This window comes from Haemaphysalis longicornis, unplaced genomic scaffold (genome assembly GCF_048455015.1).
Source record: "Haemaphysalis longicornis isolate Haplotype H1 unplaced genomic scaffold, Haemaphysalis longicornis Haplotype H1 scaffold_6, whole genome shotgun sequence".
NCBI lineage: Eukaryota > Metazoa > Arthropoda > Arachnida > Ixodida > Ixodidae > Haemaphysalis > Haemaphysalis longicornis.
The window spans coordinates 6,737,313-6,809,401 of record NW_027526407.1 but is presented as its reverse complement, the minus strand read 5'-3'; the positions used below and the strand labels follow the sequence as shown (position 1 = coordinate 6,809,401).

The window sequence follows — 72,089 nt, the reverse complement described above, 5'->3', positions numbered from 1 at the left end:
TGCAGGCAATGCCAATGAAACCTGTCACCTTCCTTGATTGATGGCACAGTGAAGTTGTGAAATTGATGAGAGCTCAACGTGATTAGCTATGATCGTAGCGCCACCTATTGGTGTACTTCGGTATCATACTTTATATTTTCGTGCACCAGGAGACATTTTATTACGGAGTTTCTCCGGATGCTATGCTCTATTTGCCCTTAGGCCCATAATTCATTTTTTTTTCTACGGGAATGTATTGCATTAAGCCGTTTTCCCGCAATAAAAATTCTTTAGTGATTTTCTCTCGAAAAACGTTTTATAGCTTCATAACATAAACTAGGCAGGTATTTGCTGCTAGAAACCTACAATATTATCGCCGCGCGTCCCAAGATTTAACTCTGATAGAGACATTCTTAGACAAAGGCTGTCTTATACCTTGGACGAAAAAGACCGCTGTCTTTTTATTCAATGCCACCTATACGTTGCCCAGTTGCCACTATAGAGAATTGAGACAGGAATCGCAAATTGTTGTGGCTGTTGACAACTTAGACCGCGTAAGATGGGCAACTTTTGAATTTGTGCTGGAAAGAAGTAAATTCGGGAGAAATGTTTCAAAAGTTTTGATAAAACTATTCATGAATAAAGTTTAAAATTGCCCACGACCTTAACAATACGAATTAATCGTTATATTTGTTGCGGCGACCTACAACTAAACAATTAATTTCTCTTAGCAAAATCATACGTTTACGTCAACTGAAAACAAAACGCCTTCACTTCTGACACTCCAACATTGTTTTGACACAACTACGCATTTCCGGTTTTCGCCATGGAGAATACATACGTCAGTAAGGGTACATAGAAAGAAAAATGCCTACACAATCTTTTAAGTGTTGCTTTGTGCGCGCTCCTGAAGTACTGCACCGGAAACATTGAAAACAGAAAGCATACACTATTCATACGTTTTTGAAAATCCTTCAATTGGCTCCCGGTATTCACTTCGTGCTAAACACTCGCAGGGCACCTAAGCACTTTTTTTGCGAAAACAAAACCCATAATAAATAGTAAAAAAGCAGGCATGTCATTAGTGTCTCACCCGCCTATTGATTTGCGGAGCAAATGGTGATTTATGATGGCTGATGCACTCAGTGCATCAGCCATCTAAAAAAACATTTATCATATAAACCGTCTGACAAGTGCTACTGTTACATATTGTGCTGATTACCTTGGAATAATCTTGTGAAGACATATTGGAATGATTGTTCTCTGAACGAGAGAAAGTGTCGACCTGGTGATGCCAGTCGGGATGAGGCAATTGTAGTAACCAACCTGTGCATAAATACCCAAATGAACATAAACAGGGAGTATGGCTCTTTGTGCAAACATGACTCGAACGTCACCATTTACCGTCTTCTGAAGAATTGAGTCAAGCATGAAAACTAGGTTTTAGAGCAAGCAAATGTGGTGAGAATTTTATGCAGTAGGTCAGAAAAGCAGGTTCAAAGGAAGGAAGCACTCAGGTGGAAATGAAGCAGAGAAGGAAACAAGAACTGACCGCCATACTCCAAAGAGTTATGTTTAAATAAGGCACGCGCCGCAATGAAAATTAAGGAGGCAGGCAATCAAATCTGAATTCACCCACGTGCTCCAAAGTGCGTTGTTTTAAAGTAGCAGGCGCAGCTGGAAATGAAGCAGGCAAGCAATCTAACTTGAATTCACCCACATGCTCCAAGGAGCGTTTTTTCAACGTAGCAGGCGCACAGCTCGAAATGAAGCAGGCAAGAAATCAAACCTGAATTCACCCACGTGCTCCAAAGAGCGTTGTTTCAAAGTAGCAGGCGCACAGGTGGAAATGAAGCAGGCAAGCGAAAAAGAATTAACTCGCATACTCCAAGGGGTGTTGTTTCAACGTAGCAAGCCCACAAATGTAAATGAAGAAGCCATGCTGGCAAGTAAACACTAATGCAACGGCATAATCCAGAAATGTTTTTGAAATAAGCAAGTAAAAAAGTGGCAATAATGCAGGCAAGATAAAAAGATTTCACCCGTATACGCCAAACAATGTTGCTTTAAAGAGGTAAGCGGCCAAGTAAAGAGGGAGAAGGCGAGCGTACAAAAGTTCACCAGCTTACTCCAAGGAATGGAGTAATAGGGATGGACGGCAAAATCGACTTAAACTTGAATTTCTTTATTGTAGTGCCAAGATATTTTATTATTCTTCAGAAATGTCTCCATAAAGTGGGATCCTGGGTAGCACACTAAAAGACATTTAAAAATAGCGCGAAATGCGCTGTTGTGTAGCCCCACCAATACACCAAGTTTTGTGTGACACACTGGAATTTATGCTATTTTTTCTCTAAGGGCGGCCATAACATTTTCTTTCATCATCATCATCATCAGTTTCACCAGCCTACTCAGGTCTACTGCAGGACGAAGGCCTCTCCCATTGACCTTAAAAGCTCCGGTCTTATGCTGCTTTGGTCCAGAGTTTACCCCCGAATTTCTCTATTTTATCCCTTCATCGCGTTAATGGCCTTCCTCTTCTTCTAGTCCGATGTTTAGGTATATACTCTGTGGCCCTAATTGTGCACCGGTTGTCGGTTCGTCTCACCACATGGTCAGTCCAAGTCCTTGTTACTTAAAATTTCAGGGCTTACTTCGTTCAATTTTTCCGCAGTTCAGTATATGCCATAATTACACTTCATTATTTGAAACAAGATTGCGCATTCATTGCGAAACGTTTCTTTACAACTGGTCGGGCATCTATAGCTGTGTTGGCGCGCACGTAATTGGTTTGTTGTTTGATATTTTAGAGCTACCATTCACGCCTGCAGTGCACTAGGCTAGAAGGAATGCCTCGGTATTCTCATACTGTTTGCAAGAAGCGGCCATTTCAAAAAAATGAAACGAAAAATTAGGCGGGAGATTTCCCAAACGGCATTTTCGTCAGAAAAGGAACATTATCTCTTGATTTATTTGACGCTCCGAAACTAGTCCTTTTCTGTTTTGCTCATCATTGTTATCTACACATGCTCAACATAAATCAATACGTTGGCGCCGCGATTGGATTTGTATTCACACTTTTTTCTTTTGAAGAAGAGCAAATGTTGTGTTTGTACTATGCAGTTTTTAAAATCAACGGTTATTGTCATTCTCATAACTCTGGTTCCAAAGTTAGACTGAGGATTTTAAAAAAGAGAACATTTCAGCTCTGTCCCTGTAAAAACTTTTATGGAAATGTTCCTTAGGTTAAGAAAAAAAAACGCTAACAATTATAGAATGTTATTCTAGAACAAACACATTTATCATGTATTTTGAACACAATTAGTATGTATCTGTTATACGCACCCACTATAATCTCAAGTTCACTGCTCAGGTGCGGAGAAGTTAGACGCAGGAATAGTTGGACATACAAGTAAGCAAGCGAACAACTGGAACTGAAGCAGGCTGGCAAGCGAGCAAGAATTCCGCCACATACCCCAAGAAATGTTGTCTAAAGGAGCAAGCGCAGGATGAAATGAAACAACGCAAGTAAACAAGAATTTACCCGCAAACTCCAGGGTACGTTGTGTAAAGTAACCAAGCACACAAGTTTATTTTTTTTATTTGGGTACCCTAAGGGCGCAAGTGCGCATTACATTAGGGAGGAATGAGTTGAAAGCTGACCCAACGCACAACATTGTAAAAATAAGATAATCAACACAACAAAAGTTACATTAGAATATCATCGAGGTACAAAAAATATACAATTGCAAAATACAGCGTGAAATATTATATCCAAAAAAACAAAAAGTCTAAAAGTAACAGAAAATCTGGCATTTGAAAAGCAGGATTGCACATTTTTAGCCTAGAAAAGATGAGATGATGAAGACAAGTTACAGGGTATTTTGAATGGCTAAAAAAGCCAGGAGTGCGGTTTGAAAAGAAGAGGCGTCTGTTTGGTCCACTGAGCTACTAATTAAGGAATTCCATTTATTGACTGCCAGTACAAGGGGTGAGTTCTGATATTTGTTTTCTCGAGCCAAAATAGGGCTGACGTTGTTAGCGTAGTCGGTGCTTGCGGACGTATAGGGTGCCGGGAGAATAAATTTGTGAGCTTATGGTGTTGGATGATGGAAATCAAGGAGGCAGGCAAGCAAGCAAGAATTCAGCACATACTCCAAGGAATGTTTTTAAGGGAAGCAAAAGCACAAAAGAAAATGCAGAAGGCAACCAAACAATATTTTGCCAGCATATTTAAAAAATGTCGCTTCGAGGAAGCAAGTGCACAAATGGGAGTGAATTAGGCAGGCATTCAAACAAGAATTCAAACGCATACACTAAGGAATGTTTTTAAAGTAATCAAGTACACAAGTGGAAGTGGACTGTTTAGGCAAAGAAACAAGAATTAAACCCGCATACCCCAAGCAACATTGTTTTAAGGACGCAAACGCACAAGTGAAAATAATTCAGACCAGTGTATACAGCCATTTAACCGCATACTCCAGCCCTTCAATCCGAAGGCAACCACGGGCATTTGAGCAATCGCAGAACTGTTTTATGTTGTCCGTCGGCCATATTGTGTAACTTGCACTGCCAAATCGCAGTTTTACACTGTGGTAGCACCTACGTTATGTGTGCTAAAGTGAGCATGTTTGCTGGCCAGATGTTTTATCTTTGATTGTGAACAACGCAAGTACTGTTCTGATCTTCATGGATTCTATGTCGCTTCACATTTGTTTTTCACTGAGATAATTAGGTATTTATTTGTACATCTGAGTAATCATCAAAGAACGTTGTCTTTGGCGCTCTCTGCCCTTGTTGGCCTTGCGCCATTAAATCCAACCCATCATCCTCATCATGCCCTGTTCGTTCGGTGATTCATCTAGTAGTTTCCGCAGCCGGTAATGCTATTAGTTTGTTATAAAATTACCTTTTTACGTAGTTTTTGCTACATCAAGCTACCCCATATTTTGTGGTGTGCGCGCTGAATTTACAGTCAACAAAGCGAAATAGTGCTGTGGCTCTAGAAACGTCCTGTCTCATTATAAACTTAGAAAAAAACGCACCAAGACCCCGGAATAAAAGCAACGTCTTTTTGGTGTCATTACAGAATTAAACGATTTCGCTTTCACCCAATCGGTGCTTAACGTGGACCCTTTTTTTGTTTACGCAGAGGTCTGTTGAATCGCGAGAGTTCAAGCTACATATGCGGTAACATTACGTAAGCCTCCATCCCACGGTGTTCTCACTACGCAGTAGAAACTCACCTACGACAGGGAGTGCTTATCCGTCTGGATGCGGAATTAAGAACGCGTTATCGTAGCCGAGCACGCAAAGTCAAATATCAGTATAACGTGAAGAAAAGGGCCGTTCCTTGCTCACGTTTTTTGTTAAAACGGCACATAACCAGGCCACAATAACTATCATGACTTGCGGTGTGTACATTTTAATTTGGTAATGTTTTTACTGCCTCTTTAAAACTCAGTTGTGACCTTTAGGCAGAAAAATGATAGCTTCCGTGATATAGAAACCAACAAATATACAGAGGTCAAACTATGCGTCACAATATCTCCTCCAACAGTATGCGAGCTCATATTATTAATGATTTCAATTTGAAGGAAAGAACATTTAGAGTACACCAGGAAACGCTGTTGGAAAATGACCCTTCAACATGCTGATCGCGTGCTCGCAAGATAATGAATAATATTATCACGTAATATGACCCGCCTCTTAGTGTCCCAAAGTATATCCCAACGAGTCGTCAGAGAATGCAGATGTTTGGGCTACTTGGCGATAACAGATCTCCAGCCTGATAAAAAGAACGAAAGAGCGCAGACACGGAAAACCGAGGCATCGACAGGACTTCTTTTTTCACGTTAATAACGTGACAGTGCCATGACTCGCCACACGGTGCCGCCACAAGCAGAACAGTTAACAATATGTCTATACTAAGTCATCCTTATGGTGAAGATGACGGTCATGGTATAATAAAAAGCTGAAAAAAGCGCCGGCATGAGGGAGAGAAACCGACAGGACGTTCACTCTACAGGATGGGACAACCCGCCATGTCGTTCCGCGTCTCGCGTTACTCACGAGACAAACAAAACCGCTACCCCTAAGCTTTACCAAAACTACACCTTAACGAATGAGTGGGAAGGCCAGTTAAACGACACACCAACGGAAAACGGCATAGCACGTTGCTCCTTCAGGAGCGGGATCTGTATTGATATCGCATTGACCCGTCGTTGCGTGTAATGAAAACAACTTTTATTACAGTGCATGCAGCCACAACAACCTTCAATGGAGTAATTACCAGAAAAAATGTTCGAGCACGAGAATAAGGCTTAACATAAAATACCAGAATCTGCTGTAGATACAGATCTTGCCGAGAACAACAAAAAAATAGGTGTGCGGGTATTTGCATGCTGCGACTGGTGGACGTCTATCAATTTCGGCGACTCGCAGGATATTCAGGCTTGTATAAAGCTGTTTATATACATGTCACCACTTTACTGAACAAATGCGCTTAACTCTTAATTCAATATAATATTCAAAATCTAAGTTCAGAAGCAGTAAGATGTCACTTAATAGATAATGTCAGAGCAACATGTGAGGTGGCGCACATTCCTCTGTCATTTTGTCACAAAGCCTTTGTCTATCAAAACTAAGGATAAGTAGTGGAAGGTAGAATGAACACGTAAAATACACAAAATGAAGCTCGGCCTTCGACTCCGGCACGCGAAAACGCAGCTCTCTGTGTTCTGATCTTCTGAAATGCTCCGCTCTATATGTTGTCCTTGCAAAGTGTTGCTGTATTTTACAGAAATGTAATTTACTGCTTTTTTGAAAGAGGGCACCACAAAATTATCCAAAATATTTTATGAAATCCACAAAAGAACACGAAACTTGGACGAGCCTTCCACTGAAACATTGTCGCAAGTTGACTTGAAATTAGGTACTGCTTATCTTTTTGCTCGTTTTACACATGCGTCAAAAAACAGGAATTCTTATTTCCGGAATCCTACATAGAAGTGCCTAAAGTATTACACATTTTTATGTTGTTTTTTTGTGTTGGTATGTTGTTATACGCAATCCAGACGTTCGTTTAATGTTTTTATTGACTGCTTACGCACAACCTTACGGGCTCAGAAATCTGCGTACACGAGTGTCGCCCAGAAATTTCGTTGTATAGAACTTCCCAATGAACGTCATTCTGATGAGGACCTGCTCAATCAGGCTGGTGGAAAGGTTTATAGGTGTCATAAAAGATCTTCACTGATATTTGTTTTCCTGAACTAAGTGAGTTCTTTTACTGCCTGAAGAGCTGCAGTTGCTACGAGGAAAGCGCGAGCGGTCTACACGTACTGCTAGAGCTAAAAAATGTTGTATGCATTTTTCATAATTGTTTTAACTCCTCTTCGATTATATATAAAATTTCTGCAACAAAAAGAACTACTGAGCGCTCAGTTGGAAATCCTGACCTAATTCAAAATTGTTTGCACCAAACTGTCGACAAAAAGCTGAGTTTTCTAGCCATCACGGCGGTTGGAAGAGGCCCCACGAGCGGTATTTTGTAGAGCAATAAGTTACAGTGCGAGTTTATCAATCAATCAATCTACAGTGCGAGTTTATCAATCAATCAATCAATCAATCAATCAATCAATCAATCAATCAATCAATCAATCAATCAATCAATCAATCAATCAATCAATCAATCAATCAATCAATCAATCAATCAATCAGTCAGTCAGTCAATCAATCAATCAACCAAGCAACCAACCAACCAATCAATCAATCAATCAATAATTCAATTATTCAATTTCTTCCTGTGATATTACACTTATTTTGAGTGGTGGCCTATTTGGGTTAACCCCTAAGCAAATAAAAACATCGGCAAATAAAAATGTTTAAATTAACAATTTAACTCAAAACAAGAACAGGCACAACGTCTTGTGTCAGAAAAATGCCCAGACATTACCTTACGCTATATAGGTGCAGTGTAGTTGCTGTAGGTGGCTATTCATGTGGCTCAAAAGACATAGTAAATAGGCAACGAGCCCAACGTTGCCAAACCAAGTGGAGCCACTGCAGCAGCATTGTCGCATATAAGCCGAGTTCCACCGCGTTTAGAGACAGGGCGAAACATGGCAGTCTTCCCCTGCCAGGCGTAGTTCTTCTTACGTTAATATGTCTAAGAAACGGGCAGTCCCAAAAATGCAAGTGATCGTGACACGCATGTAAAACTGATGAGCCACGCTAGAGCTGGGGACTGGTCCCGACAGCAGGCGCTGCACAACCGAAAACACAGCCAATAGATTGCACCTGCGCTTTCGTGGTCCGTAAAGTTATTCTCATCGCTCTACGTCTTTAAATGCAGGCATGCATGCATGCAATATGCATGCAGACATGCTCATTTGCATGAATGACTGCATGCAAACAAACATTTGCACACTCATTGTCAAATATAATGCGAACACGAAAATATGACCCAAAACACAGAAAAACAAAAAAATACTATTTGTGGCAGCACAATAATGGCGCGCTAGTGGTACACTTGGAGAGCCAGATTTTTCAAATTTGTTGCTGTAAACAAGGCATGCGTCATTTTGACTGCCATGGAAAAAAAATCGCGTTATTTGTGCCTTCTGGTTAACATTTTCGTCATCAATTTTCATTTTCATAACTGTGCATTCATGCATAGGTACATACATACATACATACATACATACATACATACATACATACATACATACATACATACATACATACATACAAACGAGTACTTGCATACATAAATCAACACACCCATTACTTTCATGCGTGCATATATACTTACATGCTTATGTATGCACACATACACATACATTCGTACATATTCACATACATATGTACTTACAAACATAGATACTAGGGTTTTTTTGGGAATGAGCCAAATAAACCCGAACAGTTTTTGAGAAAACTCGGAAACTTTGTAAGTGGATTTAAATGCAACCCCGTTCATGCTATTATGTGATATGTTTTACATGTCACATAGGAGACGTTTGCGGCCACAAGAAAAAAGAATGGGGGTAATTATTTACTTATTTTTTTGTAATAAATACTTAGTAATATCTTAATTTACCCCATCTGAGAGAACAACCTCCCATACGGGAACTCACGATGAGGGTTCTATGCTGGTTACATGATGTGAAAGCAGAAGCACACTCTTACCGGCAACATGGATGTGGCCTATTTTGATCTGTGGCGCAACAGGGTCTGGATAATCTTCGATACGAAATACTACCTGCGTACTCGCTCGCCAGGCGTTATCTGAACAATTATATAGCAATCTGTATTCTTTGGGAAAGTTGCCATGTGCTTCCTTTACAACAGTTTTATCTGATTTAGTTGCCGATTTCAAATTTTGCGTCTTTCGAAAAAAAGCTTTTTGTATACTCAAACAAAGAAGACTTCAAGAAAGTGCCCAAAACGCACGCATATATGAGCAAATGGGTGTACAGAAGACATTGATAAAACGGGCATGCTGTCGTTAACGTATTAGAAAACGAATGCGGAGGATAACAACCCTCTTCGTCTTTCCCAAGACAAAATGTGTTTTCAAAAGCAGGTTTTGCTGCATCACTGAATAAAAATGTTTCCTTTCTCCAGAATGCAGCCGGGATCTTTCACAGTAGAGCTAAGAGATAGAGACAATATAGATCCTTGAAGAAAAAAAAGCTATAAAGCGGCAGACAAGATGGCATGGCACGTCTGCTGGCGCAGGATGCATTAGAAAAATGAAAGGGTTTCTTTTCCTTTGTAGATGCGGGTCGTCGAACGCAGCTATAAAACCTGTATCAGTGCACATTTCCCCAGCGAAGACTATTGGCAGCCGTTGAAACCAACTTTCGATTTTAGCAATGTACCGCGGAATACACGCAGGCAAGCAGGCAGTCGTAGGCTGAGGGGGCCGAAGGCGAAGTTTGAATATCCTCCGGAGCGTGCACCAACTTTTATTCGTCGTAGGCATTCGTAGACCTGTTTCGAGAGAGGAGAATGAGGACCGAGGGAAGCCATTTTTTTATGCAGAGATAGGGCAGAATAGGAAATGCATAGCGTGCATGTGGGTGTGCTAAGAGTGCCTTTATCGCAGTTCTAAAAACTCCTAGCACGCTATGCTCGTGTGCTTTGCTATTCACATACATCGGAATGACGAAGTGAACCTCAACACACAATTGGGCAAGTGATATTTATTTGTCCTCAACTCATGTATGAGAGGGGCAGACGCCTAACCCCTTGTTCGTGAAATGGATTGTTAAGTTTTTCATTCCACTGACGCTGTCAATAGCGATGCCGACTTTGGGGTCAGCTTTAATTGTATACAAGACACAATTCCCGCCATCATGCCTGTAGCTGCTGTGTTCACAAACTTGTTTTAAGCCATCGCTTGGCTGGTTTGTCTGTAATACAAATAATTAGCCGAGAGGCTGGAGAACTGTTACGTAAATGAACGATAATAATATGTTTACTCACTCATTAATTATTTATTACACTCCATTGCCTTCAGCAGAAGTTTTGAAAGACAAAAACACCAATTTCACAATGGAGACCGCCAGAACTAGGCTAAAGCTAAAAATAAATCAATATTGCATATACGACAGCTTCCCTTGCCTTCAAATGATACGTTTTAAAGAAGCTACTCCGTCTTTCTATTTATAAAAATAATGCATCAAACGCTCTTGCTCGATGATGACATTGCCTTGATATTACATTAGGTCAGAATCTTCATTGACTCTTACCCACGGAGCCCAGCGCAAGTTAAATAACATGCACGTGAACATTTTGTTTCCAGTATCACGTCGCGAACCACTGGGAATGGAAGCTGGCCAGAAATGTATTTCCGATGCCAAAGACGAACGTGCATAGAAAGGGTCCTGTGATTTTGGATAATTCACCACATCATTGCGGGCCTCTAATATTAATAACAAACCTCCGCCTACGCCCACCAACCTAAGAAAAGCACGGTCCTCCGCTGCGTTCAAGAAAAAATGTAATTTTTTGGCAGGCTCAGCGAAACAAAATAAGAATTGCGATACCGGAATAAAGAGAAGGAGTAAACAGTGATAGATATAGAAAGGCTCATGGTGTGGTAAAGAAACGGTGGTAGAACCGGAAATTTCTCGATGCAGAGTTGTAGATGTGCAAATCGTAATTCAGAGAGGTCGCGAGGTGACGTTGGGGCAGCATAGATAAATATTGTGAAGAAGGAGCAAGAAACGCATTATTGCTGATAAAGATGACGTGCTCACTTAGTCTGGACGAAAATAGTTACTAGGGCAGGAAGCCATAGGGATCAATGACAAAAATGACGCTATAGCCTCCAGCACAGGTCACCGCCGTGCCAAATAAACAAAACGGCAACCGAAGAAAAAGGCAGCCGTGAGTGTTGGCCTATCGTTGGCAGGATGCTTCTGGAGGGGAAGAAACTGAGCACACCCGATTCAGCTTCCGCCAGATCAGCCGTATTCTCTTCCTGTGTGCCACATTCGTAGTTTCTTCGGTGTTCTTTTTCCTCTTATTCAGCGCACGTCAATAGACTGGCTATGAACGGCGCCGAGGTTAGGTTGTTTTTTATTTCCTTCTATTTTGTATCATATACCCCTAAATCGTACTTTCTTTTTCGTAGACACCTCAAACCAGAGGCGTGGACCACTCTACGGGTTTTTCTCATTGCACACCGAAAAATGTCACGAATGACCGTGAACCTCCCTCATGCCTAATACAAAAAAAGTCAGTGCCACTGAATCGTCCCCACCCTTTTAACGCTCGAGCCTGCAATTTTAGGTTCCGCCACAATGCAAAATTTCTAAGCGGAATTATTTCAGTATTTTAAACACTTTTCCAAAATTACCATAAGAAGGTGCTAGCGCCAACGTAAAAGAAGCCCCTCGGGCAGATGAATTTCCACCAGAATGCTGCATTTTTTGAAACTACACACTGCAATCATACATGATGATAGTTGCTGCTGTAGCCCCACAACGCATTACGCGCAACACCCCCACACTACTGCTAGGAGGTTCCCCCTTTTCTGCATTTGGGCTGTAGGCAAGCGTTCTCCTGAAGGTCATTGCATGCAGCCCCTCCAGACAACACCACAAATAAAGCCTGGAAACCGGCGCATCTAAAAAAACGCCAGGTTAATTTCCGTTTCACGGCCCATTTGCGCCAAATCACCGCCGCCTCACCTCTCCCAGAGCCAAACCAGAAACCCACTCTTACATAACAGCACAGTGCTGCACAGTCCGCGGTCATGCGCGGCTAAACACCTCTTCCCTTTCGCCCTATGGGGTCTTCAGCAGCACACTACAAGAAAGCCGTGCGTGTTTGCTTTATCTTGCCAAGGCCGGCTTCCAGGTGTGAGCGGAGAAATTTGAAAATTCCCTTTCCTGCGTGGCTGAAGTACTGTAGGCCAAAATCGCTTCTTCAGGAAAGGGAAGAGCACTTCGCTAAGCGTGGTCTTTCCGGTTTTATAAAGACAGAGGAGTGTCCAAAATTCTGTCCCCTGAAGCAGGTGAAGCTTCTTTAACACTTAGCGCCACATCGCTAGAAGAGTACCAGACCCCACCCAAAAGACGTAATTGCAAATGTGACCACAAATTTAGGTGCACGACGGGATGATTCGGCTGATATAACCATTAATGGCGCTGCTTCCAAAAAAGTGGTGGTACGAGCGTCCCCTATACTTCTTGTTTCGCACAAACTACCAACAGATTGTAGCAAAGCGCCCTCACCAAGCGATCCAACCTCTGTGTTCCCCGAGAGGCCTCCTTTCTCCCTCAAATAGATATATTCGCAGGGTATCCCCAGCGTGGGTTAAGCAGAAATGCGAAATAAAAGTTCCTCGCAATCCCCGCTTAATTCACCTAAGTGCCCTTTCGACATCCTACAATTGTCGTTGCGTCAAAGAAGAATATGAATACACACAGCGTTGACGCCCCGTTAGGCAGTACACGAGGGGACACCATTTCTTAAGCACATCTTCTTGTTTTGCCACTCACATTACAGATGCAACTATAGCAGGCCACCCGCGACTACGGTTCAACCCTAAACACCCACCCGGCGATTTTGTACTGCTCTATCTCAATGTAAAATGAACCCAGCCACTGTACTCCTAAGGCACCTTTAGGTCCCCCATATACACTAGCGAGGAGCCAGAAAAAACGGAAAGCACTGTTAATTTCATTTCCTAACAGCAGCTTGGGCAACCCTCCTTTTTTGCACACAACGCTAAGCTAACGAGATTGTGTTATGCAGTGGGTATTGCCAGTCACATTAAATGACGCCCACAATATTCTCTGTTACTAGCCGCTGAAGACAACGAACCACCTGGCAGTCAGGCCCACAAAGCACTTAACGCACTTACAGTTGCACCTGCAGCAACAGTGGGATCGTTGCCACTAACTCAATCATGACGCAGTCGAAATTTCTGGCTAGTAAGGGGAATAACACCTGCCGCAGAAACAGGAATCCCGTGATGCGATTCAAAGGGGACAAATGCCCTACACGAAAGCTAACCGGCTTACAAAACTAGCTTAGGACACGTCTTCATAAAAGAGCCGGTGGAAATATAGGAGCAAGAGCGTATGGAGCGGCGCCACGTGAGTTGGAAACCTGGGTGAGAACCTTCTGACAAGCAAGTGAGAGTATTTTATGTACACGTATATATTGAAGTTATTCTGCAAGTTAGAGCAACCGAACGACGCGCACAATCAGTTACTACGAGACCAGAATCGACCTACAATGGGAGCTTTTCAGTTACGAGGTTGTTTTCTGTTCATTTTTTCTCCTTTTTGGTTGCTGCAGTGGAACCTCGCTGACACGTTCCTCGAACGTACGATGGCCCGCTTCTTACGACGGATCACCGCAGTCTCGGCAAACTCCGCATAGAAACAATGCATTCAAACCCCCGATGATATGACGCTCGGGCGCACGTGGTCCTCTTCATACGACAGACCCTGGCGCGTATATACCGTCGTCTGTCCAATACTTTACACCGATTCACCGCCTCGTCCCCACCTTATTTATTCTTAGTCCCCGTTTCACACTGAGGATGTGCAAAGGTCCGCAGGTGGCCGAGACCACTTGCAGAGGAGATGAAAGCAAGCAGGTGGGTACTGGCGATCCTCGTGGGCTTTCTTGTTTGGTTCCAAAATAATAGGGCACTTTCGGGAAGTGATCTCGGGGTCATTTGATTTGCACAGGTCGTATTGAAAAGTCTGCGACGCCCTGGCTTCCATAGCGTTGTCCTTTAGAGGATAAGGGAATGAGGATTTCATGTGGCCCTGCCAGACTACAACAGTTGCCTTGGGTGGCCGAGGGAGCAATATGCAGCCATACTACACTGTACGATCCGGGGGAGATGGTCCTCCCTCCCCCCACAGGGTGGCAAGGCAAGTTCGGCTCGTTCCCGGCAACTAGTTCGTGAGCGGAGCGGGAGAGCATCCCGACGAAGCTGCTCAGGGGTCTGACCGGAGTATACGCCTGAGATCGCATAGCGCTTCAAGTCAGTTCCAGCGGTCAAGTAGGCTTGGACCTGTGTACTGTCGGTGCGGCAGACCTGTATGGTGTTCAAGATCCGAAGCTTGGTGGCGAAATTCACCAGGGAGGGCACCCGTACGAGAAATCGTATTCGTCCATGGGCAACCCACGGGAGCCTGGGGCGAAGAAAGTGGCCACTGCCGCTTGAATAAGCCGACTGGGCCATGTAGACCGGTCCAAGTCAACTCGGGGCTTGATGACAACCTTATACGGTTACGACTGAGGGGTCATATCGCAGCTTTTCTTCACATGACCGACGGGCGGCATCATTTTTACTCCGTCTGCGTGGTATTTTTTGTTGCGCCTTCAGCCTCAGGTGGCCTTTTAGCTGGGCCTGACGGCAATTATTCGACGCATCGATGGAGCTGCCTTGACAGCTCCACTAGCCCCACGTGCGGTGCAGCTGCGCAGCGGTGCCGGGCTGCCGGCCGCCGCCGTTCTTGCCGGCATGCTAGACCGACCTGCTTGTCTAAAGGCAAGCGGCCATTATTCAAATCATTATCTCGGTTTCCTCAAACCGCGCTTGATACAGCAGCATTTACCCAACTGGGATACATTTAGGTAAACACGCAGTCAACGAGACCCTCCGGACATAAACGCGAATACACATCAGAACTGGGTGGACCAATTATATCGGATAAATATAAGCACCACCAATCACTAGAACCCAAGACAGCCACAGAAATAGCAGACCCCGGCCTGCACCGCGTGTGGGCTGTATACAAGAGTATACTGTGCAGATGAAAAGGCAAAAAACATAACCGTCGCCTCCGACGAAATCTAAAGCGAAACTTGAGCAAGCAAACGAAAAACCCGTCGCAGGGCTTCCTTAAGCCCAGTGAGGACTACTCTGTGACCAAATCAAAAGGAATCTGTGTATGCGCATTCAAAACAGTGCAAAAAAATTGCCCATATACAAACCATTCAGAGCTACCCGGGAGCGAACCAACAGTTATTGCAGCGAACCGAAACGCTTTACATAGCGAATGGCGCCTGCTCCACTCTAGCTCATTAATAATGCAAAAAAAAACACAGACTTAGACAAAGATATAACGCCAGCAGAGGTCCGAGTTGCCCTTCTGCACATCCGCCTAGGGTCGGCACACGGCATGGAAGGCATAACCAACGAAATGCTTCGCAATCAAGAGGACCTATCTATTTACATTCACAATCAGTATTTCAACTACTATTGAACCAATGGTGCCTTACCTCCATCGTTGAAGTACACGGAAATTTCTAGTATTTCAGAGCCAATTTTCCCCACCTCCGTCCAATTTCCCCTACCTCGTGTGTGGGCAAAGTGTTAAAGCATGTCATCGATGCACGATGGGTCAGGTACCTGGCTCAGACGGGCGCCCTCCCCCCTACCATGATAGGCGCCCGGGCGGCATTGTCTACTCAAAATGTGCACCTGCTGTTATTTCACGCTATTACGCCACCCTCAAGTCTGACGCGGCAGCCATTCTCACACTAGACCTTACCAAGGCATTTGATAGAGTTGCCATACGGCCTTAATAAATGGCTTGGAATCCATAGTTACCAGCCAACGTACATATAACTACGTTAGAAGTTTCCTAGCGTACGGTACGGCCATACTTCAAATAGGTGACATCACGTCGGAGGTCATTGAACCAACCTAAAGAGGAGGAGGCTCCTATTCATTATCTGAGAATGTCTGCCGTATGCACCCCACCCCATTCTTATCCTTCTAATTATCTCTGCCTTATGGTTTGGATCCAGGGTCAACACTTGGCCTAAGTAGACATATTCGTTTACCACTTACACTGCCTTGCCCCCCCATATCCCAAACTGCTGTGCTGTCCCGAGGCTATTTATCATTTCTTTGGTTTTCTGCATATTATTTTCAAGCCCACGTTTCTACTCTGTTCGTCCAGTGCAGAAAGCATGCTTTGAAATTCGTCCCCCGAGTTACATAGCAAGGCAACGTCATCAGCAAATCTGAGGTTACTGAGGTATTCTCTATTAACCCTTACTCTCACTGATTCCCAATCCAACGTTCTGAATACTTCTTGTAAACCTGCTGTGAATAACATTGGAGATATTGTGTCGCCTTGTCTGACGCCCTTCCTTATATGTATTTTACTGCTCTCCGTATGGAGGATGATGGTAGCTATGGACCTATTGTAGATATCCTCTAGTATTTTTACATAATGCTCATCTAGCCCCTGGTTCCGTAATGCCTGAATGAGTGCTAGGGTTTCGACCGAGTCAACTGCTTTCTTATAATCTATGACGGCTATATATAGGGGTTCAGTATACTCAGCGCACTTCTCCATTACCTGATTGATCGTGTGAATATGGTCTATTGTTGAATACCCTTTAAAGAACGCTGCTTGTTCTTTAGGTTGACTGATATCTAAGGGTTCAGAAATTCTGTTAGGGATAACCTTGGTAAGTACCTTGTAGGCGACTGACAGTAAGCAGATCGGCCTGTACGTGAGTTAGGTCTTGGAACTTCTGGGTGGTTACGTTGATGTAGAAGTTAAATGAGAGTTGGTGAAGTAGCCTTGAGCTCCATATGTGATTGTTCATCGACATCGGCAACTCTTTTTCGGTGGTATCAGAGAACTATGGGTGGGCAAACTGACATTGCAACCAAAGGGGAATTGGAGAAGCGGCCCCTTTCTCCTGACAAAAACAGTAATTGTCTTTGGTTTCAAGTGTTTAAGGAGACATAATTGTCATAAGTGTTTAACGAGACATCAAGTGAAATGTTGAGCAGTAGGTTTATTGGCCTCATGACACAAATTCTTTTGTACACTTAATTGAATCTTCAAGGTTCTCTTGTTCAGGCACCTGAAATAAAAAATACATTGTTTTTTATTCAAAATTGCATTCTCACCTATTGCAGCTTATGCTAACAAGCAGCTTAAGAACAGTCTTCACTCAAGTTTTGCTCAGCAACTCCTAAAATTATCTAGCTTTGCTGTCAGGATGGAGCATTTAAAGTCACCAAAGGAAACTCAGCTTCCAGCTGGTTTGACATGGCTAAAATAAAATGCAAAAATGTCTGATTCCTTGGCCGGCTCAACGGCGAAATAATGGACGCCCGGAAAAATGGCGATTTTCGTATCTCACCAAAAATCCGCCTTTTTTTGTAGCAAGCCTAAAGAGATGTGAGAGGCTGCGGGCAGCTTGCTTATTGCGGTGACCTCTATTGCCCCGTGGCCATCATGTATAACCTGTTAGATTAAAGAGTGCGCTTACTGAACTACCATTTTTTCAAGAAACCTTTTTCCGCAAGAACACTCTTTTCAACATTCCGTACATTGCTCATGCTGAAATGCTAGAATACTTAAAATATTTATTTCCTCGCTTTTGCAGCGAACGTTGCGCTAGAGTCTAGTATAGCATGCTTTATGGCTACTGTCCTTGTTGCTCAGCAAAGTTCTATGGCAAAAGATACGGGAACAGTGACCAATAATGCGGACAGGATAGCTCCTCCGTCGTCCGCATTCTTCGTCGGTGTTCTTGTCTATTTAGCGCTAAGTACACATAAGGTACCCCTTTAACCGCCTAATCGCCAAACTGCATGCGATTTATACGGCGTGTTGAAGTTTATCACTCTACCCTCCGAGGTGGCTCAGTGGCTAAGGCCTTCTACAGCTGACCCAAGAACGCGGGCTCAATCCTGGCTGCAATGGCCGCTTTTCTGAATGAGGCGAAAAGAGAAAACGCCCGTTTTTTGAGAGTTGGGCCCACTTTAAGGATTCCCAGGTTGTGGAATCAGTCCGGTGCCCTACCCTACGGAGTGCCTCGTACTCCAGATGTAGCTTCGGCACGTTAAACCCAATTATTCAAAATTATTGCTGTTTTTTTTCGCAATGCCAAACATATATGCTTGCAATAAATCGCGACGGAACGCGGCTCCCTTATTTCGAATTCCTGACGGGCGACACTCTCGCGGCACTCAGTGCAGGCTGCACACATCGCCAGAAGAGTACCCCAACGGTTGCCACGTACACAGGGCACCGCAAGGAAGAATGCAACGGTCCCCTGCGTTATCTAGAAAGTTTGAACAACCATCAGAGAGTGCTTTAGAGAGTGAGTAAGTGGGTGTGTGCCATAGTAAGTTACTCTGAGTGACCATTTGCTTAGGTAGACGCAGCCTTTCATTAAAGTACTGGAAATATTTCCACTGAAGCAATGTCAAGCTTGATTGGGGTAATTAGTTAAACTTGTCTGTTCATCTCCCTGCCCGTATCCTGAGCTTGCGGTATGGTTTACACTAATTACTCTCCGTGCCTTTCGTATTTCCCTGTTTTGTCTTTGTTTCTGCATACTGAGAAGTAGATATCACATTCGCGAACGGTTGTGCTTCTGCGTGCGGAAATCTGGTAAGTCTAAATAATGAAAAGTCTCCTAGGCTGCGCAGTCTTTCTTCTGTTGCTTATACGTTACACGGCGGTGCAGTACGATAATCGCACGGCGAGTGCCGGAAATGCATTGGCATTAATAATTGCGGTTACAACTTCGGCATTTCGGACATGGCTCCTTTCAAATGAAGTTTAACTCTCCCTTTTTACTAAGTATTTAAAAGTTAAGAATCACCGGACTTCGTAATCGTTTTGTAGCCAAAAAATACCATACTGCTATTGGGATAAAGCATCAGTCTACAACTGGAAGACCATACTGTGCAAACCCACGCCATGCGTGATCGGGGTACCTAATGGCTACCATATGACAACATCAGAAACGTAAAAGAAAACCGTAAATATGTATTGTCTTCTGGCCAAGAGGTGACTTCTGCTTTAAAAAATTGCGCTCTACCACTAAAAGATTTCCCCCTCTATCTGAGTGCTGCCTAGACTTTAAGTTGTCCTTTACGAGACCTACACAATTCCTTTTTGATTCTGTCGATGATTTTGTCCAGAGGCGTTGACGGTATACCACCAACGACGTCGCCAAGGTTCAAGACATCGCAGAGGACAGTAGTGACGGTCCCAGCGGGGGACGTGTTTACAGCATTGTTCACCAAGCACTGCAAGGAAAAGTTACCCATCAGACAAGGGCACTATATCATTGAGGGCCTTATGCATTGGAAGGAGTGTTTAGAAACTGTTTAGGAGAGTACACAGAACTGCTTTGAGAACCGGTAATTGGAACGCATACGCGTAATTTAATGGGCTGGTGGCCATAGCGAAACAATAACTTCTCTGCGCCACGGCCAGACATCGTCTCACATTCCGAGTGTCCGGCAACAAAAGTTAGTGCAACGCAATACGAACTGCGTGTCGTCCGTGTAGCGTCAGACACCGACGAAGAGGGTGCGCATCTTCTTGCGTTTTTGTTGCTGGTCGGAGAGAAAGAGGCCCTCATTCATTGCCAGGCCTGCCTCTGCAAAAATTCGGTATCGCTGACACAGAAAAGGACGAGTGAGTGAACACAGCAAGGACTCGGCGTTTGTGCGCCCACTCATATACTTGCTTGTATTAGCGCTATCAATAATCTGCCTTGTCCTTCCAACAGGCCCACACCAGCGCTCTGGTGAATTACTTGGGCAGCAAGATAGGAAAGCTGGTAGGCTGGCTGTAGCTCCTACTGGACAGTTTGGTTGGCTGAGCTATCGCCGTGCAGCACGTTAGACCTCATCTGCGCCGTCTGGACCTATCCAGGAATATGCAACACGTGGAAAAGCTACAGAGACCTCTGCGCTAATATTCTCATAGACACCAAAAAAAGCATGCTTGACGCCACTCTAACCGAAGCATTGCCTCGTCGGAATGGTAATCATGCCAGTATTAACGTTTATTTCAGTCAACCAAGTTTTACATTGACAAGAAAATAATGAAAATTCAGTGCAACTTCCACTCTGTGAAGAAGAATGACCAGCAGAGTTGGCGCATTCTAAGCTCAGCACGAGGTCGTGGGTTTCATTTCCGGCCACGGTGGCCGCTTTTCTGATGGAGGCAGAAAGCTAAAACGCCCTTGTGTACGAGACATCGGCGCACGCTAAAGATCCCCAGGTGGTCAAAATTAATCTGCAGCACTCCACTACGGCGCGCCTCACCGACTGCGTTGCGTCGGTGGGATAAACCCTACAATCAATCAATTAAATCAGTTAGAAATTTTGAAAAAGTACATGAAACGAAGCACGCTTGTTTGTCAGTTGAGATTGAGAATAATTGCTAACCGATTAGCTGAATGAAACTTTGAGGAACTTGAGCCATATTCAGGAGGACAGGCATGGGGTTGCCCGCTTCCCTCCCGCGTCTAAGGCACATTACTGTCTGTTTGACACCAACCGAAACCGCTATTCGAGGGAGCACAGCAGCCAGGCCGCATTGGGCTTTGAGACACGCGTGTGTAAATCTTGCACCACCTCAACGACCATGTCATCGGCGGGGACAGCCTTGCTGCGTGTGCACGTCCCCTAAGTCTTCCCCCATCCCTGCGGCACCTAATGCGGTAACAGGTGATGTGCGTGCACTCAGAATCGCCAAGGAGGGATTCTGAGCTACTGGACGGGTATTGGTACCTCAGGTGGCCACGGCGGTGACACTCCGTTATGCGGGAGCTTCTTGCTGTTGTTTTCCCGCCCATTCTTGCACGAGTACGCACGAATGCTCATTCATTTCTTGCCATTGATCCTCCGAGCAAACGACACGCACGCTGGCCAAAAGAGTTCAGAGTGTAGCTGCCCATGAAGGCGCCAGCACCTACGTCAGCAACGTTATGAGCCAATAGCGAAAATTATTGAAGAGTCGGTGCTGGAGAGAATATAAAATTGTTTTAGGTGCATCGGGGCGGGCGGAGGAGTAGCACAAAAACACTGCCTAGTCAAGCGGCTTCACAGGAACGAAAACTGGGGACAGGGGCGAAGTGGAAGGTCGTTGGCCGCATTGAGATCCGCTGTAAAAGTGGCCACTTGCCAGGTACAACCTCACTCTCGGATTGAGACGGCACCAGCTTAATATGCGTGATTTGCTGATGCCCCAAAATCAGCGGACAACTGACGTAGTTTTGCGCCGTGCCGCCGAAACTCATAGCAGTTCAAGTAAAAGGTTATGTCGCGGTGATAGCAAGCGGGCCCACCAACAATGGCTTCCGGCCTCTCGTATGCCCTTCGATCCGGGTAAATGTTGCTGGATATAGCCATTTCACATGGAGCTTCCGATCTTACATGGTGGACCCGATATAGATCATCGCGGGCGGTGAAGAAAATGGGCCAATGAAAGCAGGCAAAGTGGTGCTGACAGAGACAATAGGCTGTCCTTTCCTTTTAACCAAGAAGGAAATCACGTTGCAACTTATGCGGACTGAGTCAGCACGGTTACGACCGTCGAACAACGCAGAACGATTCATCAACAGTGGCATGCCCTGAACCAGTGTTGGAGGTAGCGCGATTGCTTAGGGGCGCTACGTTTTGCAAAACCTAGAATACGCGAGCAATGCCGAATCCTGGAGCACAATTAAAAGCCTGCTCCTTCCCTTCTTCTTTGCGCTGACAGGAGCACGGCATCAAGTGAGTACCGCACGACATGAACGTACTACCGTTCGTCGCAAAAAAATACCGAGATATTGTATAGGCTTTTCCCATTCACAGAATGACGGACGCGTTGAGTTATCAAGCTGTCTCTCGCCCTGAGACAAGCAGAAAGTCGCTTCATGGAGAGGCCACTACGGCGATAAGTGACGTTGCCCGTTAGTTCATGCCTTTCATCTGAGACCATTTTCTCTCCTTTTCTTTCTTGTTTGATTGTAATTTTTGTTATGTGTTTGTTGCTTCGCACATGCGCGGAGTGATGATAGCTTTTTGTATAAATTGAATTATTCATAAATAAAATGAAGGAAGTTCACACTAACGCGTAAGACTTGAAGGGTAGCAAACCTGTACACAACCTTCACTACCATCACGAAGGTTTTTTTTCGCGATTGCCGCCGATTTGCTTCCTTTTTGCTGCGACAGTGACCTATACTCCGCCATAAGTGTGAGCTTCTTTCATTTATTTGGAAGTTATATTCGTTCCACATCACGTTGGAGGGGCCTACGATATGACGTGTCTTTCTCCTTGCGAGCAAGTGTTGCCGAGATTGCGGAAAACGCTGTTTTTTTTTGGGGGGGGGGGGCAGAGACAGCCTTGGCCAGTCTCCCTTGGTCGGTATGCGTGGCTTGAGAAACGTGCAGCGGGGACGCTGGGACGCTGAATGGCCGTCGCGAGGCACACACATCCACGAGCGATAGGTGTTCTTCTTTGTTTTGTTTACCGCCGGGTGGTCACCGCGGCGCCCGCGCTCGCATGCCTGCCCTCGGCAATATCGTGGTAATTTTAACAGCGCACACCAAAAAGGGCGATTTTCAAACAGCTTCGCTAATAAAAAAATTCAGTTGAGTGTAGCGCTCGTCTGGTGTCATTTTCTTTTGTATCTTGTCTTTCGCGCTGTGCTACACAATGAAGCCTAAGACACCACTCAAAAGTCCTAGCAAGGCAACTCATTTGCATTTTTTCACAGACAACAAAGTTGCAGTCTGCTTCGAGTCAGTGGAGAGCTTTGCTGAGCGGTACCGGGGTCTGAATAATTTGCTCAGGCAGATTGCTGTCGGTAGTCTGTGAGCGGGTAGGGTAGGTGTCGGCACGCATCACTCCTGCTGAAGGATAGAAAGAGTCGTTCTTTAGGGGGGAAACTGTGAATGGCTAAGCATCCAAATCGCTGCCTCGAGGGCGCAAATCGAGGGGCGGAAATGTGGATGTCGGAAGAAAATCAGAATGCTGATCTCATATGATGGCGTATTTTGCTACTCGTAGTGAAAACACGACAATAATAATAAAAACAAACGGACCGTAACCGTATCGGTTCTTCCCGCATAAAACTTACCAGCAGTCCTGAGACCAAACCAGGGGTTAGGTTGCTCTATGGGACAAAAAGAAAACGGTGAGGTATCAAAATTAAACTAAAAACACCGTCAATAAGTAAAAGCGATTTACGAGCTGTGTATATGCGTGAAACAATTTGTTCAGTGTCAGCGAAAAATGGTCATGTTAGAAATTGTAGGCACATTTTTTTTCAACAGAAATAGTTCTCTAGGTAATTTTATATTGTTCTTCACCGCTCTAGGCTTCCCCAAGCCCAAGAACTGGCCTAGTAATTTAAATGCCTTGCCACAATTGACATCAAAACAAATTCGTTAAATCAAATGTTGACTTTTCATTTCCCAGGGTACCAGATAATTTAAAATGAGTTTGTTCCTCCAGTATACGCCACCCAACAGAACTGCAACGCCAGCATTCACACTCGGCATGGTGACGGGCGCTAAATTGCCGACGCTTTTTGCCCCTCTACTGCGTTTTCCAGCGGCCCAGGTGATGAACCACTTGCGGCCCACCCGCAGGCAACCGTTCGTCAAAAATTAGTAAAGAATGACCTGTCACTAGCGGGTAACCCAACTGTGAGTCATCATGTGGCGCCACCAGTGGGGCGCTGGTTGGTCGCTATAATTTATTGGTTACGGATCACTGGTGGGCGCGGTGGGTCAATGGGAATTTGTGGGTCACTGTTAAATGGCGGGTCGTGACTTATGGGTCACCCTTCGGGGGGAGGAATATATAATCAGTCGGGCCCTATCGGTGATGGCACGCGGAGGGATCACTATTTGGTTGCCGACAAGTGGGACGTCAACAATAAACGTTAATCAGCGAGCTGCAAGAGAGAGAGAGAGAGAGAGAGAGAGAGAGAGAGAGAGAGAGAGAGAGAGAGAGAGAGAGAGAGAGAGAGAGAGAGAGAGAGAGAGAGAGAGAGAGAGAGAGAGAGAGTTTTTTATAAAGAGGAAAACGCAGAGAGGTCCGCCGTTATGAGTTCGCCGACGAACTACTTTGCAGGGAAGGCGGAGAGAGAAAAACGTATTAGGTGTAGATAGAAAGAGTACCAGAATGAAAAAAATACAGTCCTCCTTCTGTGCAGCATTGAGGTCAATGTTTCTTGAAATGACGTGAAGACTACTACGTCGTAGACACTCCAATGTTTTGGAGAAAGTCGAATAGGGCAAACAGTACCTTGCGTTGATCAGAGCGAGAGGGCCAAGGTCCAAGTAATAGTCTCAGTGTCATTGGTCCAGGGTGCCGACCATCAATTCAATTCGGCAAACGGCACCGTGTCTGGACATAACCAGCGCGCTCCAGTAAAATATGTTCGGCTGTTTCAGTTGAGTCCCAATTATCGAAGTACGGGCTTGAGGTCTGGCAGTTACGATTTAGGCAGGAGTTGGTTAATAATGCGTTGAGACAGAACCTGTAGAGTAACGTCTCCAGTCGGCGGGGTAGATGTTCTGGAACCCTCGTTTTTATTTATGGACCTATCTCATGTAAAAAAACGAGGTGGATTTCCAGCAGGCACCATAATCGGTTCCTGTCCGTCAAAGCTAGTGTCTTTGTAATTGTTGAGGCATCAAGACTCGGGAGGATCTTCTTTCTGTTCCTCTTTTGTGGGCTCCTGCAGAAATCCTCATCCGCTTTCTTATTTCCCATCATGCCACTGTGCGCTGAAATCCACTGCATGGTTACCTGGTGCCAGCGACGTATGTGAGCTGAGGTAAACACTTCACATCGCACTTTGCATGTTCTTCAAAGGTGAAACAGCTAGCACGTTGCTGGCTTTGAAGAGATGCCCTTGAATCGCAGAAGGCGGTCCAGTATGTCGGCAGCCAGCGTAGAATGTATCGAAGGGCTTCTCCAATCGCGTACACTCTGCCTGCGCGGGTGAAGTCGGTCGCTCAAGCCGATACAACAATACCTTGTCAGCTCATTGAATAAAAATTCCAGAGGAACTATACTGAGGCGTTGCCGAACTATCTGTATAAACGTGATTCGTTCTCGAATAAAGCCTGTTCATGGGGGTAAGCGTCATCTTGATTAGGCCAGTTTAAGCATATGCATTCTCGAATCAGTTCCAGGTATGAACGATTTTTTGAGCAGGGGCGTCAGAGTCCAGGTCGCGAAGTTCCATGGCATGGCTTGTGGGGCTTGAGTTGGAAGGGAGACATAAAGTATTTTGATGGTTTCCCCATAGCTAGAATTGTTGTTTTCAAGAGAAAAATGGTACAAGAAATGGGTGTTTCCATGTAGCTTGTGCCTCGAGTGAACGCGGAGGGTTTCTTGAGGGACAGAAAGTCCTCTGCACCTTGGAGACAGTTATTCCACGCCGCCTCCAGCTGTCATTTATTTGTAGGTGGTAGCTGTTGCAGGACTCCATCAGCATACGCCGTGGACAGCAAAACCATAGCGTGACTATCGCTTCCCCAGTGGCTGTCCGCAAGATACACAAGAATGTGCGAGGCTGTTAAGATTTGCGTCCACCGCCTCTTCACTTCAAGGGCCCACGCGAAGTCCCCGCCTAAGAAGATACCGAGATGTTTTTGGGTCCGTACATAGTGCAGAGGCCGGCCACCGAGAAAAAAAGGGTACCTCTCCATAGATTTGCGGGTGAACGCAATGGCGGCGCTTTTTTCTGAAGGAAGATCGAGTCCCTTTGGCACTAGGTATGCAGTTATTTTCGCGAGAGCCTTCTGAAGCTTGTTTTGCGTTACCCTCTGTGATTTTGATGCACTCCAAATGCAGATGTCCACGCACAGAGTGATCTTGACGTTACGGTGGAGTACGCCCTTCAGGTTTATGAGCGTGAGATTAAACAGTAAGGAGCTAAATAAAACTCCTTGAGGCACTCCTCTTTTTATTTCATAAAATGATGTTGGGGCTTCTGCCATGAACATGAGGAGTTTTCGCGCCTCAATATAGTTTGAGATCCATGAGTACCACCATCCGCCGAGTCCATAAGGGATGCTAGGATTGCATCGTAATAAACTCTAATGCTGATTTTACGTTAGAAACACTGCAATTTGTACATGGCCGGATTGTAGTTCTTCTACAGACAATACCAGAGCAATGATGTCAATACCCGATCTGTTTTGTCAAAATCTATTCATTTGAGTTGGAGAGAGTTTTTTGGTTTCCATGTAGCAAGGGACACTTTTTAAAAATGACCTGTTTCACTAATGTTCTAACGCAATTAAGCAGGGATTTTGAACAAAAGGAGTCGTAACGTGTCGGTGGCTTTCCAGGTTTTACGACACAGGTAATGTTTCTGAGTTTCCAATTAGGTTGACGATACCATGTAGCCGCGCTGTATTATAATATTCCAGAAGACCTAGACGGGAGTGCTGAGATAAATGTGAAATAACCTCGAAAGTTAATTGGCCATAGCCAGGAGAGGAACGTTTTTCGACGTCGGAAATCGCGGCGTTCAATTCCTGTATTGAGAATTAGAGGTCCAAGGCGGGTGCAGCAGATGGCAGTGGAACGATGTTGTTGGAGTTAAGAGCATCTGCGTAGACGAGATGGCAGATAGGAGCTTGCAGTACTGTTCAGCTGCTTTCAGCTGAGAAATGTCTTCTTGCAGCGATAGCGCACTGAATGGGCTTAGCTGCGAGATATTGATGCCCATGCCCTTGACAACGCTCCAAATGTGCGTCGACGGTTTGTGGACATCTAAATTTGCGCAGAAGTCTTGCCATCGCTGCCTGTGCAACTTTTGCAAATGTCATCTCACATGTTTCTGTGCCTTGGGAGCTTCTTGAAGGTCTTCTAAAGCTCTGGTGCGTCGCGCCTTCCGCTCTGCGCGCCTGCGGGTTGCTCGTAATCCCTCGTATTACTGATCCATTTTGATGCTTAAACGCATTCTCATCACACACGATGATTCCTTGAGGCTGCGCGCTAAGCTTGGAATAAGGTAATCATCTTCAGCTGCAGCAGTAATCATCTCATCTACAAAATATTTATAGGTGTCCCAGTCAGCGCACTTGTGGAGCGATTGTGCGGAACGACCTGGACTTGGAGCATAATAGAGTGTGCAAACTAACAAACTAAAGAAAGACACATTGTCCCATTCACAAACGTTTTGTGGCTTAGTTTCAACAGAGCGAACGAATTCCAATGACCCATCCGCAGCCGGCTCGCTCAGTGCTGGGCCGACGGAATCTGCCGGAAGGTTGGCGAGCCGTGCTGTGGTGTAGTCAAGCAAAGTCATTTTTTTTCTGACGTTACCCGAAAACGCCACAGAAAATGGTCAAGGAAGCAGAGAGAAGGGCAGCATTTCCGATTTCTTTTTCCTACTATATAAATTCGCGTAATTGCACCCAGAGTGGTCGAAACATGGCCTAGGGAGACAGGACTGGAATCTTAGCTAATAATCCCGCAAAGTTTCAAAATCACTTTAGTGTCCCTTTTTTGTTACATAATCATAAGTGGTCAAACGAAATTTTGAGCAACTAAAAATTCAACAAAAAGAAAAGCTAAAGAAATGACGAAAGTTAGCTACGAAATCAGAAATGCGGATTTTATGCATTCCTCTAAAAAAAAAGACGAAAAAATTAAACCGCGGGGAGCAACGACGGAAACTGGAATAAAAAATCTATTGAAAACGCACCAATTATGTAACATCCTGCATTTGAACAGGAATGCCTAACCGTCGGAGGTTAGGAAGGTAATTGCTGTAATAGTGTAAATGTGCTTCAATGGTGAAAAGAGGCAGGAAAAGTATCAAAAATGAATGAAGCAAACGTATTTGGGAACTCGTAGCTCAAAGTGGCTATAACATTTCACAATGATAAACGGCAGCGTGAGAATTCTCTGCATTGGTTGACAATTTAATGTCTTTCTTCAAATTTCTTTCGAACAACTTACCGCTGAAGTTTGGCAAAGGTTTCCCAGGTTAGTAGCGCACTGCATGGACAAGAAAGTTTTGCAAGCGACACACAGAATTAAAGCTGCGAAACAAGCACGACATACGGTAGCACTTCCAGGGTCAAGGCGGTAAGATTACAGAGCCCAGGATTATTTAACCGCCCACTAACACATACATACCCGCTCGTGAGTATTGAACTAAGCGTTATAAGAAATCCCTTCCCGCGTACTCTGAGTCCTGTGTGCATTTTCTGAAGCCTACCAGAGTGTAACTACCTACACGTCCTACATACGCACTCGGTAGCACGTACCGCTGTGAGGCATTGGACAATGCTTTGTAAGCGCGCAGATCTTGCACGATATTTGTGGCTCATGGCTCTGCAAGCTCACACTGGCTCACGTCTACCGAAAAGGAACTAGATTTTTCTAGTGGCATTGAATAGGTTGCAGGGTGGTTATGGCAACCCGTTGCGCCTTTTGGTAAGTTGGTACAGCCTTTGTTTTAAAAAACATTGTGAGCGTTAGGGGCTCGATTTAGGAATATTTATGTGTGGACCGAGTGTAATCACTAGCGTACTTATTGTCGGCACCTGAAGCCACGCCCCTAATCACTCACAAACGGCCGCTCATTGTCATCATCGCCGTAGGCTGTCGCGTCGTCGAAGACTGGCAGACAACGTTTTAATAAACGTGGTCTCCTGCACCTCGTCTCTCTCAAGAGGTGGACGTTGCCGTTGATCCCGCCGTCTACCTTTCACGGTCCCCCCCCCCCACCCCCCGCTGGAGTTTCGATCAGGGCGGCTTCGATAGCGCCCGCATGATTTATCAATTTTCAGGGAAAGCAAACTAAAGATTCAGTCCATACTTTTAGAAAGGATTAAAGACTTTCTTCTCAACCGTTCCCAGTCTGTTATTGCCAATGACCGCTCATCGTTTTTATCTCCAGTAGAATCAGTCATGTCACAGGGATCGCTACTAGCACCACTTCTATTCCTTGTTTATATGAATGACCTTCCGGACTGTGTTGTTGCTTATCAATTAAACTATTCGCGGAGCGGAGGAATATGTACCTCTCCACAAAACTGCTAACGCTGCTGATATTCTAACTTCGCGAAATGAGCTCAAAAGTGTAACAGACAGGTGTAAGAAATGGAATATGGAGCTTATGATTAAGTGAAAAAGTATGACGAAATAGTGGAAGCCCAATAAAAACTATATGCATACGTACTTGATTCACGATATTTATTTTGTACGTGTTTATCTTGTATGATATTCATCTTGTACGATATTCATCTTGTACATATTGTTATTTTATTCGGGCCTTGCCAGTGTCTCATCCATGAAAAATATGCGTAATCTGACCAGCCGTTCACACCGTCACCAACGCTCTCGTCTTTGTTTGTTACAAAAAATTTATCATCAAAACCCTCCTTAAAACTGTCCACTTATCACTCTCCTACGTTACGTGTTATCTCAAATTGACCATTTCAGCAAAGTTGGTGTGCCGTATTGTCATACTGATGTGTATAATGAATCGTTTATCCCAAAAACCAGCGTGGAATGGAACCACCTCCCTCCCACCATCGCTGATGCCACTCTTTAACGCAGCCATTCTTAAAGCTCTTTGTTGAATGGCGCTTTTGTAATTTGTTCTTCATTTTTGTTTGTATGCTGTTTTTGCCTTACAACTGCACTTTAGGTCGGTGTGTCACCACTCCTTTTTGTTATGCCCTATGGGCCCTGAATGTATTTTCAATAAATAAAAATAAATATATTGCCTCCAATGTACCTACCGTTTTCTCTGCGCTACGCAACGGGGAGATGTGTGACAAGCGCCAGCGGTTCATGAGTTTCGAACGAAAACAGTCTACCAAATTGCAGGCCAATTTGAATACTACGAGTTTTTTTAAATGGTCTAGAAAAAATACTGCATAACCGTATGTTCTCCGTTTTACACAGAAACAAACTAATTACAAGTTCTCAGTTTGGGTTTACAAAGGGCTCATCAACTGAATCCGCTCTCTTTGCACAGAAGGAAATTTTTCTAGATTCCTTTGAACAGCAGCGGTGAAACCTAGGCATATTTATAGATTACACGAAGGCCTTTGACCCAATTAACCACTCAACCCTTTTAAAAAATTTGCGCCACTAAGGCTTCTGAGGCCCTTTTTGAATTTACTTGAATCATATCTCCAGCACCGGAGGCAGTCAGTCCATATAAATTATTACAATTCAGATCTGATAGTAGTTAGTGTCGGTGTGCCTGGAGGAAGCATTCTTGGGGCTTTGCTTTTCTGCATTTACTTAAATGACGTAGTAAACATCGACATTACAACCAAATTTCCTATGTATGCTGATGGTACGACGATTCTTCTGAGCGGATCAAGTTCAAGTCGCTTATTTTCTCACGCAAATACCATCCTGAAGAGTCTGTCATCATGGAGTAGTGCTAATTCCCCTAAAATAAATGCAAATAAAACTAAAGTTGCCCTTTTTAGGGAAATAAATAAGAGAGTTGAATTACCCTTTGGTCTCAGGGTAGACAATAAAGATATTGAGCAAGCACCTGTTTTTAAATCCCTGGATTTATTTTTGAGGAACATATGTTATGAAATTTTCCGGTAGATTCCGTTATTACCGAGCTTTCTAGAGTCACGGGTGTTCTATCTAGACTCGGATTTTCTTTACCCAACTTATTATTTATAATTCGCCACTTTTATCGTACGTCAAGTATTTTCATCTGGTATGGCGCACAACTACGCAATCCAATATCACTAAACTTCATGTCTTGCAAATAAAAGGCAACCCGAATACTTGTAAACGCAGCATATAATAGCCACAGTTACCTTATTTTTAAATACCGTATTTATCCGATTCTAACGCGCCCCCGATTCTAACTCGCACCCGATTTTCCTGGCAAAAAACCGAAAAAACTTGCACCTCCGATTGTAACGCGCACGGGACTTTGTGACCCAGACAAACGAATGCGAATAAAATGGGCGATTTATTTCCCGAAGTAATCTCACTCATCTCACTCCTCGTCGCTCTCCGCTGACCGCAACTTCTCGGCCTGGGTGCCTTCAAGCGCGTTTTCGATGCCACACTTCTGAACAAACGTTCAACCATGGTCTATAGGATCGTGGCGCACGCCTCGCACGCCCATCCCGAGAGCTTCTCTAGAGGTGCACGCTTCAGCCGACCGCTCGTTTTGAACGCGTGGGAGCCGCTGCTGACATTGCTGTTATAAAGCGCGCAAGTGAAACAATTTGACGATTTGTGCGAACTCCGATAGAAAAGCTTAGGCGCCTAGGCTTGCTGCATCCGAAAAATCGTTGCTAAAACCTTTGGCGCCATCTTGAGATGGCGATGGCGATGGGTGGGACGAAATTTCCTCTGTTTCGGCAGTTTCGGTTTTGTATCCGATTCTAACGCGCATGCGAATTTTCGGACCATTTTTTCGGAAAAAAAGTGCGGGTTAGAATCGCGTAATAACGGTATATGAATTTATTTCCAATGCCTAAGTATTACAGTACCACACTGGTCAAACGATATCAAAGTGGACTAAGAAAAAGTAACAATTTTTGCCGCATATTTCAAAACTAACTGCGAAACAATACCAGCGTAACTTCCGTACTTTTGCACGATGGGAAATGCCGCGGGCCCGCACGAACTACGGCACACAAATGCTACGTGATGTTCTTCCGTCATGTCTGAAAGAGCTTTAACACTCTATAGTATTTGTTTAAAAAATTACCGACATTTTTTTTTACCATGCGGTTCAATTGAAACTCACCTCTTGATAGTGATTGTAAAACTAGATGCTTGGTGTAATTCTTTTTTTTTCTTTTATCTTAAGCAACTGGTGTTACGTTTTCCTTCGTCTCTAGTTTGAGTTGCTTTTATAGTTTGTTTCTATGCGTACGCATGTCTTCTTGCGATGAGATTTGTTTTTTAATATACATGTATTGTAACTTCGTATGTGTTCTAGTATGTACATGCTTATGTTCGCAGCAAGCCGCAGCTGCCGCTTGCCTTGTAAACAGGGCCGTGAACCTGTCAAGACCGTTTGGTGGCTTTTTGTTCCCGGTTCCCAAAGCAGATGTTGTTGAAATTAAAAGATTGATTGATTGGTGGATTTATTTATTTATTTATTTATTTATTTAGTTATTTATTTATTTATCTATTTATTTATTTATAAGAGTACATAAACCGCTTGGCTTTCGCAGCCTCAGTGGGGCGCCGTAATGAGAGCCGCTACGACGGGACGCCATGTCGCTCTACTTGGGTCCAGCAAGTGAGCTACGACGACAAGGCGAGCCCCTAAAGGGCTCTGCACTTAAAAGAACACAACTCCCGCTGGCGCAGTTTCAGGTAGGACGCACGCGAGTACTGCGAAGGCGGGAAATTAGAAATGCCTTGAACAAACCTCCGTTCAATTCATCAGGAGAGGAATGTGACAAGACAGCGAAGAGAGTGGAGAGTAGCAATAGTGAGCGTATAACGGCGCCATAGCCCATTAAGGCGAATCACTGCTCTGCACTACCGACAGATGTCACATTGATTGTAACGGCTTTAATTTTTTGTTGCATCTCGTGTTTTCGGCACATTTCAATTATTACTTATCGGGTAGACTGTTTTCATCATACGTGTGTTTAGCGCGTTTAAAACATGACCTGTTCGCGTAATAAAAATACATTTGTTAGACAGCGGTGGTCCTGAGTGTCTCAGCTTAGGTCCTTATTGCTGCGGCACATCATTGTTAAGATGGATTGCCAGCCCAATACTGCACTCTGCTCAGACCGTTAGTGCTACAGGACAGAGATACATATCTGAGCCGTGTGTTCAATAACCTGCACGTCATCCGCTTGAAAGTCTTCAACCGCCCCCAAATGTAAACACCTGAGTCCAGGTGCCCGCTTTAAGCCGAGGAGGAAGATGTGTGAGCATTAGGGATGTGCTTTCGGAATATGTATTTGTGAACATGGTATTCCACTAGCATAGTTATTGCGGGCAACGGTTGGCAAACTCCCCGATCACTCTTAAGCGACCGCCCATCGTCATCGTGGCTTCTCGAACTCGGAAAGTTCGGAGCGCACGCGTTAATAAATGTGATCTCCTGCAACCCGTCTCTCTCAGTAAAACTATTTGCGATGCACTTGGATTTAGTATTCTGCTGCTCTGCTTACTTGAACAGATTATGGACCATGCCTGAGCTAATGTTTCTTGTTTTGGCCTTATCTTTCAAGTGCCAAAACTTGTAATTTCTAGCCATATCCCAATTGGCGTAGTATTCCGTTTAATCATTGTATATCACACTTCTTGAATTGCGCTCAATGAGAGGTTGGTTTGAAGTTTCAAACTGTTCGCTTCCACTGAACCGTTTTGACTAGGCTCCGCCATACCAGCGACATAAAGAGCGCCTGGGGACTCATGTATTAATTTCCGTAGTGTTTGAACTGTTAAAATATCACTATGTTTAGTGACGTCGTCTTTATCAGAACCGTTGAATGGCGGTGCATTCTCGTAGATTAATAAAAAAAGGAGTAGTTGCGGCAAGTACCACCATCATCAGTGGTACGTTTACCGTATAGATTTGCTTTGAGATTTGTCCCATGCATCCTTACCTTGCCTACAAGGGTGTTTGGCAATGAAGCTATGATCGTTCCTTCGCAGCCAGTGAGGGTGACTGTGCCGGTGAGAATATTGATAGCCGCAGTAAACAATGACGCCACTGTCGCATCAAAAAGGGAGAAAAACAGGAAAACAAGAAACTGTAAAGCCACTTCGATCAAAGCAAAATTATTAAGCCTAACCCTCAGACATTGTTGCCCGTTGCCAAGTCGTGTTAGGGCGAGTTTCCTGCCGGCACATAGGTGTACTCAGTAAACCTTATTTTTACTCCAAAAAATTCAATGTTATGGGGTAGGTGCACCATGAACTGAAAACCTGGTCAAGTATTCATTTGTTTGTTTATTCATAAAATACTGAAGCCCAAGTAAATTGCCCATCCGGCAGTGGGAGCGTTAAAATCAAATAAGCATGACCAAATACGTAAAGTTACAGGCATAACGAAATAATTGGAATATATAAGATATGATAAAGCACATTATAAAAATCCCCATAACAAAATTTTCACTTGATTTCAGTTCGTTTTTAAACTTTAAAAATCTGGCGCGACAGTTTGTTTCAATCTGTTGTTCGAGGACGGAATATTGTTTATAATTGTTAGTACGGGCAAAGATGGGGGTGATGTGGCGTGCTTTATAACGTATTGTGGGACGCTAAGGTCGCAAAGAAATTGCGTCTCATAAGTCTGGTATGCTTTTTTGCAAGGTAGGTAGAAATAAAAGTTTACTTTAGCTATTTTTCTTTGAGATACTAAAGTTGGAATTCCGGTTTCATTTATTTGTGCAAACGGGTAGCGAGACTGATGCGAGTGATTCAAAACAAAACGAAAGGCTAATCGTTGGATCTTTCCGATGTTGTGAACATATTATTACTTTGCGGATCTGAAACCTCAGATGCGTATTCCATTCTTGACCGAAAAAGTTAAGTATACGCGACGGCTTTCGTTCTGGCTCAAGTATTTTTGGCCTTTTTTTTTTTTTTGCTTATACCTCCGGAGCGAAAGAGTGCGGAGACACCAAGAGGAGGGCGTATTTCTTTAAAGTTAGCGCCCGGGCACGCGCACACCGGTGCGCCTGCTGAGCTGAGGATTGGTGACCCACAATGGAAGAGGAGCGTGCGCCTTTGGCAAAAACGTTCCTGGGTCTGCGCTGCACCCCATCGTCGAGCTTTCTCTGCTCAGCAGCTGTGTATGTGCGTAGTGTTGCGGTTGAAACAGAGAAAAACTGCTTTCGTTTAAAATTGGCGAAATGCTTAGCCGCCTTGCGATCTGACTGCTCTTTTGTGTTGAAAGTGCATTTTGTGGTTTTTATTTGCTTCCGTTCTTGTATTTCGAATCGATCCTTTTTCATTGTAAATAGGCCGGAATCCGGTCCATGGTTAGAAACGTTTGTAGTGAAGCACTGTACAGTGATAATACTTACACTGCGAGTTCGCGGCTTCAAGAAGCACGGCGATGATATTGGCGAAGGATTTCAAAGCACTGATGAGGGATCCCTTCTGTCGCAGTATTTTGAACACGCACTGCAATGGGAATTTGGATTGGGGGGGGGAGGGGGGACACAGTTATAAAACGTTGTATTAGAGAAAGACTCTTGTTATAAGCACGACATCCTGCACCTGTCCAGCAATGGAAACGCGTATGACCGCGCATATCCTTCAGCATTGGTTAAAAACGCGAAGTAAGCATGCACATGGCCATGCACATGCCTCCGGTTGCGTCTGCCGAGGTTGTTTCGGCTTTTATAACGATGAAAAAAAATAACTCCCGCGACGCGGACGACTTACGTATAAGGTCGGTAAAACACGTCACGGATATTAGCGCGAAAGCGTTATTAGGCTCATTTTTTTATTCCCCCATGGCTCCCAGCCGCGGGATATCAGCCCTGGCCCTCAGGCATCCACGGAAGTACGTCTCCCCGGCGACCCACAAGCTACGACGGAGGCAGCAAGATTCGAGGGCTCCGTTGAATCGGCAATGTGGCGCCACGACACCAGAATTTTGCAAAGGAGGACAAGGATAAAACGTCACATACGAAAGAAAGGATACGCATTTTCACCAGGTGCAGCACCTGCGTGGTAAAGTTTGTTCTATGCCCAGTCGGTGGTGGCATGGCGGGCAGACACGGTGTCCAGCCATGCCCGCAACTTACGCCGGCACTCCAAAGCGTGTTTCAACCAGACGATCAAAAATATAAATTTCCGGTAATTCGTGCCCGAGGCTGCCCGTGGCATATAAGCCATGTCGTAGTCGAAGCCTTCGGAACAATTTTGACCACTTTAGGATCTTAAACGTGCAACGATATCTCGACACACTGGCGTTTTTTTGTTTTCTGCTTCCGTCAGCAAAAAGGCCGGCGCGGCCAGGAACTGAGCAAGAGTCTTTGCGCTCGGCACCGCAACAGCTTACCCACTGAGCTACTGCGCCGTGTTTTTCACCGCATGTTATGCCGGCACCAACTGTGGGTGACGGAACTAAAACAGGGGGCAAAGGATTAACACCGGTCTACCAGCAATCAAGAAAGGCGGAGATTATAGGCGGAAAATAGGTAAAATAAAGCCAACTATAAAGCGTAAAATTACTGAAGTTTTCAAAATACTTTTCCGTATTCCCACGGTTAGGTCACGGCTGCAAGCTCGGTTTGCTAAACAACGGATGATGCCATGCACTCAAGATAAAAACCACCCTGAAAAAAGGTATGAACATCGTCTCAGAGAATTGCCACGTAAAAATGCTCGGCGGGGTTCTAGACAAAAAGGTAGTTCCGCACTCACCATCGCCAAAAAAACAGAAAACCTTTAACCAATAATTGCCCACAATCGAAACGTCCAACCAAGAGAAGAGGAAGAAAAATAAAAAATAAATGATAATATATATGTGACCACTGATCATCACCAGAATATTGCAAAGCCTGTTGTACCACAAATTTACTCCCCCCCACGTCCCCCCCCAAAGAAAGTTGTGAAAACTACATCATTAGGACAGCATTAAATACAGTTCTCAACCTCGCAATTTTAACTGTGAGACGAACTAACAAAGAGAGGACCACCAGGGTAGCAGAATGAACCTGCGTAGGCGGGTCTAGAAGGGGACGGCCATGTACTCGATCGAGGGATGAAAAAACAATATTCGGATTAAATTACGGACTCGGGAATCAAAGAGAAAAACAGGTGAAGTTCAATCGGGCAGGCCTTCACGCTGCAGTCGTCCTAAGTAGGATGTTGATGATAATAACGATGAAAATGTCCTCAGCTTGTCTTCCTGACGCATCTCAAGAAATCGGGGAAACCACTCTCCACTCACCACTCACTTTCGCGGATGCAAAAACAAAATAACGAGGGGCCATCGTACCCCCTTTGGAAAGAAACATGCACATTCATACAGAAAAGAAAAAAAGGAAAAACAGCCACCTTCCCCCCTTTGAAAGGAAACGACTGCCCGCCATCATAGTCAAGGCACCGATTCAGTGACCCCGCATAAAATGTCTCCTCAACCAAAAATACGCCTAAATTCGTACACAAGACAAGACGGTATTGCTGGCTCGAGCTCATTCAGGAAAAGTTACAATAATTCCGCATACCTTGAATTGTGTTTGTTTATTTATGTATTGTGTTTGGTGCCCTGCCGCGCCTGGCTGTGGTATCTAGGTCACAAGCGAAGCGGGTGGTCCATTCTTTATTTTTATGCCGCACGAGTTATCTCATTCTGACAAGGAAAGTGTTTCGCACAAATGTCACTAGGCTGGAATAATCTTCTTTGAGCTGCAAACTTCTGGGTGTAAATCGACGGTTCAAGAAACAATCGTGCACAAAGATAGAAACCTGCAGAACAGACGCCGCGGTATTCGATTCGCCGACACCAGTCTGCGGACGTCACAATTTTGACTGCTTCTTCACCGCGTTTGTATTCTTTCAGTTGATAGGGGCGCACAAGCTCACTCCAATAAACTTGTTTTTCCTTCAAGACAGCTGCGTCGTCTTTGGCGACGTCACAATGTCATGAGACCACACGATACTCCAACTCTAGGATATACGAAAGCATTGTGCCCAAAATTGTCGTAGTTGACTACTCTGGCAATCTTTGTGACTGCATGACCCTCCAACGTACATGAATAAAGCATTGGAAGTTTTAGCCATTCTCTGGGCAATCCGACTAGCGGAAGTATCAAATAGAAGCGTAACATCATTACAGACTCGTAAAAGACATTAAACAACTTTCTGGAAGCAGAATACCAAGCCCTTCTGCAAGATATATCCACCCATAATGGACGAAGTTGACAACGTCACCTGGACAGCCGGATCTATTTGTCTGGAAGCTAACGACGCACTATGCAAGAGGCATACGAACTCCCCTATACCGTGCTCCTATGCCTAGAAACATAATCTTTCCCTTCGCTACAACGAGGCCTCAACGCCGAATATTCACAAACTCTGTGCACAAAAACCGAACACACTTATCTGAAAATCCATGTGCACTAAGGTGTTCAGTGGGAACATAAGACAGTAACTTGGAACTCCGCTAAAATAGAGGAAACATACACCCTCTTGTCTGCAACCGAGCCATGTGCAATGGTACGTACAGGTGCAACAACTCACACATAACATATTCCACTTCTTCGAGGCATAAGAGGCTGATTTGACCAGCTCGGTACCTCAAGGTCAGCGCGAGCTGATTGAGTTGGCAAGGGAAGGAGCTGCTGCACCTGGTGCTGTAGACCCAGGTTCCACTTTTGTACTTACCGCCATCTATTTTTTTACCCCATTTCCCTGAGCGATAAATATTTCTTCCTGAACAAAACATTCTCTCTCTCTCTCTTTATCTCTCTGTAAAAAAATCAAAATTCTTGAGCCCGGCCTAGAAATTAGACAATAAACATTTTGCTACACATGCACGCACTCCTTTGTCAGCCTTTGTCTCTCCTGGGACATGACGATTGAGTATTCTCTTTTCGATAACCTTTCGTGCTCGTGAAGCATAGATCGCAAATGCAGCAGCTTCGTACGAAAACGCTCCATGGGAGTCGAAACATCGCTATCGCGCCTTACACCTTAGGATACCAACGTAGATGTATCTGAAACTTTTTCTAGCTTCTTTACTCCCAAGTATCACTTATTTGTGCTTTTATCGGGCTTATTTCTTTGCCGAATGCCGAAAGCTAAAGTTGCAGCTTTGTTTAAGAAAGGGAAACGGAAATGCTCGTCAAAAACAAGCCAGTTTCAGTCCTCCCGGCATTTTTGAAAGGTCCTGAAAAGGTAATACAAATTCGAATGAATTCTTTCTTTGAATAACCTAATTGCAAACGCGCAATTCGGTTTCTCCAAACAAAAATCTACAAAGGTAGCTCTTCTAAACCTGAAGGAATGCAGTTTGCGATGCTTCGAAGAAAAGAAAGTTGTATTGGGTGTCTTCACTGACTTTTCGCAGGCCTTTGACACCATAACCATAGTCGACTACTATTTAAACTAAAAAAAATGCGGTTTGAAGGGTTCAGTTTGAAGCCTTCTTGAATCATACCTCTCTCATAGCCCAGAATGTGTTTGGAATAAAAATTACAATTTATCAGTAACAAATTTTTACAGGCATGCTGCAAGATAGTATTTTAGGGCAGCTTGTGTTTAAGTGTATATCAAACATATTGTAGATCTTGGTACCATTTAGAAATGTATACTATGCGCAGATGACGTAACTGTGTTGTTTTCCTCAATTTCTTATAAGTATGCCACTAATGAAGCCGACATTACATCAAGAAACCTACAACATTGGTCTGAAATTTACAAGCTGAAAGTAAACGCAAAAAGATCAACAGCAGTGTTTTTTTGACCGCGAAACAAACCAGGTGTGATTCCTACTCATGTACGGTTGGGTCGTGACACCATAGAAGTTGTGCGAAAAATTAAAGTGCTGGGTGTATTCTTCAGTAGCCGCTTAACCTGGGAAGAACATGTTATTGCAGTTGTTTGCAAGCTTTCAAGAATTACAGTAATCACCAGCCGGCCCTATTTCTTACTACCAACTAAATTTAAATTGCTGTTATAATATTCCTCATTCATGTCTCATCGGAACTATGCTCACTTAGTTTGGGGTACAACTAAGATAAATAGGCACAAAAGTTTTGTTTTGTAAAAAAGAGTGCTCCCCTCAATTCACAATCTTCGTAATACGGCGCACACAGCTCACAGAGTTGAAATGCATAACACTACAAAGATATCTCACATGGGCCACGTGAGGCTGATCGACGAGGACATTAAGGAGATAAAAAAGGGATGTGATAATGTAGGCACACTTCCTGGCCTATGTGGTAATTAACCTGCTTATGCCACCCGAAGCCCAGAACACTTTCAGGTGCCTGCTTGTGGTACGGGTTACGGTTTTCAAAGAGTATCGAACGTGTTGCCACATCTTTTGAATAAATTTCATGCACAAAATTTTCATCCGAAATAAATGTTTCCAAGGACAGTACAATACACGCCCATGTTAGTACTGATCATTTGGTATCTTTTTATTCTTGTATTCACCGTTCATACGTGTACGGATTTTTTTTATACTCTACAAATTGTAAGTGCTCCACTTTAAATCATGCTGCGCCATACTGGGGTGACACAGGCCGCTCAGTGAAAATATGAGTGCTACGGCCATTTGTTTGTTTTTTTGGGGTATATGTGACCTCGATGATCGACACAGCCTGTCATGCCAGCCCTTGCGCATATTTCTGTACCCTGCTTTTGTTGCTTTTCTTCTTTTCTTGTTTTCGGGCTGCAATGTACGCTGGTGATGTCACGGAAACTCTATCTTTTTGTATGTCTGTGTAGCAAGTCTGCTAGTTGCCTGCAACTACGTTTCTGTATAATTGCCTATTGTTACCATGTAGTAATGCGCTCGTGGGCCTGTCAAGTTGCTCTGGCAGCTTTCTTTTTTCTCATCGATTGTCATGTAATCGGTGTATAAATGGCCAAATAAACTTTCTCTCTCTCTTTACTGCCCGCTTGCTTTTACAGTGTCCAAGAGACCGCCACCTACACATATACAGGGACCGCGCATTGAAATCTTGATTGTGCGGGGCATTTCCTTCATTTTGCAGAGGCTAGCTTTTAAAGGGTTTACACAATTTGTCACATTTTTACGCATTACTTTTCTTAATTGCCTTGGAAGAGCAAGTTTTAGGTCGCTATACACCCAGACACAAGTCTCTTCTTTGGAGTTCAGGAAGTCACTATTTAAAAGCAACCATTACATTTATTTCCCTCATGCAGAGTGTTTTGAGAGACTGGGGTTTGATGCACCCTTTATTTCGCTGTTGACGTGAAGTACATAAAAGCACTGTTCATATTTCGGAAACTAACCAAGTTGTTCGTGTAGCCTTTCGAATAGGATGGCACGACGTCGGCCGCAGACAAACAGAAATGAGAACTACTCTCAACAAAGGACGCGTGAAATTTTTTCCAAAATCCAGAATACATTACACCTAAGTTTCAGAAACATAGGCTTTACTCTACAGCGTAAAACAATTCACACCACGTGTCGCCACCGATGCGGGTGTTATCATCAGTAACAGTTGGTTACTGACGATGCATAGCAAAAAAAGGAAGGCCTACTTTGAAGTGTCCTTGGCTTCGCCAGAAATAAAACTTAATATGAGAGCAAACCAACAGACGTTTTATTTTGTGAAGGGCTTTGGAGGTTGGTTAAGTTCTTAACGCCAAATGTGCTCGCCATGCGGTGATGCTAACGACAATGGGCAAAAGAAAACACCAAGGTTGCTTTCAGCACACACAAAAATCTGCTCAACTATTTTCAAAATAGGTGGTATAAAATACAACGCGATTTTTTTGACAGTATGATCCCCCTGCACAACGTTCACACTAGTGCACAAGTTATTTCAAAAGACACTGCTGATGCAGCGTAAGATGCAAAACGTGCGCGAGTATTTTTAATTTACGCCTATGTCCGTCCACGACGGTTATAACGAACAGACGAATGTTCATTTTGATGGAGCTGGTGACGTAGACACACGGGCAACGCTTTCGCTGAAGCTATCGATGCATGACATTCAGTGGTAACCAATCGACTTTATGCACACTGAAGCCGTCTCCAGTGTTCAATATGAACTGATAACAGTGGCCATAGCCGATCTCGAACCAGAACATACCGTAGCACAATTTCCATCAATCTGGAATATAAGAATAAGGGCGAAAGTCTCTGCGAGGCAGCCGAACGGTAATCGCGTTCACCTAGTCATTAGCCCCGAAGTACTGCTTCGCGGAAGTACCCAACAATGGCTGGTATTATATTTTAAGAAGTATATGAAACAAGAGGATTGAAGAAACTTGTGTAATGATGAACGCGTTTTAACAAACCTACGGGTGATGTGGGGCACGAGAAAATGTACCAGTGAGAGGAATTACCAAATTCGCAATGGTTCGGCGACTTACAATTGAAGACTGATGAGCCTGTAATTATGATTTCGCATTGAAACGTAGAAAGTGTGTACCCTGGCTCGGTAGCTCCCAGTTCAGAAATAGCACCTACAGGTGCAGTGAAAAATACACAGCGCACGGGTTCGTGAATCTGTGCCACACTCAGCCTTAATTGCGTGTGTGCGGGCGGATTTGAGTTGAGAAGGACTTTCTTAAAAGGTCGCACAAATGCCGCTGGCTATGCAGATGGCGGAGGAACTGTCCTAAATTTGAGAACTGTTGCTTTGTTTACTTTTGAATGCACCTGCACATAATTTAAAACTGTCGGCGGATGTGGCTTTGCTCCTAATGCTTTTTCCAAAATAATCCGTGTGTGTAAACTGTTCGGAGAAGCCATGTTCCATGCAATCGTCTATTGAATATCACCAGAAACGAATCTTTTAAAAAGGATTCAAGTGAAATGGCAAATCGCCGTAACGCTCAAGTCAGCCGGGTGCTTGTTTGCAATTGGGGTACGTTTTGTAGGGCCAATCTTGTAAATTCCCGTTTAAGGATCGTTGAAGTCATGGAAAACAACAGGTTACCGCTGCTTGTGCTCAAGGATTACTTTGTCGCTTAACCATTTCCTAGACGACTTGAGTAAGATGCAAGTTTCAAGTTACTTCGCGTGGGAATTCGGTTCCTGCATGGCGTTAAAGGGTGCAAAGAAATACTCACGGTCAGGATAGGTTCCAGTGCCTGGATTGGTGTCTGTGTCGAAAGTGGGGGAACATGTGTTAGACTTTTACACATTTACATCAATAAAACAGCTGCATCGGGAATGAATGAACCCAAGAATCAACAATGAGTTTTGTTTGAGGAAATCTCCTGAATACACTACAGCTTGTGCGTTTTCAGACAGTGCCTTGATGTCAGCGGCACCGCACAGGTAGAATGCAGCCGTTGAAAGGTAGGACGGCGCCAATTTTTCCAAACAGCGCCATCCAGGGGTCAAAGTTCTCAACGTGGTCGTAGCACGCACTCATCAAGTTGGAGGCCGCTTGCCGTGTGATGGTGTCGCGTAATCTGTCCTATCAAGATATACTCCGGTGCCAATTAGCAGTTTTTTAATTAGCTGTGTTGTTTCGCATAAGTCATCCAGGCTGGTGCATTGTTGTTTTCTGGGCGGCGGCCAGCGAATAACCAAAACGGCGGCGCCGACGTTCGTGTCTCTAGCCTGTGCGACATTGACAGGTTAGCATCAAGCCACCCGAACATTCTTCGCGGCACAGCGCCCCACGAGACGTGTGGGATGTCTCTTCGCGGGACATGCTATTGAACAACTGCTAAAGATTGTCGGCCGGTCTGCTTTGGGCAGTGGCGTCGTAGGACTGGGATCGAGCCCAAGCCGGTGCAACATTTTTTTTCATTTCTATTGCAAAAACGGGTTTTAGAATCAATTGCATGCTCTGTTTCTTAAGTAATGGTGATTTTGTATTTTTTAGGTGGCTTTAAATTCGCTGTGAGCCTATGATCACGTTTAAGTATATACACAGTTTTAAGCTCCTTTCGGAATGCTATAGTGCAAGCAGACCGACCAAAGAAAGAGTGAGAAAGCAGAAGACGAGCGGCTGTCCTACACATGAGCACCCAGCAACTTTCCCAACTATTCATTTTGTTGCACTACTGTTGTATTTCATATCCAAATTGAAATAAAAAATAATTCCTAACAGAATGCGTGTTCCTAGGATAAACGGAGTAATAAACGTATCATTTTTGGCATGACACGCAAGAAAATCGGTTTAGAGTAAAACATCTTAGAGCAAACTTGGAAAATAGAAATCACAAAAACAGTTACCAAAAGTATAATTATAGTAATATACAAAAATAGATTCAACCCTTGATGCCTCAATGTTGAGAGCAGACACAATATTTGAAAGCACAGCAAACGTACCTGTGAGGTCCCACAAGTAACCAGTGTATTCTGCAGGCACTGTAGAAAAAGAAAAAACAAATTCAGTTTTATCATGGTTTGTGGGCGGTAGCGTTGCATCTTAAGCAATGAAAGTTTTCTGCTTCGTTTTTCTAGGACGACCAGGCGAACAACTGTACTGACTGACAGATGTCCCCCCCAATTTCAACTCTACAGCAAACCTCATAAATGTTAACAAAAGGACAGGTGATCACAGGACAATCTGTTTTAAACAAATATATCTTTTACTCCGTAAGCCTAATTCCGGGGAATGGCATGAAACACATAAAACATAAATATTGAGTTGCTTTCTTCCCCCCGATGAGACGATTCTAGGGGGTTGAGCGTTGGTGATACTAGCTTTATTGCCACGGGATGGTAAGAATTAGAGCATCGTCGGCACGTTTGCCTAGAACTAAGAACGTCTTCTTCTTCCTCCGGCATTCAGTCGTTGATGATTGCCGATGGGGGTCTGACGACGCCGAGGAGAGCTTACTTCCAGAGAAGTTGATAGGGGGGGGGGGGGGGGGGTTGGCGGTTTGCGAAGTAAAATGAGTACTAATGCATACGGCAATATACCTATAATGTTGATTAGTTTAGGATGGTAGCTGATTCCCTTGGTGAGCCCGATACACGGCCCCGCAGTACTTTCGCAGACATAGTGGGATTAAATCAATGTCAGCCAAAAGCTATATATTTGAATTTGCCGTTCTACCCTTTTTGACGGGAAGCTCTCCAGGAGACGCAACTTAATCCGGAACCCAGGAAATCACACGCGACGAAACACCGACCCCAGTGGCGCGGCACTTGATGATTGGAGCAGGCACGCGTGTACAGTGCAAGTTTTCAAGCCCTTGTGAAGCGGAAGCTCAGCCAAAAAACTTGGGCTACAAAAACAGAGTTCGTAGCAGCCTGAGCTATGCTGAAAATTCTCAGCTACTGCCATCCAAATCCCTGGCCTGTTTTCCTATATTTTCTGTCTACGCTGCACGCTCTCCGGAAACCAGGAAGTCACAAGGCCATACTATTACCTTCATGTACACAGAGGCACTGCAAGAAGGAAACGCCTATTCGTTGGTATAATTTCTTGAAGTCTGTGGCATCAGGGCAAGTGTCATCTCGTAACACCTTGCAAGCAATGTTCATTCCACGAGCTCAAAGCACAATTTCCCTTCTCCATGGGAGGCTGCAGCGTATCAGTCATCCCTTGGAGACCGGTCAAAATGCCTATTTTTCTCTTGAGTCCGTATCAAGCCTATTTAACATAATCATGAGGTAAAAGAAAAGGGGCACTTTGCGCAATAGGGTATTGTGTCGATTAGCGCCTTTTTTGACCATATGGTAATTTTAGACAAAAAATGCCTTATTTGTGTTATATATTACTTTTTGGTGGTTTGAGTCGATGGTCTGGAAGGACTGCGTTTAGTTCAGAAGCATAGAACGGGTTTTTCGTGACTTGCAGGTGGCAGTAAAGATCCGCGAGCTGTGCCAAATAAGCAGAGAAGCGCAAACCATGCACGAGCCCTCTCACCTCGACCTCGCCACATCGGCCGAGCCATCGTACGGAATTACAGCACGTCTCTGTACTATCTTAGTGATTCATCAGGGCTGTGTAGAGCTGAGGACGTCGTTCTGCTCCGTCAAAGAATGAATGCCTGGAGTTAAAATCTTTTTTGGGTCTACAGTTGCGTCTTCAACCAGGAGTTACCGAGCGTGTATCTTCCACCAAAACCCGTTTTTACGCCTTGGAAAGCTCGGCAAATGGCTAAAAATTACTACAATACACTCGCCGGTGGTACTAACAGCATTGCTGACGACAAAAGCGTTGCAGCCAAAATTGTTTCACTACGCTACACTTGAACACGGCTGGGCACATTCGTGTGCTTATTTCACAGTCTTAGCAGGAAGCATTTTCGCCGTTCAGAGCTTAGGCGCCACTCTGACTAAAAATCCTGAGCTCATTTTGAAGCTTCATGACAGATCCGCACCCATGCCCAAGAAACCGGAAGCCGACAGAGGCTGTCCAGTCTGACAGTATGCTATTCTGCCTGACATAAAATTCCTAGATTCCCGGTGCTAAAAGAAGTGGTGAAGGTTCTGAGCACCAAACATTCTGATATTCCAGATGAAATCAGGTCGTGGAGCGTCCCGAAGTACAAGCAGGCTCCCCCAACTTCAGTGAACGTTGAGCGCTTTTTTTGCCAACAATTATCGACCAAATTGAGGTGCAACTTCAAGCAGCAAATTATTGTCATGGCTTGCCATGGCTTTCGAGCTTTCATTTTGTTGTCAAATAATCTCGCCTTTTAAGCGACTTTTTAACATAGCAACTCTTGTGTGGCTAATTTTCACGAAGAAAATAAAATAACTTTCTCACAGCATAGGGCTTCTTCGGCGTTTTACTGCAGTTCCAAAATGTATCCCATGTACACTGCTGAAGTTAATATTAATTGAGCCTATTCTGCCTAAACGAGAGTATTTGGTTCCTATCAAAGCCTAAATAGTACTTTCCAGTACGTATTAGAGGCGCCTAAAACCTGGTCTTTTCGTGACAAAAGTTCCCGTCTCAAATCATCGCCGTGGGATAGGGCATGAGGTGCTGCGCATCCGGAACCCGGACGCAAATTACGCTTCCCTTTATACTTTCGATCTTCAGTGTTCGTCCTCGTGTGTGCCTTGGAGCAGCCTTTACCTGCAGAAACTTCCCCTTCGAATTCGGACTGGTGACATCACTTTTTCTTGCCCCTTTGCGTGTTAGTTTAGCAGCGGAGCTGTCTAGGGCTTCCCAATGTCCAGAGATGGTGCCCGTCACATCAGGCGAAGGTGATGCCCGTCACGCCAGGCGAGGTTATACCACCGGCCCGGAAGAGGCACCACCACCTCGACGTCGGTCCAGTGAAAGATCTAGGCACGTGGCGCTTATCCACCTCCCGTGCTATGCAAGTGCCGGTAAACTACCAGGCCTTCATGGCGGAGCTTCGAGTACATTGATACTGCAGCGAATGATGTTGTAAGCGGCCCCGACCCTGCGGGAGGTGGCAACCAGCATGCCGAGGGTTGCTCCGCGTTTTAGCATTTCCCAGGCATGTAGCTTACTTTAGTTTCCCTTCCCGCACTTTTAGTCGCCGCAAACGACAGCGCAAAACTTACTACACGCACGAAATTTTCCTTGGATTGCGAAAGACAGTGCAGAGTAGGGTGTTAAAGCTCGCATCGGCTTCCTCAACGCCTCCGTAGTGGAGGGCAGTTGAGGTCTGTCCTCTTCTCTACCTCGTTTTTGTGTATGCGTGCGAGTGGGCGTGCTTCTGCATGCTTGCGTTCTTGCATGCTCTCTACACGATTTCACCATTCATCTGAAGATGCTAACCCAGCATCGTGCATGGCTGATCTTTTCTGCCTCTCTAAATAATCTATTCTTCCCTTCCCGACAACGCCGGCGAACGTGCACCATGGTTCGGTAAGAATCTACGAGGAAGCAATAGTAGATGAGGCATTGTTGGCGCTCAGAACAGTAATCCCAGGCAATTGACGCCGACGTCGCAGGCAACGCGTCTCACCGCGCGGTGATTTGTGTACATAGTTTTTTTTAAAAGCGAGGCTTCTTTTGGTTCCTCAGCCAGCTTTGGAGGTGGTTGCTGGTGCTGCTTTCTGGAGGCGCTGGGCAACCGCAACGGTAGCCAGCCAAAGAACATGGGCTTTCTGACACACGAGAACGATAGGTAGCCTCCGCGTGACACGCCTCCCGGGGGAGTCCACTCGCGGTTTGTGTGCGGTTGGGGGAGCGATAATGCTCATTGTCCCGGACCGTGCGGGAAGGGTCGGCTGGAGGATGGGAGTTGAAGCCTCAGTTCCTGTGTGTATCACCGTCCCTGCGCTTCAAGATAGCGACGCCTTCACCGGGAAGATTCTAACTTGGAACGTTTCTCGCTACGTTTTAAATTTTTCGACGTACTTGCCGCGGCTCAACGCTCTGAACAATCAGCCGCAAGACCCAGCACATAACGCGCAAAAATTTCTGCGAGCGTGACGAGCGCTCGCACGTATTCAAGTCTGCTACATGTCAGCACCACGGAGACGGGCATACAGAGTAAGCCACGTCGGCGACTGAAAGCTTCTTCGTAACATCACCACATGACACAGGCAGCCCGTGAAAATTAGCACATATCAAAAGTACACGGCCTTATCGCTATGTAAAATCACTATGCGTAAGGAACGATATCCATGCAAAAGTCTTGGTTGAGGGTGAGAAGAAACTTTTAAAAGGGAAACAGGCCTTGGCACATATTTATAGAGTGATTAGTGCGAATTGTAGCGAAACAAAGCAAATCCTGCACCGATAGCAACAGCACAACAGAGAACTGTGGGAAGGGAAATAAATTTGAACATTGACAGAAAAAAAAGCGGAGCAACAGTTTTCCCCCAAACCGGAAGTTTGCCCTTACGGCCTACCAATGCAGCTGATTTACCTGCTCGGACCAAAAAGTAACGCACCGTATATGGGGGCAATTGATAAGGTGATAAAACCAAGCAAATACCGGAGGATTGGCTGCAAAGTAGGATGAATTTATTTCGCCAAGGCAGAGGCAACCTACCGCTCACAGTAACGTCAGTGGTGTATAGAGTCGTAATGCAAGCGATAAAATCACAATTTCAAGTATGGATGGAAGCACATAAAATCCTTGTGGAACTACAGAATGGATTTAGACAGGAGAGGTGCTTGGATGATAATTAATTCGTGAGAACACACTGCACTGAAATTGCGAATCAGATTTGACCATTAAGAATTACGTTCTTCGGCCTTAAAGGGGGACATGTCAATGCAAACAGAGAACTTCTGTGGAAAGTGCGACAATGAAGGGATTAGATGAAGAGTTATACAGTTTCTTATAGCAATCTATAAAGATACTAGAGTACACCCGAAATGAGAAGGGCAGAAATACGCACAGCAGGTCAACACTCATCGTGGACTGAAACAAAATGCCCTTTGAGCCCAATACTGTTTATGTTTTGCAGGGTGGGTTTGGAAAAGAAACTGGGAGAAAGTCAGTTATGGTTCAACTTAGTGCATATGTGGCAAGGCGAAGTGGCCGACAGCGTATTTCGGGAGAGTTATACGAAGACGATATTGTTCTTTTAGCTGATAGCCAGGGCGATATGCAACTGCTCATAAATATTAGTGCGCAGGAAGCCACTGACCTCGTGTTACGTTTTAGAACTGAAAAATCGGAATAATGGGTGTCGGTGCACCAGTACAGCCTCAGTATCAATTCAGCACGCATAATTACCCGAAGTCAAGAGAATTATTATTTGGTATTGCGGATAAACGAATGGGACAACTACCTAAGAGCTCTAGAGGAGCCACCTAAGGGTAAGGGAAAGCGAAACGCAGCTATAATGAAGCATAGAGTTCTGTGTGGTATAAAAAAAATCAAGTAGTGAGATGAATGTGAAAAAGAGTAGTGGCTCCAGGTCTGACATTTGCGAATGCTGTACTCTGCCTAAAATCAGACGTTCTATCAGGCCTTGAAGTGAACCAGAGAACGGTAGGCCGTTTGGCCTTAGGCGCCCTAGGAAAAACAACTAACGAAGCAGTTCATGGAAAAACAACTAACGAAGCATTGGAGAGAGATATGGGATGGGCGTGGTTTGAAGTTCTAGAAGCGCAGAGCGAAAATATGTTTTGAGATGAGGTTGAGAGCAATGGATCAACGTAGGCGGACAGCTAAGGTTTTTATGTACCTATGCTTGAAAAGCGTGGACATACAGTGATTAAGGAAGAGTTAAAGGCTAACGATGAAATACGGAAAGAACAGTGGTGAATCAGACAGCCAAGGTAACCAAAAAAGAAGCAAGATGGATAGAAACGAATAATTGAAGTGAAAGAATAAAAGCTAGAACATCTTTAGAGATGTACAGAGCAGAGAAATCGTACATCAGAAAGGAACATTTCGACGATAATTCCAAGGGGAGTGCTTTGCTTTTTGAGGATAGAGCGGGTTGCTTGAAAACTAGGAGCTTTGTGGGGAAGTATACAGAAAATGATCGAGTATGCGAAGTCGGCCGAAAAGAAATAGAAAATATGCGGCACACATTTATAATGTGAGTGCATCCGTCGAAATCTTGAAGGGGGAAACATTCGGCGTCCAGAAGCCCTATTATTTAAGGGTAGAACAGAGAGTTAGCTTCAAGGCTGGCGAGGCGACTAAAAGAGGATTAGAATGCTGGTAAATGAAAGACAGAGGGGGGTATACTGCCTGAGAACGCTACCATCTGCAAACAAAAAAAGTATTTTGTGCCTGCCCGCTAAGCAGCGCTAGTTATAAAACATAGATATGTTAGTTTTTTCTTCGTAAGATGACACGTCTCACCCCATTTCAAAGGGGATGTCACTACCAATCGATTGATCGATCGATCGATTGATCGATGGATCGATCAATATATCAATCAATCAATTGATCGATCGATCGATTAATCAATCAATCAATCAATCAATCAATCAATCAATCAATCAATCAATCAATCAATCAATCAATCAATCAATCAATCAATCAATCAATCAATCAATCAATCAATCAATCAATCAATCAATCAATCAATCAAACAACCAATCAATCAGTTGCCACACTCTCTCAACGTCACCTTTTATCTTATGTGAACTGCTTGCACGGTACTTCAAAAAATGCGTCCGCCAAGTGACCAGCTGTTTGTAGAAATCAAAAAGCAAATAAAAGTGAAAGCGCAGCTTGCCTGTGTGATTACTAAAACGTTCATTCCTTTATTTCGTTCTCCATTCGGATATAGCTGTAGATAGGCGTCCTCCTCCGCCTCTACGCCCCCACCCGCATTTCCTGTGAAATAGCAGAGCATTACGCATCTAGTCGGGGCTTGCGAGTCCCACCTTGCTTAAGTGTAGACGAACGTATTAGGATTATCAATGCTGCACTGTCTTTTTTTTCATTCTTATACGAGCTATTCTGTTCGTCCCCGGAATACAGACCATTTTTTATTCCGCAGTTCAACTTTCCTTGGTTCTGGCTACGATGCGTGAGTGCGCACATATTTAACTGCGCAGAGAGTTGCACTATGCTCAAGATTTTTGCGTAATTCATATTCATTTAAAATGCACGAGTGGTTGTCAGGTATTGGTATAATCACATCCTCGAGACAGATTTTTTAAGATGTATATATATTCGAAACAAGGCCGCATTCTTGTGCGCGCTGCAAGACGACACCAACCTCTCACTGTGCTGGTATCACGTCTATACGAGGTGATAATTGAATCCCTTTTGCCCGACGTGTTTGGAGGTGAGAGTGGTGATACGCTGCTGCTGTGGCTGACGCCAGTAGGAGTGACCAAGAAGCGCACAGAACCACGTGATCAGATAGCTTTCGTTGGCGTTAGAGCAGTCTACCAAACCTCATGTGCGTTTTGAAGAATTAGTACTATTTGGTTACAAACGTGGCCATAAAAAGTTGTTTTTTAGGAAGCGAAAATCCAAAAAGAAGAGAAACAGAATCAAATATTCCGGGAGCCTCCATGAACCAACCAGGGCTCATCCCGTAGACGCCGCGGAGAAGCGGCGGCAGGCGGTACAGTCACTGCAAAGCTCGAGGCTAATAACTGTGGCCACACCTCCAGCGTTTGAAAAAAAAAAACTCACAAAAAAAACAAGAACAATTCCCAGGGCCTTCATATTTTAAAACAAGACGGCTTATATTCCCCCTGGAGAAATGTCTTCCCATCAGTGAATTAGAGTTCAGAGGTGCAGCTAACGTTAAGGACCGTTGTAAGCTTTGTCTTCGTGAGATAGCTGTCCCGCATTGACAGCCGCACAGTGAAGCTGGTTCATCTACGGGAGGAGAATCATTACAGAGACTGGCTATGACTCTTGTATGAAACTATCCTGAACCAAATTATATGAGAATTACCCGCTCAGGCGGTTGTAATGGTCCACCGAGTTTTATTCACTTTCCAAAATTTCGAAGTTCACATTGAAGTAGTAACTATTGCGTAATTTTCTTCAGCTATCAAGACATGGGCCGGAGGAACACGTACAGCCCCAGGTTTGTCCACAGGAAAAAACTCTAGGTTGTCGATGTTCCATTAGGTAAATAAACAGGAAGTATTGCGCACTCGCAAATCACAAGGAAACCTGGTTTCCTTCATGCACCCGTTGGACTACGAACCCGTGAAAGCACATTGTAGCTTACGTTGAGGTGTGGCCCCACAGTTTTGCACGAGCAAACTTCTTTACAGAGCGGAAGGGCACTGCATTTATTTTCACTCGCTTTGCTTCCGCAGGCCTAACTCGTAGCTTTTTCTCCATGGACATCTTCATAGCATTCTGTCATGACACTGTCCTTCCTGGTTATTGAGATTCCAGTCTTACGGAAAAACTACCACGCACACCAGCTCCGAACGATCAGGAGACCCCACTGGTTGTCGCTAGTTGCGGCATCAGAAGCAGTGGTTATTTTACAAATACGCGTGGTAAGCGCATGCTCGCATTCAGGCTTATCAAACAGAACAGTAGTAACAAATGTGTACAGCAATAACTTAAATACCTTTCCAAGGCCAGCAACATCCGGCAGCGTAAGATTTAGGCAGCTACCTGAAAAACAAAACAATCATTAAAACAAGCTCGTTCTTTCGCGGCTACTTTGCTAATTTTACTACTTTCATATTTTAAATTTACAATCCAAGCATTTTTATACCCGTTTCTTGCCTCCAATGCGGCACGCATCGAACACTGCACTGGCTTTTCTCTACTATATTTACTTTCTGCCTGTTCTTGCACTCCCCGGGAAACTATGCCATGGCACTGCAGTGCAATTGGTCATGCTTCCCGGTGTACGCTCGCTCAGTTCAGTCTAAATGAGGGAGACGCGTTTTGTTTTCTTTTTTTGCCCTCTATTTGCCAGAACAATAATTGGAATCACAACTACAGTGTCGGGGCCAACCATTACCAGGCGTATCTAGCGCCGTCATACTCAACCATCGTTACCCCAATTTTTATCCCGTGGACAAACAGGTTGTCCCTTTAGCATGGGCATGAGGATGCAGTTCTTCAGCAGAGAAAACGTGACCTTTACCGAGAGGCTCCTCATGCCCGCATTACAGGTGGCCCAACGTAAGAAGCTGTGACCAGTTTAGCTCAACTTGATTCACCCCGGTCTTGGCTTTCCGCTGCTTAAGGGGCCATGCAGACAAAACACAACTTCCATGAGAATGATACACGTAGCATTGAAACACAGCTGCATTCCAGCCGCGAAAGACATTTTTTAGGCGAAAAAGCGGAAGAAGTAGCGCAAATATTTTCAACCTTTGCGCTGCACAAAGTCAGCAGCGACGCCATAGATGCAGCAAGTGACGCAGTTGAGCGAGACTGAAAGAATTGTTATTGGCGTGTGAATTGCACGTTGGCGTTCAAGTGGTGCCATCAAAGGGAACTGAAATCACCCCGCCATGCTTCTTGGCAACGGATTGCGTAAGGGGGCCGCCAACGGGGCAAGCAAGATTCCGTGACGTCATACAAACACCATTGGAAAGTAAATGTGGAGTCGCGAATGCTTTGATTTTGCTTAAATATCAAGAATATTGCGCTAAAATAGGTACAAGGTTATGGGAGCAAAGCGCTCTTTAAAAACAGAACGAAACTTGGACTTTTTCCTTCGTTACCGTTAATTTTTCTGCATATGCACAAAATATTTAAGCAGCATAAGCGGAAATAATTTCATTACAATGTAATTAGCTGAAAGAAAACTAGCTGAATTCTACGACTACGCTAGGGAATAAACTTTGCTCTAAAAGCCACAAACTCTACATCAATCTATAAATAAATAAATCCACGGTTGATTTCTTCACGCAACGATACGTTGGCTCGGTGTATGTTTTAAGGCGAAGGTTTGTATGCCTCACTGACGGCGGTAAATATCACTACACAACATATTGCAGTGAAGTCCACCTTACAAATCGAGGCCCTCAAAAGAAAGAAACGCTTCCCGTAGCCGGAATCCGACGTGGGTACCTGGCATAAGGAAGCCGATGTCTACCCGAATGCGCTATTCCGATGTGGTAGAAGCAGTTTAAACTTTGACTTTGACTCAGGTTACGTAGGAGGACGCTTCACGTTTTCACAATCTGTATCTTGAGGAAGGCGCCTAGATTTCTGTAGGTACACTTTCTCTATTATTGCCTTCTATTTCGTTCGTATTTATGGCCCGCGTTGTCGTTTCAAGCACCGCTATACAAATTAAGACATACATGCGCAAGTTTTGAGCCCTTGAAAGACGTGCAAAAAGGTAGGTCGTCACTTACTTCGGTGTAGCAAATATGCTCTCTAGCAAACAGTTTGCTTTTAAAAAACGGGTGTTACCAAACCGTTGTTTGCGGAGCTGTACGCATGGCTCATCGCTACTATTCGAGCTTATGTGTCAAGCGCAGGCCAAATGCTCGTGCCGTCCCGTTAGGCTGTTGACATATTTTCTGGGGTGATAACCACTCTCAAGTCATGCCTCGCTCTGCGGCTAGCTCCCCTGGCGTCTCAAGCAGTACGGCTTGTGAACACTGTATTATGTACCTGTTTGGGTTATTGAATGCAACGTCTGCGGCCCAACTACATACTTTGCGCTTTATCTGAGATCAACGCTATAACATCTCCTTGTTGTTGGTTTACGACGCTCATTTCCCGCCTGTGGGCCTGAGAGTTCCCAATTCTCTTTGCATGGCTCTTTGAGCGGGCCTGAGCAGCCTCTAGGCGTGTTGTTAAGCCCAAGACCTCGTTCCTATTAGGTAAGCGCCGTTAAAAGTGGTCGTACGCCGCCTTTATGTTCCGATAAACTGGCAATTATTATTTGGGAGGGTTTACGAGTAATACCCACAGCGTGTTACTGATGCCGGAGTTTTTCCACTCGTTTGATCTTCCATGTGCGTAATGAATCCCGCTGATCTTCCTCTGTTTGTACTTCGTTACTTACGCGGACTGATGTTTTTCTCAGCTTGGTTCCTAACGCGTACCGTTTCTGCCGGTACCGTTCTTTCCTTCACATCCACATTTAAACTTGCAGTTGTGAGCATACCGCTTCCGATGCTGCAGTCGCACAAATTATACGCTCGATGACAGAGGTGCAGCAGCCTTGAGGTGGGGTGAGAATGCTTACTTTTCAAGCTGAAATACTGCGCTAGCTTTTCCATAAAACATAGGCCTTAGGCTTCGAATTAGCCCTTACACTTAAATTATACTCGTCGTTGCAGCCAAAGCGTAGTTTGTCATTAAATGGAATCGTACGTACCGTTGTCACCGGGGTCTGCAGATGATACTTGTGAGACCGAAGCGGCAAGACAGAGGGTAATGAAAGCTACCAAAAACGACATTTTTTTGCAAGTCTGGAGAGATGCGGTGCAAGGTACAATACGCGGATATTGCTATTGACACTCCTTTGAAGCGTACGACGATCTTTTCGTACAGTCAGTGAGGGAGCCTGGGAACTGACGACAGAATTACGCGACATTTTATATAGTATAGTGCGGGCGCTTCTGATTATTTGTTCTTTTTTAGGGAAATATTGATGTTTTTTCGGCTATGGTACTTTTCACATGTTACTCACGCATTGCTGCTAAATGAAGACCTTGGGTTTTTACTCTGCGGTTTTTTTATTCGTGTCTCGTATAGTACACGTTACCTTACAGGAAATACCCGTAGCAAAGTCGTGCCTGCACAGCTGAACCGGATATCCTTGTGCGCCAATGTTTTTACACACATGGCGAGGATAAACATGTTTTTGATCTTGCCTCATGAAGCTAGCCAGTTTTGCCAGCGCGTGTGCATCTAGGGCGTGAGCCTTTGTGTTTTTTTTATTTGCAACTCATTTCCTGTTTTCAGTAAGCATTGGCGAAAATTTCAAATAACAATTCTAGAAATAGACTCACAGGCGAGCGGTGCAGCATGGCCAATGAGGAAAAAAAAGCAGAACTTCCTACCTCGAGCTACATGTAAACTCGTGTTGTGTGATAACAAAAAATAAAGAAAAGAATTACAATGGCGCGCCTAGCTCCCCCCCAACAATCAAGAGGCTCGGTGGCTTTTAAAAGTCAAATAAAGCAAGATCACTACTATAACTACTTTCTAAGGCTTATAAGGTTTCTTATCAATTCAATTGCATTGCAGAGAATTTTCTACTTTTTTTAAGATGTAATTTTCTGGGGCTAACGGGTAAGGCCAAAATCAGCACAAATGGCAAATAACGCTTTTAAGGGGCCCATTTAAGCGGAATACAGGTTTATGTTCGTTTGATAGTTTGTTTGTCTATGTGTGACGAACACCCGCACAATATTTACGCGAACTTCACTCAAATAAGTTGTAGAAGTAGAACGGCAAAGGAATAGGCTGCATAGTCAAAAGCTGCTCTCACGCAGTGCAATTACGACACAATACAGCATGCTCGTGGGATTGTCGGAGGCCTATAAGGTGAAACACAAATTAAACAGGAATCACAAGCCCACTCACGCAAGGCGTTTAGGGTATCTTCATTTAATAGCAGAAATAAAGGTAGGGTAAACAAATAGAAGTTTAAAGTGAACGTGTACCTGTATGCAGCTAAACAGCGCGTGAAACTGCCGGTGTCTAACACTCTGTGAAAATGCCCTCAAGATCATTTTCCCCTAATCACTAGTAGTGAGCAGTGCGAGGAGGCACTTGGCAGCTCCAACCTGGCCACCCAAGACCTTTTAGTTTAACGCCACTCACCTGGTGTCCACTCCGTCTCCTTAACCCATCTGTTCACAATAAAGCTTCTCTCTCTCTCTCTCTGTCTCGCACGCGTGCGCAGACCATTTTCTGACACAACACAGGCCAACTGGCCTCAGCGGCACTCCCACATGCATGACAGTGTTTCTCCATTCAGTCTCAGGGTTTGGCATTGTGATTAGTACCATGAACCGCAACCGAATACGGCACGTATAGCCGCAATCATAAGTAATCGCAGGTAGGAGATATCGCTGCGCCACCAAAGAAGTCCGAGAATAACTCACCGGTGCGTTGATTGCTTCAGTTGCGGCTAACGTGGGATGGCAGCGTTGGATAAGCCCAGTGCGTGGACTATTTGTCTTTAAGGGACACTAAGTAAAAAATAATTTTTTCAGAATCGATAGATTATATTACCGAGAACACAAGTACAGCACTTTTACGCGCAGGGTTCTAAAATAGGGTAGAAAATAGCGAACGTGTGAAGACAGCTATCGCCACCACTGGCCGTACCACGGAACTTACACCGGAAGTAGTTGAACCTGCGTGGTAAATATTTTAAAAACACGCCTCAAGATAATTTTTCTTATTCTTTATCCTCTGTTTAGTCAGCGTCCCGCATTGCCAAAAAAGGCGCTACAACCGGGGGGTTACAGAGCGGAATAAAACAATTCTTTTTTCATACAGCACACAGGCTTGTCTTGCAGCCGGTTCCAATCTCTGATGGCCATAAAAAAAATGCGCTCCAGTCCATCATGTGAAGGTCGTTTCAAAGCGAAGCTGTAAACGACACCCACAACGATTACGCATGTGACGTCACTTGAATTCACACCTGGCTCTACGAAGCGTGAAACCAGATACAAGTGAAAGGCACTTAACCCTACCATTTACAACTTCAAAAAAGATATTCTTTGCTAAGGTTAAATCACTGCATCATTCATAAACGGTGGTTGGCTCAGTTGTATTCGTGAAGCACGTGAGTGGAAGCTCTTCTTTTGTAAAATAAAGGAAGCTATATCCGGTGTTAGACGACATCACTTCTGCTTCATCTCTGCCGCTGCCGACTGAGGAGACGAGATCGGCTGCACAGACAGAGAAGTAGTGGGATGCCATGCGTTGGTGTAAGCTTCCTTTAATTTCTATAACTCCTAGCGCATGCGCAAGGCGCGCACACAAGTGCTACAAGTGCAGTGAGCGGAGCGCACAGCGCTGCGAGAGATCGCGTGACGCTATCTCCTACACATTCAACGAGAACGCAGGGGCTAAACTCGCAAATGTGCTCGGTGAGTGCACCGTCTGTCTCTCCCGTCTCCGCGTGGGTTCGTAGATCAATCAGTAAGGCAACGGGTTCTCGCTCAGTTTCTCTGTTCACTCCAGGTTCGATTCATGGCGGACCCAGTAACTTTTTTTATTTGTTCGCCAGAGTTTGGTGCTGACAACAACGTTCATGACAGAACCCTTGAGGGTAAAGGTGAAAAGCTTCGCTTTAAAAAGGATTTGTGAACCATGGTTGCCCTTGCACGGTTATCTTTTAATTTGTGTCCATGGTAATTACGACTTGATAAGTAACTGGCCTAACTAAAATATGTGTGATGGTGAATTCCAGTGTGCCCGCGAAAGACAGAAAAGAAAAAGTTCAAACGCAGTCTTTTTCTGCGCAAGGAAAGCAATTCGCTACACAATTCGGCTTTCGTAGCAGTAAAGCTGTCTCTCCACATATACCGCCATTAAACAAGCCGCGCAGCTATGTTCTGAAACTTTTCGAGCTGATCAATCGTCCGGGCCTGCATGAGGTCCCACACAGGGCATGCTTACTCCACAATTGGTGTAACACAAGTGAGGTAGGCTGTATATTTTAATTTTTAGAGTGCCCATCTTAAATTCCTTTGCGTAAAGTTTAGAGTGCTTGCCGCATTGCCAAACACATGATCATCGTTGGCGTTCCATTAACAATCATGTGACAAAATACCGCCTGAATATTTCTAAATTTGGTTCGGTAGTAATCATCATCATCATAATCATCATTAGCCTATCTACGCCAACTTGAGGGCAAAGGCCTCGCCCATAGATCTCCAATTATCCTGGTCATGTGCCAACGACGACCAATTTATCCCCGCAAACTTCTTTATGTCAACTGCCCATCTAACCTGCCTCCTTCTGCCACGGTTGCCTTCTCTAGGGATCCACTCTTTTACCCTTAATGGCCAAGAATTATCTTGCCTTCGCATTACATTCCCTGACCACACCCATTTAATCTTCTTTATTTCTACTGATACGTCATTAACACGCGTTTCTACCCTTTTCACCACCATCCGCATCGCAGGAAAAAGATACCTCTCCCTTGAACACCGAGCGTGCATCACCATCGCTCCCCTGCAAAAGAACATGGACCCCGACTAGCATGCTGAACGACGCCGCATCAGGACCAACGTCCTCCCAAAAACGCAGCAGTGCCTCCGCCTTGTCAAGCACGTTTACTGCGTTGACGCACATCCTGGGGAAGATGACGGAGGCATCACGGCTGTCGTCGGACCCATAAACTATGAACTCGTCACGATAGAACCAGACGTACATGCTGTCGACGACCTAGCAACACGAGCCATGTACGCCGCTACCACCCACATAGTTCGCCCGCAAACACCAATCATCATTGCCACCGATTCGCAAGCTACCTGCAGACATTTGAACAAACATTCATTAGGACACTTATTTTGTTGCAAATATACACGGCATTTTTCGCAGTTGCTATATGACACGGAGCAAGAACAAGACAGGAGGGTAAACGAGACCTGATGGCGCGGCCAAATAATGTCCCATGTACTTGGCCCAGGAAAATGTAGCGGCATCTCTATCCGCAGAAGAAAATGGGGGAATGCAGCCAATCAATGATTAAATCACTCAATGAAAAAGTAACTCAGTTAAATAATCGATTAGGTAAACAATCAGTCCGGTAATTTTCTTCGTTGCAGACTTCCAAAAATATGCCTTTATGTATTTTAACTTTAGAACTCTTTAATACCTTGGGAACTCTTCATATTAAGTAATCTCCTGTTATATCGTCCACAGATATGCGAGTTGCCTCCCGTTTACACCCGAACTCAGTTTTCCAACTTAACCATTGCTAGAATGTTGCCGAAAATGTGTTCTTTGAAAATTTCAGCATTACTATTGTGTGAACCTATCATCCTAAGAGATTCGGCTGTTCGTTCTAGGTATTTTGTTAACGGTTCACTCCAGCACACCCTTTCCTTTTTATTGTGTCTTTAAATTAACTGCAGATCCCACACGTGGCAGTGTTGCAGCGTCGTACGACACCTAGCGTACATGTTATCTTCTTCGACGTTGTATTGGTACCACTTACAGACTTCGATTGCGAATTCCGGCATATCGACAATACAATAAAACGCATAAGTGACCTCTGCTAAGGCGAATTACATTTCCAGCTTGTCAGTTGTGGCATTGTGACAATGTCCATGTGCCCTCGGACATCGGTACCGTCTCACAGCTATCTAGACAGGCAATATTTAGACAATATTCAAAATACTATATGAGGTGCCACACCTCATTCGCATACTATCAGACTGCTTACACAAGCTGTGGCAGCTATATCAACTACCCTACCGGACACGCAAAGAGGTTCAGGTCACACCTCCAGTAGTCCCACTCAAGCCTCAAGCTTTGAGAGCGGGAGAGGGAGAGACAAAGAGAAAAATTTGCTGAAAAGGAAAGAGATTGGCCTGGGGCAGTAGTCTTTCCGCTGCTTTTTAAGCGGAGTTTTAGTGTTCTCACTGATGACGGCTGTGACGCAAACACGCCGCCCTGGAGTAAAGCGAAATTTCTCTGACGATGATAGTGATTGTGGACCAATAACAGCAAAATTAAAGCGCTTCCCTGCGAAGCTTAGCGACTGTTGCGTTACGCCCCCTCCGCTGAAGGTTCATGTGCAGCAGAGGAAGCAGGTGACGCAGGCGCGCGACAGCGCCAAGTAAATAGCCCTAATGTCATATTGTGAGGTGAACATCGAACGCCGCTACCCACAGGCTGAGAATGGCGTTGCTCTGCGTGCCGTAAAGCTTTTAGCAACAAAATGTTAGCCCTAGCTTCCCATGTTGAGGTGTAGGATGTTAGGCGTAACGTCACATCTTGGGGTTTCACACCTCCAACCGGCACGCACTCAAAGATCACAGAAGCGTGCACTCACACGCAAGACTTTATTGGTGAAGCTGTTTAGCCGGTCATTCCCGGACACATTGTTAACCTCCAGAATCATTGTTTATTTGCATTGCTGCGGTGCTAGAGCTATAAGAGGTTGTGTTTTTCGCATTGAGTGGTGGATGCAGTCATCCTCAGCATTGCAGACTTCCACCAGCTTTACTGGAGAAGCTTAAGTCGCGCAAGGATTGAACCATAGCAAAGCTGCAGGAGTTTTTTATACCTGAGCACTGAAGGACACATCACCACGCAATTCTACAAGCTTCAAATGGCTCATTCACGTGCTTTGTTGTCGCTTTTCACGATGCTACTAGTAGTCATCGTCATATGTATCGATATCGCCGTATTCCTTATGCCAACCGTTACATCCGCCGTGGCGCTTGGCGACAGCGCTGTATGTTGGGATCAGAGAAATGTGGGAGAGTTGAAACGGGTTCATGAATAAATTCTATTTGCGCGACCGAACGAGGGAACGAGGGGTCACAAGCGAGCGCAGTATGTGCTCTTTGGTCCTCGTCCAGCGGCAAAGTTAGAATTTAATCATGAAACAGCTGCAGTTTCCTTTTTTTGCTAAAGCCGCTGTGCTAGCCGGGGCTCGGCAGTCGCCGTGAGGTTCACGCTCATCAGTGGTGCGTGCCTCCAGTGGTTTGTGCCTCCAGAGTATAACAAACCCGCAGTGAAGGCTTCACCAACCAAAGAATTCATCACGATAAAGCTCCGCGTTCAACCATCGTCATCGTTAGACGAAGAGGACCATGATTTTTTCCCAATACGCGCACTACTACGGTGGCAGATAAAAAAAAAGAAATTATTGTACCAGCGTCAGAAGTGACGATGAAAACAACAAATAGATTATATGTTCAGTGAAGCTTGATGTCGGGCTAGTTGGTGTAAGATGCGTTTAAAGGGAAGTTTCGCTTAGTAGGTTCACAGTGACGGACACAGAAGAAAAAAAGTACTTTCACGAGAACACGGCGCACAATAAACTATGAATACGCAACATAATACGAAAAATGTGTGTCACTGTCCGGTTCAAACCAAATGAGCAACGTCCGGATATATAAATATATATATATATATATATATATATATATATATATATATATATATATATATATATATATATATATATATATATATATATAATAAATTAAAAGTACACAGAGTATGTGGGTTCACGGCCTAGAATCTGCTTTACAAGGAGGTTGTATCGCGAACATACACGGCATAATTTGTTTCTCAGCCACGTGCATACAGTAATGTACAGACAGAGCGGGAACGTAAAGCGTGGCAAGGCCGCATGAAGGCTTTTTTCGCACACTGTGGGCGAACCTTTTCAGGCAATGACCTAGTTTCGCGCTCAGTGTTCGCTTTGACAAATTTGTTTTTTCTTGTTTGGCTCTTTGGGTGTTTCCGACGGCATTGCACTGACATGCGCTTCATTTGGTCCTCACTTACAAATGTGATCGTTTTTCTCTGTCTGCTATTCGTCCGCTGTACGCGCGCTTGCTCGGTTTACCATCGCTGATATTTTGTATGGTCGTTGCGCTTCGTCCCTGACGATGCACCACGGGCGAAGGGGCGGAATTCTATCGAGTGCCGGGATTTTGGCGAGATTGATTCTTGTGAGATCTACTTGGCGTCACTGAATTACAGCCAAAACTTTTTCGCGTGAAGCAGGTTAGGTGGTGGTTTCACTCTGCGCCAATCGCGCGAGCCTTCGCGAGAAATAGACCCCGCCGGATGCCTTCCGCTGCCCTTAAGGATGACTACCAGCACAAGTAAAATTCGGCCCCGGCTGTGAGCTACAGTGTGAGTTTGAGTATAGGCGTCGTTTTGCACCATAGGTTTTGGACAACACGTTATTGTAAGCGGTTCTTTAACATTGCGTACACAAGTGCAAGACCAGCAGCCACAAGGAAAAGGGAATTTCCTTGAACAAATTTACCGTCGATTTTGCGAGAGAGCAGCAGTTGAAGAAAAACAATCGGTGCCCTTGAATTCTGTGAACAAGGATTTCCAGTGATGCTGGATGCAGTCCCAAAGGTGGACGAAACAAAGCACTTATGATTGTAACTTGCGATTAAAAACAATTTCTACTTTATTATCGGGGGGAAACCTAAAGCAGTATAGTTTTATCCTCGCGAACAAACATGGGGCCGTCCATTTCGCACCCATGTATAAAAAGCGGACGGAAATTCGGTAAGGTTTATACTTTCACTGTGAGATAATATAAGAAGTATATAAAACCTAACGTAAAGTTAGTGACGTGCCGGTTGCTAATTCGCAATAACTTTGTTTCTGGCAGTTTCGATAAAGCGTGAGTTGTAGCCGTTTCCTGTGACCCTACTCCCTGTGTTGAATGAACGGAAGTTCAGTAAGGTTTACAAGTTTACCGTGAACCAAGTATTTATTACGTGTAAATGAAACGTCGATATGGTGGATTCGCCGCAGTGGCCAATTTACTATAATATATTTCAAGATAGCTGCAATAAAATTGACAGCTTCACTTGAATTGCAAAGTCGGCGTGATTTTGTAGACGGATATATAGCGTTAATGCCTCCGCCGTAACAACGGAAGTCGATAATTAGTGCTATGGGTAATTTTGTAAAAGTTTACAAGAAAGCAGTATATGAATTCGGAGGATTGGATTTATTTAAAAGAAACAATACAACGTTGAAAAATTACCCTGAAATGTGATTAGGTAAGGGCTATTCCTTCTTTTAACGAGTTACGTGCAGATGTGGCTTAAATAAGGATATATTTTCACCGTAGTTTTGGTTAAGAAGAGGAGGAATAAACGTGTCTCTAAACCATTAGGCACTGGGGAAGAATCCTCATTCGATGTCTCATTGAGGCCGGCCGACTTGTTAGGCTCTCTGCACCAGCCAAAGCCAATCGTTAGGGTCTGGGATTGACAGTGTTCTCTCCTTGTGCTCAAGCGGGGGTAAGTCAAGGGGGGTAGGTGGTGATTCTGTCACATGCCGACCTATTATAGTAGAGGGTGCCCGAAGCCTCCCAGAAGCGGCATTGTGAAGAGTAAAGGGTGGGGGCGTGAATGTGGGTTTTATTGGGTGGGGAAATCTGTTGCTTTGGATGTTTGAGCCATGGTTTTCTTGTTCTTTAGTGATGCTTTTCTGCGCATAGCGATATATTGTTAGTTTCAGACGGCAATGATGGGTTATTTCATTTAACGACAAGAGGGGGCATACGTGCCGCTGCCGAACTCCTGGCTTGCCCGGTGGGTCAACTCCCGGGAAAGCTGATGGGCAGCTTCGTTATCAGACACGGCGGACTGGGCATGAGCCCAAATATTCCTTACGGGATGTCAAGGAGGATGCTGGAGAAGCATTGTTCTCGCAGGTCGAGATATTAAACCGCTGGTTCTGGTGGTGAAACATTTGTTCAAGTAAAAGAGGTTCGCGCTTGAAAGCGGGAGACGCCCTCAGTCCAGGGGCCCTGCGCCGGCTTCGGTCCTGCGGGCCTGTCCACCAACGGTCGCTGGTCCTCAAGGTTGGAACTCCACAGCCCGGCCTCCCACTGCTCGTGGGTAGGGAGAAGGTTCTGCATGCTTGTCGGCTGTCTGTGATGATTACTTCTGCATAGTTTTGTGCATTAAATAGAAGATGGCTGCTTCGTCCTCTTGTAAAAAGTGTAATGAGGCAATCGGATGTTGTACAAGGTGGTTTATTGAGCAAGAGGAGCAACTGCAGGGCAATGTATCATTTCTTGAACAAGTTTTCATCAGCTTGCAGTTCACATGCGAGCAGTAGTAGAAAAAAAACCGGTGCTTATCGCAGGCGTGTGCAGGGGCATTCCGGGTGGCTTCCGGCACTGGACGCTGTAGAGCGAACTCGACGTGTGCGCTCTGCACCTTACGTGTAAACACACGTGAACTGGAGAGTATAGGATCACGCAAGAGGTCACACCACGAACGCTGGACAGAGTGTTATTGAAGATCAAGCTTGCCGACGCACCCTCCTCCTCCCGAGCCGCACGCTCACGTGCGCTCGGTATTTCGTGTTGGTATTTTTTTTGGTAACTCAAAATGGCGGAACTAAAAGGTTAAACAGCTCTGGTATTGAAAAAACTCAGAACCGGTGAAGTTTTAGTTGAAGTCAAAGCTATACCGTTAGCCACAAGTCCTCTGACCCTAACCTGCATGAAAGGTCTGGATATCAGGGAGTGAGGAGGGAAGAAAAACGCCCTCTGCAGTTTCTTGAGTAGGGTGTGTTCAGTCGCGACTGGGGCTAGCCACAGTCACCAGTTAATCAGACGAGGGCGCTTTGAGAGCTTACAAGGAAAACATGTATTCCAGAACAAAGCATAATACTTGTTCGATAGACTACCAGAGAGCTACCAAAACCCCAAAAAGAATAACTAGTCTACAAATGCGACATCAAGAAACCCAAAGCGCCTAAATGATGTACAGAAAAGCCTATAAATCTAAACGCCAGAAAAGTGCCACAGAAAACTTTATAAGGAGTTCACCGTGACGTGGCGTAGTACTCAGGGCGTCGGGGTGTAGCGCTGCGTTGCGCTGAGGGCCGAATCGGGAAGTCCCGCGTGCTGGGCCGTTGACGATGCAGCTCCGTCGCTGCTCTTCCAGGTACGGTACTTGCAGGAACGGTCGTGCCCGGAACCTGGTCACCACCAGGCACCACGTCACGGAATGCAATGGGCAGTCGGCACCCAGTAGCCGCCGGTAGACGGTGATCTCCAGGCCGCGGTCGTTCAGGATCGGGGCACGCCGAACCGCGTGTGCCTGCCACAGGCCAGGACACTGGGGAATAGGACGCTAGTCAGGGAGAGGACGCTAGTCAGGGACGCTAGCCTCTCACAACTCCGCCACTGCAATGGCCTTCCTCCCTTGTTCCCGTCCGGCATCGTCACCGCTACGTGGTGGCCGGCTGGCTCTCATAGGCCACTCGTGTTCACCGTCGTTGGCTCGTGTTGCCTGCCACTTCTTCTTTTTCGGCCCTGCCGAAACGAAGACAATCCCTTCACGAGCATGTGTCCGCGACGTCGTCGTCCTCCCCGCCGACAGAGCGCTTCACCTCACACAAGGTCACATGTTACCGCAGCCTCAACAACTCCCAGGGTGTTATCTTTGAGCCAGGTTTCATGAAATAAATTGGTGCCGACCTCCTGGAAAACCTGGAGGATCAGAGCGTGACTGCTGTTAGGCGCACCGCCATACGCAGAGATGATAAGAAACTAGTAACTAAGCACCATATCTTGACGTTCAACCAAACCACAATTCCTGAACACATAAATACAGGCTTCGTCGATTATACTGTCGGACAGAGCATACCAAATCCATGACGCAATTTTAAGTACCAGCGATTTGGGCACGGTACCAACGCTTGTTGAACTGAACAACATGCTCCAAATGTGCCCAACACGACCATCCAACCGAAAGACCTAATAAGCAAGAGACACTCAACACTAACGGCCCCGTTTTTCTCCCGGTATACTCCAGGACCTGTGAAAGGTTTGTGCTAGAAAAGAAAAGAATGGAAGGAAGGAAGGATGTGGATGAAAGGCTGGAAAGTTAATCTGGAAGATCCTAGTTTTCTATCCTGCACGTGCGAAGGGTTACATAGGCAAAAAAAAGAAAGGTGAGAATTAAGGAAATTGTCAGCAGACAGGTATGCCCAGCGTAGAAGCTGTAAACGTTAAAGTTCAGTTATTGCCACTGAAGGATTTGAATCTATAGTCTAGAGTCTAAGTTTGTCGCCCGTCGAAAGCGTATGATTTCCTTAATCGCCTTTTGAGCAGATGGCAGAGAAGGCCAGTTACACAGAATCTTCTCTTCCGAAAATGGCCGCCGAGAGTCCAGGTTCCTCAGAGCTGACGACAGATTCTTTGTTTTAGTCCAGTAGCACCGGCCGTCACATAAAACGTGGCGTATAGGCTCCCAAGTGCCGCACGTTTTACTCTCCTCACTTGCTGCCATTCCTATATGATATGAGTCACCATTTTTGAATGCCACCCCGAACCAGAGACTCCGAAGAGTTGCATCAGACAGTGGGACGCCTAGTCGAAGAGGACGTTGCAGGTGCGGTTCAAGGGCACCAGTACGTGCCCATGGGAACTCACTCGTTGACCACTGAGAGATTGTTTTTCCCTGCCAAGTATGCGGAGGGCCCTAGCTGGGTTTGTCCTAGGCTATTGAATGAGTGCAGTCGACGCTGTTTGATGCGCCAAACGGGCCTCATTGTCCGCACATTCGTTGCCGACAATGCCACAGTGGTTGCGAAGCCACTGCATGGTGACATCATGATCCACCATGGGAGCACGGTCGTACACCATTCTTATTTCTGTCAGTAGCTGTTGGTAGGTCCCCCCACAAGGCTGACTGGAGTGATAAGGAAATGATAAGCATAAAGCTCACACAAAACACCTCCTTTCTAGAAGGGCGAAAGAGGTTCGCCTCTTTCCACCTGGGGGGGTACGGCGATAAAGCTCGTCATTGTGTTTAGCGACGTGTGCTTTTGGAGGCGACACATGGCAGTGAAACTGGTCTGGTCCGCCTCCTGACTCCACTCGGTTGCCTGCGGAAGCCCAACTCGTCACCGCACCGCTGGTCAAGCCCGCCGCGGTTCCGATGGCACCAATGGCGTTCCCCACGTTTCTGCTGCTCCGGTACCCGGTGCACCCGGGGGGCGTTGAGGAGACGGTCGCTCAGAGACCCACAGTGGCGCCCAACCCGCCACACCTCTTCTTCCAGCCTTGCCGATCTGGATGCCCACGGCGAAATGAGGTGGCAGATGAAAGGGCAACAGCTGCTGCCCTGTGCAACATGTAGACATTACAACCGTAGCCCAAAATGACCTCAAGTCATACATCAGAGAACACCTCTGTAAAACATGGCATATAAAAATTTCCACTTAGACGTACCACTAATTAGGAACAAAACAGTCGATTTGATTCTTTTTTAGAAGAAATAAAGCCATCATCCGACGTTCTTATTCTAACCGAGACATGCTGCACGAAAGAATCCGAAGTTCTTTCTTCCTTTGCCGCCTTATCGCTCTTTCTATCTGAATCGGCCATAGGTCGGGGCGGTGGAGTTTGTATTTTGGCTAAAACAGCATTTTCGTATTAACTACCTTAGCTTTCTGCGATGACGGCTGACTGCGATGTACTGACAATAAAGCTGCACGTTACCATCCTTGCTGTATTCTATCTTCCTCCAAGTCGTTTCCTGGCACATTTTTATATTACAGTGGAAACCCGATAACACGACTTTCAAGTGTCTGCGAGAAAGCGTCGTATTACGTGGGTGTCGTACGACCGGGGTGCGGGCAAATGCCGGCTAGAAGTAAGTTTCACGCGGCAGGTGGGCAAAGGACTTATTTAAACTACTGTGTTTAGCGCGTTCTCGTGTGATTTGCGAAACTTTATCTGAAATTCCAAGCTAAACAAAGCAACGCCTATGTTGTGCCCCCTCCCCTCCATGGCGTCCGGATAGCCCGCCAGCAAAGCACCGCGCGATCGCCGACATGCGTGCCGTCCGGTGTTTCCTTTTTTTTGCTAAAGTCGCAGCGCTACCCGAAGACGCGGCTGTCGCTGCGAGGCACGCGCTCATGAGTGGTGCGTTCCTCCAGTGGTTTGTGCCTCCAGAGTATAACATACTCGCAGTGTGGGTTTGGCCAACCAAGGAATTCATCCCGATAAAGCTCCGCGTTCAATCATCGTCATCGTTACACGAAGAGGAGTTTGATTTTTTTCTAATTCGGGCACTACTACGGGGCAGAGAAAAAAAAGAAATGATTGTACAAGTGTCAGAGGTGACAATGAAAACAACGACTGGATTATATGTTCAGTAAAGCTTAATGTCGGGCTACTTGGTCTTAGATGCGTTTGAAGGGAAGTTGCGTTTGGTATGTTCAGAGGGACGGACACAGAAAAAAATGTACTCTCACGAGAACAGGGCGCACGATAAAATTGTAATACGCACATAATATGAAAACAGTGTGTCACAGTCCGGTTCAAACCAAATGAGCAACGCACGGATATATATATATATATACTTGAGAAAATATTAGACGCCCGATTAAAAACAAAAACAGTGGTTTACTGACGTTTCGACTGGAGGACCAGTCTTCATCTGGAGTAACTCAAGATAACGTCAGTAAACCACTGTTTTTGTTTTTAATCGGGCGTCTACCATTTTCTCAAGTATATATATATATATATATATATATATATATATATATATATATATATATATATGTATACTTGAGAAAATGGTAGACGCCCGATTAAAAACAATCGGGCGTCTACCAAACAAAAACAGCGGTTTACTGACGTTTCGACTGGAGGACCAGTCTTCATCTGGAGTAACTCAAGATGAAGACTGGTCCTCCAGTCGAAACGTCAGTAAACCACTGTTTTTGTTTTTAATCGTGCGTCTACCATTTTCTCAAGTATTTTTTCTGGCTCCTCGAGAAGTTTTCTTTTACTGCTTATATATATATATATATATATATATATATATATATATATATATATATATATATATATATATAGCGATGAATAAGTTCCGGGATTCGGTTTCAAAAATACACGAGAGGGTAGACACACGTATGAAAACGATGATCGAACTAACGTTTCGACCGGGGTCCGGTCTTCGTCAGAGTAAACTTCGGTAATTGAGCGCGCTGAATATATAGGCACGAAATGATAAAGGCTGACGAATAGTCTTGCCACTTTGCAGATACAAATCAACAATAATAAAATAAGAAGAGCACACGTGGTGTTTGTACACGTGTGAATTAACATGACGTTTTCAAATACAGAACTTGTACGGAATATCGGAACGGATCAGGGAGGATCAACAACTATCCTTTAGAAAGAAAATGATAACGTTCGGGGATTACAGCTTAGCACTTAATACGCAAACACATCAGGAGCAGTTTGTAGATATAAAAAAAAATGTCATCGTTTCTGGAAACATTTCATATCGCTTCCGTTCGCGTAACCACACAAATGAATCGGTAAAGCCTCATTGAAAAAGGTGGCTCTGCTTCTACGGTTCCAATGGGGATAATGCAATGACGCCAGCACATCAGGGCAAGAGGCACGTTAACGTTCCTACACTTTCATTGATACCCCGTTTGACTGTGTTAAATTTATGAATTAAAAAAGACTCACGCACTTCCCTTTCGTGATGCGAACGGAAACCTGATTCCAGTATAGTAGCCCTAATTTTTTCGAAAGAGTGACCGGGAATATTTACATGCTTAGACAAAGGAAGCCCCGGAGAGGAACGTGCGTGCGCCCGGTGGTTATTAAAACGGAGCCTGAAAGGCGTCTCGGTTTGGCCGATATACTGGAGTGCGCAGAGTGAGCACTCTAGGAGATATACTACATTCGACGTATCGCAGTTAAAATTGCCTTTAATTTTTAAGGAAAAGTCAGAAGCTGTGCTGTTTACCGTTAGTGACGTGGTCATATGGGCGCACACTTTGCAACGAGCTTTTTGGCAAGGAGAACATCCATGCGAAGATGGCGATGCGATCGTGGAAGAGGTCAGCATGTCCCGTAGGTTTTTTGAACGGCGATAGACTACGCGCGGTGGCTCTTTAAAAATGCTTCTAAGTCGCTGACTTTGCATAAGGATATTATGATGCTTCTTTAAAATACCTGTGACTTTCGGCGCAGACGCCGAGTGGGTGAGAACGAGATTGGGTTGTGAATCAGCCGTTGTGTTATTCTGTGGTTCGAGAAGCGTTTTGCGGTCCAGGGAATCCGCGCGCTTCAGAGCATCGTCAATTAATTCTTGAGGGTAGTTTTGCTTGATTAGAGATTCCCGGAGTTTGCCGCAGTTATCAACAAAATCTGATTGCTCAGAGCATATTCTTTTGAAACGAAGAGCTTGGCTGTATGGTATACTAGTTTTATTGTGTTTAACATGGCAGCTTTCGAAGTGCAGATACTGATGCCTGTCAGTGGGCTTTCTATAGAGTTTAGTCGACAATTTTCCATTGACTAGGGACACGGTTACGTCAAGAAAGTCAATTGTAGATTCTGAGATATTGTGCGAGAAGTTAATAGACGGGTGGGCGTTATTAAAATCAGCTATAAAGGAATAAAGCTCAGATTCCCCATGTTGCCAAATTAAGAAGATATCATCGATAAAACGCCTGTAGAAAAAGGGTTGAAGGCAGCGGTCGGCAAGAAATTTGTCTTCCAGGACACCCATAAAGATACTTGCATAATTAGGGCCTATTCTTGTGCCCATAGAAGTTCCACTTACTTGAAGGTAGTGTTCATCGGAGAATTGAAAATTGTTTAGTTCAAGTATTAATTTGAGCATGGTTGCTAGCCCGGACCTGTCAATTGGTTTGTCATCATCTGAGCGTTCATATAAGTTAAGAACAGCCTTTATACCGTCTGCGTGCGGTATGTTAGTGTAAAGCGATGCCACATCAAGAGTTACAAGAAGTGAACCATGCGGAATTTTAAGATCGGCTATATCAGATAGGAAGTGATTCGTGTCTTTAATGAAAGACGCCAGAGTTGGAGGTATTTTGTTAATGAGGTTATCAACAAAGCGCGAAAGATTCTCAGTCACAGTGCCTATTCCAGAAATAATGGGACGCCCCGGGTTGTCTTTTTTATGAATTTTGGGTAACAGATAAAATCGACCAGCAACCGGGCTGAGTGGGAGGAGCGATTTAGCAAGATTCGAAGTTATATTCCCTGTCTCTAAGAGGCTCTTAAGAGTATTTTCGATTGTGGCTTTGAATTCTAAGGTTGGGTCGTAATCAAGGCGCCTGTAGAAGGAACTATCAGCAAGTTGCCTGTGGGCTTCATTGACATAGTCACTGGTATTCATTATAACAATGGCGCCTCCTTTATCGGCAGGCTTAATAATAATATCACAACGCTCTCTCAGTTTA

At 44.8% G+C, this 72,089-nt stretch overlaps 1 protein-coding gene across 1 annotated transcript; it reads right to left on the bottom strand.

Annotated features, from left to right (window-relative positions):
• Positions 1 to 17,263: 17,263 nt before the first annotated feature.
• On the bottom strand, positions 17,264 to 55,840 carry LOC144142219 (uncharacterized). The gene is made up of 10 exons (XM_077673579.1): positions 55,513 to 55,840; positions 52,786 to 52,832; positions 44,203 to 44,241; positions 42,987 to 43,019; positions 35,279 to 35,378; positions 33,854 to 33,960; positions 28,230 to 28,268; positions 23,374 to 23,409; positions 19,393 to 19,537; positions 17,264 to 17,352 (listed from the first exon to the last, which is right to left on the bottom strand). The coding sequence occupies exons 1-10, from the start codon at positions 55,592 to 55,594 to the stop codon at positions 17,345 to 17,347; spliced, it is 636 nt and encodes a 211-aa protein (XP_077529705.1). The 5' UTR covers positions 55,595 to 55,840; the 3' UTR covers positions 17,264 to 17,344.
• Between the last annotated feature and the right edge of the window lie 16,249 nt (positions 55,841 to 72,089).

Excerpts from the sequence above, each read along its gene's own strand:
- LOC144142219 (XM_077673579.1), bottom strand. The coding sequence starts at position 55,594 with ATGTCGTTTTTGGTAGCTTTCATTACCCTCTGTCTTGCCGCTTCGGTC. Across the intron at positions 35,379-42,986 it reads CACTGGAACCTATCCTGACC|TGCGTGTTCAAAATACTGCG; the intron begins GTGAGTATTTCT and ends TTCCCATTGCAG. Across the intron at positions 33,961-35,278 it reads TGAAGCCGCGAACTCGCAGT|TGGCGTCATTGTTTACTGCG; the intron begins GTAAGTATTATC and ends TTGATGCGACAG.